The following is a 72,089-nucleotide window of genomic DNA, read 5'->3' on the forward strand; positions in this document are numbered from 1 at the left end:
GGTAAGAACACATACGTTTGATCTTATCTCAACTTTTCTAAACTTTTATGGTAATTGTTCTCCTCTCAGTTCTGCTTCCGTTGCTGCCCTGCTCCCTCCTTATTGCTCACCTTTATATGGAAATCCATGCCTTCTGGATCAACCCTACTGTTTTCTTTTGCTATCTGCCTGTCTTTATCACACTGGTTCAGAAAATCATGCTCAGTAGTGGACAGTACTCAGAGTGCAAACAGCATGTTTGTTGTTGATGATGAAATATTCTTTCATAGCCACAGACTGTGTCTTGCAGTAATCCAGGTTCTGTAGGTCTTGGGAAAACAATAGTGGGATGCTAAAGTTGGTGAAATCTTAGGTGATGTCTTTGTTACTAACAAACTGAAAGCTTCGATATGGTGTTTAAGCAATTTCTTCATTGACATTTAACCAACTACCTGCCATGGGTTAGAAGTGAAAATAAGCCCACAATATTCATCATGGATTATGGAGTTTGGATAAATATAAAGAATTTTCCAAAATTCCAAGTTTACTCCAAACTTCAGGGAAATCACCCCTTCATGCATAAGGTAATATACATTGATATTTTTAGAGTAAGGGTATGACATCTCTCTCTCTCTCTCTCTCTGTGTATGTATGTTATGATGGAAATACATATATAATGGGAATTTGTAAATAATGGCAAAATATATTTATATATAATGAAAATTATACTGATATATAATGGACATATATATATATTCTTCAGACACATGGAGTATTGGGAAATCTAAAACTAAATTTAAGAGATGTTGCCATAATTACTAATTCCACAGGGAAGAAGGATTATTGCAGTAGTATTTTTGTCACTTTGTTGCAGTCATTTCTGCTAATGATTCATAGCATACCAATTTAGTGGTTTATATTTTATTCAGACTTATTCATATGGGTATGTAGAGAGCTAGAAGGAACTGAGATTTCTTTTTTAAAATAAGAAACAGTAAGTCACCTTAACTTGTTTTAGGTTAGATGGCTGAGGTATTGCAATCCCAGGTCATTGGTGTTCCAGGCTTTAGCTCTTTCTAGTGAACTGTGCTGTCTGTATGAGTTCTTAGCCTTGGAAATAATGCAGAGCTGCTATGCATCTAGGAATCACTCTCAGGTTTTGCTTATCTGAATAGACATTGTCACAGGCTTGGTTGATACCTTCATATTTATGGACGTGTTCTTGTAGGCAGAATCAACATGTGCTTGTGTATATGGAACACAGTGTAAAGCAGCAAAATATGAAAACTTCTGTTCTGCATAGTTCTAACGCATCACTAACCTGGCCCCTAGGCTGCAGAGAGTAAAGACAATTAAATGTGAAGTCAACAGATATTTGATGTGAGGAAGAAGGGTTGAAGATGGGGAAAAAGGTGGAGGCAGGACAGATGTTTGTGAGCCCTGGGATTCTGGCAGCTGTTCTCTGAGCTTATGGTCAGAGACAGGTTGCTCACTGTTCTCTTTCATCTTCTTGTTCCCATTTGCACTCATCCTAAGAAAGTTCCAGAAGTTCCTGTCTCTAGTTCAGATAATACCTTTCTTCCTGACAGGGAGAAAAAAAAATTGTGAGGAATCCTTTCTTGAATCTTGTATGTTATTTACTATTTCTTGCAGGAACCAGGCAATGGAGGCAGTTAACCAGTCTATTGATTAACAGCAATGAACAAACAGTGAACCCTTAAATCTTTGTTACCCCTGCTTACCCACCCATCTTCCTTGAGTAAATTCCTTTAGTCTTTGTCCCTGTTCCTCAGGCACACTGTGGTTCATGGACTCCTCTTTTGAACCACCCCAGAATGTCAAGGAGGGTAACCCTGACCCCCTACTCACCACAATTATCACAAGATTTTTTCCTTGTCATTTTTTCATTTTTCAGGGCAGTTCATTACTCTGAAGCACAGGTCTTCCCTTCCCAATAGACCTTAAAGTGTATGTCTTTCTTTCAAAATTATGAGAATCTTAATTTGTAATAAAATCACATGAATGAGTTGTGGTAAGTTCTTGGCAGGATCTTGAAAATAATGGTTTCATTTAAACATGAATCACTAAAACTTTGCTTACTTAACACAATTACCTCAAGGCAGCCCTTATTGTTAGAATTAAGAGATTTCCTCCCCAAAGCTCTCTGCCTTCCGTAGGCTTCGGCTTGGAGGCCTAGGCACCCTGAGCACAGCAAATTGCATTAATAAATCATCTTTTTTTCCTAAAACATAAAAAAGAGGTGTTTCTTCTCATCTTCCTGCCAGGATCTTCTTAGGTTTCTAGAGTATTAATATACTGATTAAGACACGCAGAAATAAATATGGAAAAGAGAAAACAAGGAAGGGTTGAGGAATGTCATTTCCCCTGAGGGAAATGTTTCAAGAACCAGGTGAGGGTTGAGAACTGCTGTTGTTCAGTGAGGAGGGCACTGTGGTTGGGAGCATTGCTAGGACAGGTGCTCATCATATGCACTAAGATCACCCAGTAGTAAGCAGGACTGCCCCAGGGTGACACTCTGTATTGTGGCGGTGGCCAGCCCAGGGATGAATTGACAGTGTAAGTTCCATGAATGTGGGCGAGAGATTTGCTTTGCTGTGAGATTAGTGGTTGCATAATATTGCTTCTGAGTCACGTACACAACAAGAAAATGACATTATTTTCAAATTATGTTTATTTTTAAGCATAGGTGGAATTGATAATATTCAAGAGCTGAAGAAAATTAAAATGATTTTCCCTCAGAAAACCTAGAATCTAAAAGACATAAATAGTAAATTTTGCTTTTCCAAGCAAAGGAAATTAAAAGTTGACCTTTTTATCCTCTGTCTTCTGACATTGATTCTTTTTTTCTTGTTGCAAATTAGTGTTTGGTAATGGGAAAGGAGGTGTATGGCTGTACTTTTGTTGAGGAAAAAAACTGTACTGCTGATTAGAGAAAACAAAGCTGATTGGGAAAGGGGGGTGGGAAAGTTTACATTAAATATGTTTTTTTTTCTTTTAGGGTGCGAAGGACCAGTTATAAAATACAGTAGTCCCCTTTATCCATGGTTTCATATTCTGCAGTTTCAATTACTTGCAGTTGACTGCCATCTGAAAACATTAAATGGAAAGTTCCAGAAATAATTCATGTTTTAAATTTCGGTTGTTCTGAGTAATACTGTGAAATCTTGCATCATCTTCTTCTGTCAAGTCAAGGATGTGGATTATCCTTACATCAGGTGTACCCAGGCTGTATATACCTCCTGCCCATGGGTCATTTAGTGGCCATCTCAGGTGTCAAATGGACAGTTGAGGTGTTTCAGTGCTTGTATGCAAGTAGCCCTTAGATATAACCACAATGCCTGTCATCTGCCTCCTTCATCTCCTCACACAGGTGATGTCCTCTCTCACAGCATGTCAAGAAGGGTGAATGCAGCCAAATACGATATTTTGAGGAAAAGAGATCACATTCACAAAACTTTTATTATGGTATATTATTGTAATTGTTTGATTTTATTATTACTCTTTCCTATGCTTGATTTATAAATTATAAATTAAATCTAATCTAAGGCATGTATGTATGGGGAAAACATTTATAGTGTTTGGTGCTATTTTTTGGTTTCAGGCATCCATTGTGGGTTATTCTTCCAGATATTTGTATCTAAAAGAATTTCACATATTAATATATTTCATTTTTTTTCTATTTAGAAACAGTGTAATATTTGTTGAATCTGATTCCTCCTTTCAAGTAGGAATCTGGGTCTCCTAATGTTCATATGGATTGTCTTTTACATTGAATAATGACCAAGGAATAGAGTAAAGTTCTAAGTTACTATTACCCCAGTGACAAAGATAAATATACAAAGTGGGATGGGTTTTGAATATTATTTTTAAAAATTATGTTTTACTTTTATTAACTAGGTAAACATACACATGGTACACTATTCAAAAAAAAATACCCATGAGAATTTGATTTTATTTCAATCCCCTTTCTACAACCATCTAGCTTTTCTCCTCAAAGAAATCATCCTTATAATGTTATTTTATTGTTCCAGTGATAGTATTCCAGAAACTTCTTTTAAAAATAATCTCTTAATCTTTCAGTAATATTAGGCCATGAAGCTCAAAATTTCCTGCCAAGGAAAGCTATTTGGCCTCTTTTGAGCAAGAAGAAAGACGATAACCTCAGATTTTCTTTAGAACAACCCCCAAAAGCAGGTAGAACCAACTCCCGGTGGGGAAAATTACAATTCCAGATGACTGTGTGATTTGCCTGCTCAGACAGGTAGTTCCTGGTGGAGCCAGGGTTCCCCACAGCCCCTGGAGCCAGATTCCTTGCTCCACTCTGCCTACCATGAGGAGGTGCAACCATAGGGCTTCTCTGGCACTAGCTAGAAGGTTCCAGAGTGGGTGCAAACTGATTTTCTTTTTTTGAAATCATGCTTCCAAATAGCTTATAAAGAGCCCCAATCCTTGAGTTCCAACAAAATTTTTGGTGTTTCAATACAGAAACACACAGGCTCATAACCCTTTGTGACTTTCCTCATGTCTTCCTGCCCAGCTCTGATGGCAGATTTAATAATGGTTGCCACAATTTCATAAATATAGACTCTTAAGAAGAAGGTTGGGACTTGTTTCTTCTACTCAGCCACAGTGGTAAAATGTCTTAAGAAAGGAAAGGATTCAAGGTAGACTTGCTGAAAGAGTTTGAAAATTGTTCAACATCATTAGTGGCTTAGATCTGTAAAAATTTTCTTTTTGTCATCTTTGTCCTCTATCCCCAGATGCATCCCATGTGGATGGATAATTGCTCTAGTAGCCACAACCATGAGGCATCAGAAGTTGTCACATGATCTGTCAATTACCAGCTACATTTTTACTTGTTCAAGTTTTCTTTTTTGTACACATCTTGATTTGGTTATATATAGTCCAGTTCTTTTAATTTGACATTAATTAGACTTACAGCATCTATTTTATTTTATTTCATTTTATTTAGTACCAGGCATTGAACTAAGGGGCACTTAACCACTGAGCTACATTCTCAGCCCTCTTTTGTATTTCATTTAGAGACAGTATCCCACCAAGCTGCTTAGTGCCTTGCTAAGTTGCTGAGACTGGTTTGAACTCATGATCCTCCTGTCTTAGCCTCCCAAGCCACTGGGATTAAAGGTGACACCACCGAATTCAGCTACAGCACCTATTTTAGAATCCCTTTTTACATAAGGATCATCAAAAGTTTCTGAAGCTTTAGATAGGAGGACATATAATTTTCCATTTGTAACACCCTGTCATATTGGGTTGTCATTAATAACTGGTCTATATCATCCATATGCTACTACCTGTCCACTCTCCAAGAGTAAAATTTTGGCATTATTTTTAGTTCATGTCTATAGTTCTGAAAATGACTGAAGAGAGAAAAAATATATTTTTCTTTCTTTTTTTTGAGGGGGAGATACTGAGTATTGAATACAGAAGTGGTCTGCCATTTAGCTACATCTCCAGCCCTTTTCATTTTTATTTTGGGTCATAGTCTTGTTAAGTTGCTGAGTCTGGCCTGGAACTTGCAATCCTTTTGTTTCAACAAGCATGTGACACTATGTCTAGTTATAAGTATTCTTTTAAAGGACATTCTTTTTGAATATGGGTTTATCCATCAGAGTTCACAAAGAATGAAGCTGATCTGTAGCACTAAACATTCCTCACAACTCTGTAGGCACCTACAAATCAAAGCCCATAAATATCCACATATATAGGTTTTACTTTTTTCCCTTATTATATTTAAAGCGCAGCAATGTGTCTGACCCAGATTAGTATTTTTTAGGATTAGCATGAATAGGCTTTTGAATTGCTTTGCAATTGTATTAAAGTTCATTGAAACACACTATTAAATATTTAATGAATCTTTTTGAGAGTAATGCTCCTCATTGCAATATTAAAAGAGAAACTATGTGTAGCAACTAATATGGCTGGATGTGACAAAGAATTTTTCACAGAAAATTGGGACAGTAGTACATTGGTAGTCAAGGCTGGGCAACACTGGAGATACATCTGTGTGCTTCCATTGAGGAGTCCTGGGGGAGAGGCAAAGGCTGCCTTCACCACTGGAACCAGACCACTGACTGTAATGTGAAATCTTTGACCTCCACAAAGCATTATTTAGAGACAGGACAAAACATTTCTATGCATGTACTGGCAGGAGGTTCACATCTGCTGTTGTGGACTGAATGTTTGTCCCTCCCCTCCCCCAATTCACAAGTGTCAATTCTAACTTGCAATGTGATGGTATTTGCAAGTGGGCCTTTGGGAGATAATTAGACCTAGATTTAGTCACAAGAGTGGGCCCTTCATGATGAGATTAATGTTCTTATGAGAAGGGAAAGAGAGACCAGGGCTTTCATTCTCTCTTTTACAGGAGGGCACAGCAAGAAGACAGCCATTCACAAGCCAGGAAAGGACCCTGCTAGGCAACTGAATTGGCAGGCATCTTGATCTTGGGCTTTCTAACCTCCAGAACTGTGAGAAATAGATTCCTGATTTTTAAGACACTGGGATAATGGTATTTTGTTATGGCGCCCAGATACTTGCATACTCTAATGCCACTCAGCCACAGAGATTTTAACGTACCATTTAAGTCTTTTACTCAATGTTGCTGTTCCTTGTCTTATGACCTAGAGAGCCTATCAGGTCAAAAGTCCTTTGGTGATCAGTGGAGACAACATTTCCAAGTTCAAGACTTATGGTAGACTTCCCTAACCAGGAATATTTGTTTTCTATATTATTTTCCCTGATAATTATTCATAGCAATTAATCACCAACACTCTCAAAATTATTTGATTTCTTCTTTCTTGTCTGTGCTTCTCTACTGGAATTTGAGCTCTGTGAAGGTTGGTGTTTATTTTTCTTTCCTGTGTGAATCTTCAGCCCCTAGCACTGCATCCAGCCCCAATAAATGCTAAGTGGATGATTAAGTAAGCAACATTTGTGGGGTGTGATAAAGGTTAGCAGGTAAGAAGACCTCAAATTCATTACTAGCTTGGTCCCTGAAAAGATCCAAGGAAAGCTCACATAGGAATCTGCAAGCAGATGTTCACATAGCAGCTTTATAACCGCCCAACTTGGAAGCAGCCAAGATGTCCTTCAGTAGATGAATGGAGGCACTGTGGCATATCCAGACAACAGAATATCATTCAGTGCTAATAAGAAATGAACCATCCAGCCATGAAAGGATATGAAGGACCTGAATGCAAACTACTGTGTGAAAGAAAGGACTCTAAAAGGTGACATACTATATTTTTCTCACTATAGAACATTCTGGAAAAAGTAAACTATGGAGACTGAAAAAGATGAATGGTTCTCAAGGCTTAGAGGAAAGTGAGGAATGAACAGGTAGAGCACAGAGGATTTTTAAAGCAGTGAAAATACTCTGTATGATACTATAATGGTGGAGGCAGGCTATTATTCAATGTCTAAGACTACAGAATATATACCACCCAGTGAACCCTAATGTGAACTATGGACTCTGGGCCATAATGAGGCACAAGGTAGGTTCCTCAGTTGTAAAACATGTACTAGTCTGACAGAGGATGTTGATAATAGAGGGGGTGCTTTGCATGTGTGATGGCAGGAGATATAAGGAAAATCTCTGTATTTTCCTCTCAATTTTGCTATCAACTTATGGCTGCTCTATCTAAAACCGTGTCTTTTTTAAAAAAGTTAAGGAATTCTTTGGATGATGTTTTTCTTAGGGTGTCTTTTCCATCCCTCTATTCTTTGCCTAGATGAAATCAAACTACTTTACTTGTTCTGCCTTAAACTGAGCTGTATAAACTGATCAGTGATGAGAAGACTGAGTTAGCAAAAGGGACTCTAGAGATTTGAAGGAACTTATTGAAGGAATTGGGGAACTGCTTAGCCAGATCTGTAATATCAAATAAATTATAATTTATACCAATAATTCAGAATCAGAACCCAGAAGAAGTCTATCACAGACTCAAGAGATGATAATCTCAGGCTTTCCCCTGTTTAGGCAGACTATAAAAACTAGAATCATCAAAAGCTTATATGTAGAAAAGATTTCTTTAATAGGCAATTATGACCTCTAAATAATTACTTTGCCTTCTGATACAAATTTGCAAGCCAATATAAAGAAAACTGGGTACAGTATATGTAGATTTGCATAATGTATTTGATAATTTAATTTTCCGTGGAACATCCTAGTAATTTTCTCACTAGGAAAGGAGAATGATTAGTCAAAATTGGGGAACCCAACTTAAAAACAGGAAATGAAGGGAATGGTAAATAGACAATTTCACTATGGAGAAATAAAAAGTTAATAGTGTTCAAGTTCTTGTTTTAACCAGGTTCTTTATAAGTGACTTTTGTTCTAGGATAAAATATAGAGCAAACTCTTAAATTTGTGAGTGACACAAATTTTTTTCCGGGGGAGTGGGGAGTGGGGAGTGGGGAGTGGGCAGTTTGGAAAGCAAGCTAAAATGATAAATGCAGGAAATTAACAAATCTGTATAAATGGGAATAAAAATAGCAACTAGAACATTTGAGAGGTTTCTGGTAGCAGCAAAAACTAATGTTTATTAAGAGCTTACTTTGTATCAGCTGCCATTCTAAGCACTTGGCAACCATTATTTTACTTAGCCTTATAAGCACTGTATGAAATCGCTGCATTATTATTTTCATTTCATTAATGATGGTGAGAGGTTAACTTGCCCAAATAGTAAATGGTGGAGCTGATTTACCTAGGGAGTCTGACTCAGAACTTATGTGCCTTACTACTCCCTATGGGGCCTCATCAAATCCATGGAGGATGAAAGGAATAGAAATCAAGAAAGAAACTTAAAGATCTAGAACATTGTTCAGCGAGGGAACATGGCTCAATGAGGGAACTCTTTCAGGAGAAAAGAAACCAAACAAAAACAGAGCACTAGGAAGGGTATAGAAAAGCCCAAACCAGCACTGTCCTATTGGCTTATAATTAGAACACATTTGCACCAGCATTATGATTCATGAAATAATCTAACAAAGGAAATTTAGGATACAAAAAGGAGTTAGAGCTGAACTCATTTAGTAACAAACCCATGGCCTTAGTACCTCAAGAGTAAAAGTGGCAGGATATATAATACCTTTCCCAGTGTGTAACAAATTATTAAGAATGATTATTAACAACTCCTAAAGAGAGAAGTGGATCCAACCCACAAGAGGGATGTTAGCCAGGGAGGGTAGTCATGAGCCTCACCCAGCCAAGTTTTTTTTTTTTTTTTTTTTTAAAGGGAGAGCATTCTGAAGTAGTCTAAGGTGTCTTTGAAGTCAGACTCAGGTTCAAATTCCAGCTGCACAGTTCACTGAATAGTTACTTAATCCCCCTGAGCTGTAGTTTTGTCACCTGCCAACTTCACATAATACTTCACTGGGCAAATTGGGTCTGGCACATAATTGGTACTCCAAATATGTTGGCTGCTATTATAATTAAGATGACCCTACATATGTCTGCTAGATGTGCTCAAAAGAGCACCTCCCTTCCTCTAGGTTGAAGGATGTCAGTGTTTCAATTTTATCTTACTCTGAACTGCAATTTTCCAGCTCAACTCTGAACTTGTGTTTAAATCTCTATATACAGAAGAGAAAGTTCTGCACCCTCCCTTGATATTCAGAAAACACACATTTTTGCAGTAGTTTACATCTTATTTCTTGATAACCTTTTCTTCATATCTTACAATTATATAGTGATCTCCAGTATATCTCTTCTGAATTTTTTTTTTTTTTGGTGGCTTGGTTTGTTTCTAATGATCCTTTTGTGCCTGTGATGGGAAGGGAGATGGACATCTTGTGTTTCTGAGAGTGAGTTTCTTTGGGACCTTTCTTATCTCTGGGATGAAGAACCTCTGGAGACTCCTTTGTACTATCAGCAATGACAACTCCACAACGACAAGTCTCAAACCTTTTGCAATGGAAATGACGAGCTGAATAAAAAGACACACCTGAATGCATTTGCTTTGAGTCACATGTTGCCTAGAACTTCAGAGTTTCTGCCCATCTTGTTTAAATCCAACTTGTCAGGTGGTCTGGCCACAAGGATGAGTGTAACATGGAGGAACATTTTGCATACCTTGTGGTCAGCAGTCCTAGCTGGAGAGTTGCAGCCTGGTGAATTCAGCTGTAACAGGGCCCAGAAAACTACAACTTAAGAAACAATTTCCTAAATTTTAACTTTTTTTTTTTTTATTTTTGAGCAATGACAGTTGTATTTATTTATTTTTTTTAATTGGCCTTTTAAAATTGGTGACAGTTTTTTAGAGACCACAGTGAAAAAAGGTGGAAGATAGATCTAAGGGAGAAACAGGAAGAAAAAAATTGCCCAGAACTTTGAAATTTACATATTTCCATTTCCATTACATTTATATAGTTTCAAAGAAATAAATAGAGCAATAATTTTTAAAAAAGGAAGTACTAGCCAAAAAAAAATTTACAACGGAAAGCAAAGAGTTGATTAAAATCTGAGATTATGAGAATCCCTTGGTTATGTTTGTAAACTGAAGTCCACCTTAAAGACATATGTTTTGCTCGAATTCGGGACCCCCAAAAGACCACCAGAGACCAAGATCGATGTAAACAGCAAAGAGGTGTTTATTGCGAGCTAGCTCGGTCCTCCGCATGCACACACAGCAACTGGTGACGCTGAGAGGCCCAGAGCCCAGGGTTTGCAGCAGTTTTATACATTCTTTGGAGAAGGCAGGGACCCCCACATACATCATAGCATCTCTTAGCAAATCATCACACACTGCGGGAAAATCAAATAACAACTCTAAAACATGATTAGCACATTCACTGGCAGGAACAAGTTGGGTAGGGGTGATTGGTTACTACAAGAGGGGTATTCATTTGAACTGATTGGTTTAAGCCAAGAGGGGTGTTCATGCTGAACTATGTGGTTTCCCAACACCATAAACTACTGGGAGGGTCATCTGGCATCCCAGGTATTTCCCTGGCTCATGCTGATTGGTGGCTGCTAGGGGGCTGCTATGGATCCCCACCTAGCCTGACTGAGTCAGGGACACCTGGTGCAGCAGATCTCTCCTGTTATTTGTAGATAAACAACTTAGCAGGGTGGGAATGTGCCTAGGAGTGCTCTGTGGGTTTTTCTAAGGACAAAGGTGATGTCCCTTCCTTGGACAGGCTTTGCTCTGAGGTAGAGGCTGGTTTTTCACAAAGCCTTGAAGAAATGTATAAAATTGAAAACACGTTTACAATGGGCTCACCCCATCCTCTTTTCTTTTTGACATCAGCTTCACATTTTTTGGCTGCAGTCAAAGAAAGGAATGAAAAGGTCAACGAAGAACAACATGGTCTCATTTAATCTGTAAAACTTGGTGAGGTACATGGGATAGCACTGAAGGGAGCCTGGGCCTCCAGGATGGAGACTCCTTTGAACTGTTGCTCCGGCCTGCCTCAGCAATGGTTGCCAAGATGGATTCTCCTCAGAGAGGCAGTCAACATCCATGTTTGCTTTAAATTAAAAAAGAAAACAATTGTTTTAATCAACCAGGTAAATAAGTCAGAGTTTTAGCAGCGGATGAAAATGTGTTTCTTGCAGAGAGAGGCATGACAGAGGCTGAGATGTTTGTATTCAAGTCTTGAGCCTTCAGAGGGTTGCCTTACATGCTGTCCGCTCTGCATATGTTTAATTTTTCCTTATTCTTCACAATTATCAAAGAAATTGCCAAGCTGGCCCCTGGTGTTGTTTTCCTTGCATCTATTTTGCAGTTTTTTTTTTTTTTTTTATACTGGAAATTGAACCCAGGAGTGCTTAACCACTGAGCCACATCCCCAGACCTTTTTATTTTTTATTTTGAGACAGGCTTTCACTAAGTTGTTCAGGGCCTCACTGAGTTGCTGAGGCTGGTTTGAACTTTTTATCCTCCTGCCTCAGCCTCCAGAGCCATTGGAATTACAGGTGTGTGCCACCATGCCTGCCTATCTTTGTCTTTTTAAAGTTGGTTTGGAAGCATATTAGACAGAAGAAAGAGGTAAAACCAATAAGAAGGAAGAGGAGCTCTCCATTCAGAGGTGTGAATCTAGACTTTTGTAAATAACGTAGGTCCTACATTATGGGCAAAAACCTTTATAAATTGAGGTAAACTTGCCTGAGCATTTGCATTAAAACTTTTACATTCATTAAAAAATTAACCTTGCTTTTGGAGAAGATAATATTGCTAATGTGTATAGTGAAAGAAGGCTCCAGAATGACCCCTGGCTGCTACCGTTAGAGTACACCAAGTTTGGGATGGCATGCTGGCCCCTGCAACTTAAATTCAAATTCCGGTTTCCTTGCTCAACTTGAACAACACACAAAAGTTGGCTGTTAAGGCTATTTTTTTTTCTTTGTTGTTAACCATCTAATTAAACAATTCTGGATATAGATTAACTTCTCTCCCATTCCATCCCTTCTCTTCCTATGTCTTAACTGACAAGGACTAATCATCACAGTGCTTTGAAGGAGTTCCTATTTTGATGGTAAAATCGTTGTTTTTCTTACAAAAAGTTATTTTCTCTGTTTCTGACAGCGCTCTAATCTTGCCCTTCTATCTCCAGAGTCCTTGCTTCCTTTGCTTCAATGCTTTGGAAAGGAGCGATTAAGCAATCTTGCCATGTTTCTTCAGAAAGTAGCAAAACAATGGCTTAGAGAGCTCTTATGCTGAGTCACAACATAGATACCCTTTCTGCACTGCCCAGACATAATGAATTCAGGAAGAAAGCCTGTGTCTAAGCACTGGAAAGAAAGAAGTGTGGGAGAAAGGAAGAGGGTAGAAGGAAAACAACTCTTTCTGAGCAAAAAATTCAGTCTTTCTTCCAGGTGGAGCTTAAAAGTGTGGACTCTTTGAAATGAATTTAGGTTAGGTTATGATTAGCTTATAGCAGATTTTGTGATTATATTCATTGAAGAACTCCTTTTAAACCTAAGTGACATGTACGTGGGGTCAAACAGGATGGAAGTCTACATTTTCATGCCCCACTCCTTTATATCCCTCAAACCATTGCCATATTATTTATTTCTCCTTTTGCAAAGGTCCTGGGAAACACAATTGCCTTTAAGCTCCTGGGCAGCTGTGGGAGTGTGCATTCCCTTGTCCTTAGGTGCACTGGGATGGGCAGCTGGTGTGTCCAGGGAAAGCAGCATTCCACTGAGTTAAGGTCCACACCCAGAACATACCTTCAGAGTCACTTGAACTGGAGGGAGAAAGAGATAAGGTATACTGAAGGAAAAAGAGACCCCTCTGCTCTGCCCACAGGTGTCTCCTTAATCAGGTAGAGAGTCCAAGGTCTCGCCATTTTTTCCCCCCTTCTCATGAAAGAAACACAATACTTGACCTGCTCCTGTGTCCCTCAGGATTCAGTGAAGGTTTGGGAGCCATTTCTTTCTGCAGGGGTTCTTGGCACGCACTCCAATCCAACTCTGATTTCCTGACTTACCCCTAAGTGGACTGCTTTTTGCCTTCTTCTGCTGTAACACCAAATGCTCATTTTACCACTTTCTCATCAGTATCTCTTTAGAGTCTTCCTTTTAGACACTGGACTCCAGCAGTCTTGGAATCTCTTTCTCTCATCCTGTCTTGCACTTAGAGGCAAGATTGTTAATTGAATGAGCAAAAACTGTGGGAACTCACAAAGCATTCTGACTTCCTGATTGCCCTGGTAAGCTGCATTTTGTTGCTCCAGATAGGCCAAGCCTCACACTTACTTCTTAAAATAGGAGAACTTTGAAGGGCTTGGGGGCGGGAGTGGGGGAGGAAAACAGTGATAGAAGTCCTCTTCTGACAAACAAAATTAAGAGCCTGAAAGGATCAACAAATTAAAATCATGCTGGGACTCTCTGCTTTGTTTCAAATTGGGTCTGGACTCAGAGCTGCCCGGGCCTCTATCAGTATTGGGAAATCACAAATCCAGTTCTGTCAGTTTCTTCATGTATTTTTTTTTCTTCATGTTCTGTGATATGGTTGAAGTCACCAAAATTCTAGTATGTTCTAATACTAGTCACTGTGAAAGTTATTTTTTTTTTTTTGGTCTTGTTGTTATTTTTATTATGTGCTGCTAGGGATTGAAACCAGGGCCTTACTATGCTTTGAAAACTATTAACTGAGCCTCCTATAAGAGGAAGATTCATCACCCTACATCTTCTCTTTCTACATAGCTGTCAATTCTATACATGGACTACCCTACTAATGTATCTGTACATTGTAAAAAATACACATAAAATTAAAAGAGGATGACATAAAAATATAAATAGAAACTCTAATATTTTCTTCCCAAGCCAGACTCCATAATTGTCACACTTCATATGGATGGTACACTCCAATTTAGAGGCTGCTATTACAGACACCATCTCCTTCCCATGACTTAATGATGTGGACAAAATCAGAGTTGTCCTCCTTAAACTCTTGGAATGGGTTTGGGGGATGTACTGTGACTTTCTTGTTGACTTTTCCATTAAGTGGGGGTAATACTGTTATCTTAGCATCATGGAATTTTAGCTGGAGGAGGGATCTTAGAGAGGACCTCTAGTCTAGTTCTTACCCAGTGAGGTGGGGAGGTGAGCTATGAAAAAAACAATAGATTCCTTGATGTGACAGATAATCCCTGTTGTTTGCAAAATTGACCTTTCCCCTTTCCCTTTGATTTGTTTACCCTCTTGTGAGTGCCCACATGCTTGAGGGCAGGCTGGACCCCTTTTCAGCCCTAGGGAGTACAACCTGACTAGGTGAATCAATTATGAAGATTCCGTTCACCTACCTTGCTCAGTGATTGGGTTCATGTTTTGGCATGTGACATGGTCTGACCAACCTGTTTTGGAAAGTTTCTTTCTCTCTACAAAAAAACATAACTGGTAAATATTCCCTTCCTAGCTCTGGACCTCATCTTCTCCACATGACATGACACTTCAGTTGTGACCCGAGGGCCATGGAAGAAGGTTGTGCTCAAGGACAACCTGTCAATGAGATGTGGCAGAATAGAAAGATGGTTATAAGTCATGAAACTGCCAATTTAATCATTCTGGACTTCCAAAACTCTGGGCTCCATCCTATGCAAAATAGTAAAGGCTTTCATTGTTTAAGCTGGTTGTAGTTGCATTTTCTGTTATTTTTACCTAAACTCATCTTAACTATACACTTATCCAGAGAGGTTGAGGGTAGCAAAAATGAAACAAGAATCCAGAACTTTAAAATAATAGGTTACTGGTTCTTATTCACAAATAATGACTTAAAAGAATTTATTCATCTTGCTCAGTAAGGGCAGTTTCTTTCTTTTCCTTCTGGAGACTTAGCCCTTGCCCAGTTAGAAGGTTCTGAGAAAATACTATTATTTGATTTTAAGAATGTTCTGCTTCCTCACTTCCACCAAGTGTTCAACTCTAGTGATATCTTGATGGTTTTCTGGGAATATATATTTACTTTTTAATATTAAACCTCTCATCCAGGGATATCTAGTTATAATATAACTTTCATCTAGTGGCAAATATAATTTGCCTGTAGAGGCCTGGGCCAACAGTCTCTTGGTGAATCAGTGGCAAAACACTGAGTGAGGAATCGGCTTAGTTGTATGTTCAAACCCAAGCTCCCTCCTCTGCCAGTCCAGGCTGCCTTTGCTGTTGAAGATGAGCTGGGACACTCAGAAATAACCCAGGAGTGTATAAAGGTAATAGTGGTTTCAAATCACCCATAGACACCCATAGTAAATGGAAAAGCTTTTGTCAACATCTTTAATGGTTTCAGTTGGTAAATTATTAACAGAATATATGTGGAGTCCTCAGCATTTCAAATACATTTACTTTCTGGAAGGAAACGTTGGAGAACAGTTTCTCCTGCCAACTCCCAAGCTGCAGGTGTCTCCTTCCTTGTCCCTCCTCCCTCTCTCCCCCAGATATGTTCGGAGCCTCCTTCCCTCATGAAGAAGGCTTCTCCCCACACTGCTGAGGGCTGTTGGTGTATTGAGCATGCATATCCTTGTTCAGGATATCAAATGAATAATTTCCTTTCATTTGTTCCCTCTTCTCCCAGCATGAGGGGGAGGAGATCATAATTTGGAAACAAAACAAAAACAACAAACAAACAAACAACAACAACTGGATTCTAGTACAAGCTCTAGAACTAGCTAACTTATTACTTGGGTAAATCATTTAACTTCCCTTAGCCTGTCAATCAGGAATAGTCACACTATTTATATGATCTGCATCTCAGAGATGTCAGAATCAAGTGACATAATCCTCATGGATGGGCTGTGAACCTTATAGTTCTCACTATCGGGATTGTTTGTGTTGACATTTTTCCTTCCCAGGAGGTTGACACACAACCACTCACATGATCCAGTTCTGACTGACTCAGGAGGCTGGAAGAACAAGTCCTCAAGTGAGTGGAATGACCTGCAGGACACATTTGCTGGAAAATAGGGTGTGTTGTTGTGTTCACACTAGCAAGCACTGGAGACGTGGATCCTGCTATGATATTTCACAGCCACATTTTCTGGGTGGCCTGGCATCCAGATAATGTCTATATGTTGGGAATAGGCAATATTCAAGGGAAGAGGGGAAAGGTTCAGAGAGCTAGAGGAAGAGTGGGTGGGAGAGACAGGTTACACTTTGGCAAGATTTTATAAAAGATCATCAACTATTGCATTGTTTTAATGTAGGATGGGAGACACTCTCCTGAGTTAGAATACAATAAAATATATGGGACAATTTATGTATTTGCCCTAAAATTTTCCTCATCAGTTAAATAGACTTGAGAGTTTCTGTGAGTTATATGAGATAACTCAAAATAACTAGCACATGATGATAATGTTATATGTTTGTACAAACATGTGAGTGCATGTGAGCATGTGTGTGCTTTACCACACCCAATTTCTGCTCTGTTTAGTGGCTATGCTTTCCACTGATCACCCACTGATCACATGAAAAGCACACCATCCATGCAAGGCAGTACACTGTCAAGGTGCTTAGAGTCCAGTCAAGAACCAGAAGACGAGGGTACTGAAGATGGGAAGAATGCAGAGACTCAATCAATAAAGATGCCGGTATAGATCATTATTGACTTTGGATGCTGAGAAAAGTATGAATTCCTTGAAACCTGAAAAATTTACAAACGTTGTACTTCCTACGCAGTGTCATGAAGAGTGACTTTATTTTGAGTTGGGGAAGAAATTCCAGGTGTAGGAGCCACAAGAGTAAAGGCATGCTGAGGAAAGAGGAAAAAGCTGATACTGGCTAGAATGGCCGTCCAGGGAACAGGCTGGATAGAAGGGTAGTGTCAAGCATTCTTCTCATGAGTGCTGCCATCAGCTCCAACACTGATAGGGGTTATCAGTCCCTGCTGAGGAATTCTTTCAATGCCTGGGGACACTCCATTAACTGCTGATAAACAGCACAACTTGCTCTTTCTCTTTGTAAAGAATTACCTGTTGATTGACATCTACTGGGATGTTTTGTGTGCTAGGCATCAAGGAAGATTATGAAGAATGTAGAGCCTTTGCAAGATATGTGGCCAGGAAAAGATCATTCTAATAACAAAGGATAACATGCCTATGTAAATAGAAGAAATATAGAATAAAAGAGCAGCACACTTTAATGCAGAACAAAACCTAGCATGATACAAATAGAAAAGTGTGACATGCCCTTTATTGATGAAGAAGGGGTTGTTGTTAGGTTAGAGTGTGTGCAGAGCAAGGTTTGGAAAACCTGAAGTCATGATTTGACTGTGCTTCGCCTGATGCACCAGAGGCCCTCTTAGTCCTGGGGAGCAGTCAGCACACCACAGTATTTCCTGTTTGCCTATTAGATTGCCCATCAAAGCAGTGATGATGTGTTCAGCATATTTTGCTTAATCCTCTTCTTCATATTCTTTTTTTATTCATGGATTATGTGTCTACACTTATTTCTCCACAAATTGACCCTTAGTATTAGTTGAACAATCTTGATATAATTGAATAATTTCTCCCTTATTTGCTGACAATTATTTCTTGTTCAGCAAAACTTTTAGAAAGTTCTAGAACACAACCCCTGGGTGTTCCCTGCTTCTTGCTGAGTGTTGGGGTCAGCAAAACCTCAAGTTTATTGCAGCTGCAATTTAGAATTACAATGGGGAAATATAAATTTGGATGCTAAAAAAGATGGTGCTACTCTTGGAAAATGGGTTTAAATCATAGCTATCTGAGGTTTTTCTGTCTCATAAACACAGCTGATAGAACCAAAAGAAGCCAACTGCTTCTGGTTAGATACCTGCCAAGTCTCTAGGAAGGTGAGGAGCCAAGGATGATGGGGGTGGCTAAGGTGAGAGCTCCTTTGGGGTCCTTGAGAGCAACAACTGTGTCCCTTATTCTTCTGGCCTAGTACAGCGCTGAACACACTGTAAATATTCACCTGGAGCTTTGTGTGCAAATAATAAATGAATAAACTGTAAAAGAGTTTCATGGAAAAGAAATAGCTTCTAGCAGAACCATAGTGTTCTGAGGCTTAGTTTCTAGGTTTAGTGGAACATCATTGTGGAACTGTATTGTCCCTGAATTGATCATAGGTTTTAGTAATTTTATGTTTTCTTTGGAATAAAAACCACTATTAGAAGCATGAAATTACTAAGTACCTGTGCAGGTTTCCTGAAGAAATATTATTGGTGATTGTATTGATGGTTTCTGTCCCTAGAATTTTCTTTTCTTAGACCTCTTGTCACTAATACTATAGTTAATTTTAAAATACTTAAGAATTTCAGTGTTTAAATTTTATATGTAAATTATGGCATTTAACACTTAAGCATTCAAAATCCATGCCTATTCACTTTCTAAATAAAATACACATAATTTCTTACAGGGCTAAATAGAAGAAAATATTACACAGATGAAAATCAACATTGTAACTCTGTCATAATAATATCCTTGGTTCTATCCTTATTTTTAAGAAAAAGAAAAAAGAAAAGAAAGCTGTGTTTGTCTTATAGTCTCAGTAAGAACGGGTTGTAGATACAGATGTCTTCTTGATAACAGAGGGTTCATACTTTATGTCATTCAACTGTTTTTTTCCTCTCTCTTTTCTAATAACCAAAGTACAGAACAAAACAGAAGCCCCAAACAAAAATGAACAGACACCAAAATGGTGTTGCACATCTGTAATCCCAGTGACTCAGGAGAACAAGACAGGATGACCACAAGTTCAAGGATCACCTAGCAACTTAGTGAGACCCTGCCTCAAAATAAAAAGGACTGGGGATGTATCGCAATGGTAGAGCATCCTGGGTTCAATCCTCTGCATTGCAAAAACAAATAAATAACAAACAAACCAAAACAAGTACAACAATAGCATCATCAATAAACAATGAACAAAAAATTTAGGTGGGATGATACAAAAATTAGATCAGCAAATGAGATTTTGGAACTCCATATGGATTATATAATTCTAGAAAAGATGTTTTATGTATTGCTATGAAAGGAAAGTGGGAGACAGAAGAAAAAAGAAGAGAGGAGGAAAAGTAAAAAGAAAGAAAAAACTCTGTGTCATAACTAGTGTTTCCCAGCAGGGCACTGTTACCATTTGGGATAAGTGGTTAACCACATTTTATAAATACAATGAGGAATTTTGATAGGGACTTAATTTGGGTTGAACCTTCCTTGATTAATTGTACATTTTATTTCTATTTCCAAAATTCCTAATGTTTTAAACTTTTTATTTTTTGAAAGAGGATTTCTTCCTGTTACAGTTTATAAATGTCTCAAAGTGTGGGTGTATAGCAAACCATTCCAAATTTACCCTCAAGGAAGCATTCTTTACTTTTAGACTGTTCTGGTTCTCCATTTGACTTTTGCATAGGAATCCTTAGCGCATCTGCTCTTCTGCCTCTAAACTCACTCTCCTGGGTGAACTAATTAATTCTCATGGCTTCAGTTGTTGTTGTTGACCTAGTTTTTATACCCATTGCTGACATTTCAACTATGCTCAGTCCAATGTCTTATGGAGTGAGAAATCTGTTTTCCTTATTTAAGAAAAATGTGATAAAAACTGAATTCACCTATTTCTCTTTTGCAACATCAGTGATGCTATCATTTGTTAATTTCTTAATTTCACAAATATTTGATTGCCTAATACATACCTATTATGCTAAATTTTAGTGATACAATGGAGACCAAACAGGCAAAGTCCTGGCTCTCATAATATAATAGTCTAAGAATAGATAGAGGTTAGAAAAATAATCCCACAACTGTTTGATAATTAACAGAGATAATGGCCATGGTCAAAACTGCAGGTTACACGAGTATGTGATATAAATTGTACTCACTTATTCTGATGGTCAAAATTCATTTTTTAAAGGTACACTCTTACATTGCTGGTGGGACCACAAATTGGTGCAACCTCAGAGTGGTTGGAGTACGGAGTATGGAGATTCCTCAGAAAACTTGGAATTAAATCACCATTTGACTCAGTTATCCCACTCCTCGGCATATACCCAAAGGACTTAAAATCAGCATACTACAGTGATGTGGCCACGTCAGTGTTTATAGCAGCTCAATTCATAATACCTAAACTGTGAAATCAATCTAAGTTCCCTTCAACAGATGAATGGATAAAGAAAATGTGGTATATGTACACAGTGAAATATTCCTCAGCTCTAAAGAATGAAATAATGATATTTGCTGGTAAATGGATGGAACTAGAGATTATCATGTTAAGTGAAATAAACCAATCCCCCCAAAACAAAGGCTGCATGTGGAGATACATAATAAGGTAGGGTGGGGAGAGGGAAGAATAGAAATTCATTGGATTAGATAAAGGGGAATAAAGGGAAGGGAGAAGGGATGGGAATAGGAAAGACAGTAGAATGAATCAGACATAACTTCCCTATGTTCACATATGAATACACAATCAATGTAACTGTACATCATGTACAACCACAAGAATGGGGTATTCTAAATTATACTGTACGTATGTATGTATAATGTCAAAATAAATTCTACTGTCATCTGCATCTAAAAAGAACAAATAAAAAATTCATTGTCTGGACTGATTTCTTTTAACTCTCATGTGTATTCAATTACTAAGACCTATTGAATAGCTGTACCCCACTTCCCCATTTTAACACTTGCAGCTCTGTCCAGTGCTCTCCACTTCTGATGTTTGGATTATTCCATTTGGATCTTCTAGGTCATCAACATGGCTGCCATATCCATATTCTTTAATGTTTGTTTTTATCACATCACTCTCCAACTTAAGAATCATCAGTGGTTCCCGATACCCATCGGATCAACTTCAATATATCAGATACTTTTCCTAAATACTTTAATTGTGCTAGTTGAAAAATCTAGCATAAGCCCCTTGGCCAGCTGTGCACATGCTGCTCTCCGCACTCAGAATGCTGCCTTCCTTCCCTTCTGTACCCAGAACCTTCTTTATTTCAGTGACTTTCAAACTGCAAACATTTGTAGAGTAGGGGGTAACAGGGCACATTGGTGGGATGAGGAGCTCAGTTCTCAGCATTGGATATCCACATACAATTTCACTTGAGGAGGGTTCTAAGGCAAATGACACTTGAAAATCTCTATGTCATGGAAGTTACTAAGATTCATCTGGCCTCCCTCCTCCCTCCACACTGACTTTGCTCCCTAACTACAGTCTCTAGAGTGGTTAACTGTGCTCCTGAGTGAGATATACCTGCTTAGTTACTGCCACTCATTCTACTCTTAATAAAATTGTCTCTTGAGCCTTGTTTTTTAATTTTTTTTTTTTGTATTCCCTACAGTGCTTTATCTTTGCATAAATGAGTGAATACACTGAAGAACACATAAATGTTCTGTGTTTCTTTCAACTAATGGAAAATTCCTGTTTATAAAATTTTAAATCTATCCATCTCCATTGTCAGCAATGAAATAAATAGAAACAATCAGTATTTTGCAAGTCCTGTTCTGTTTGGTTTCCCCTGTCATATCAGAGTTGAGTCCACATAGATGACCAAAATATAAGGGAGAGGATGGATGAGAAGCCATGGGTATGTTCCCTGGGAAACTTCTTATTCACTGGGATTGACCCATCTCTTTTGGGGCCCTCTTCCTTTCCTCCTGGGTTTACGTTTATCAAAATGAAGGTTCAAACTCCATATCTCACAGCTCTTAGGGCAGAATGGAAATGTCTTTTAGAACCAAGATCTACTTAGTTGAGTTGAAATAATGTAAATTTCATTGGATCACAAATATTGTTAGCACTTATTATTCAAGCCTGTTCCTGAATTTTAACGGGACATTGATTTATCCAAAATTCCCAATTGTGAACAAAGAACAAAGGGAACAAGTCCCTGCAGTGGTTTCTCCACTGAGCCCAAAAAACCACATCTGATAAGCTATGTAATTTGCTGTAGCAATTTGTGCCAAAAATAAAGGCACACTTCTGCAGAGTCGCACATTTCTAAGAAAAACCAAACTCCGCCCCATGCTAATCTAGCTCCTTTTCTTTCTTTTTTCGACTTGATGTTTATGGATAGAAAATACCAGGCTGCATATTAGGTCTGTACCATGGATGTCCGTTGGCCAAATGACTTCGCCCACCATCCTCTGGTTGCCCGAAACCTTTCCACTGTTACCCTGAGACCTGAAGGGTGAGCAGAGACAACAGCAGTGGTCTGTTTTACAACACCCCAATAACATGATGTCTTTAACTGCACAGCAGATTCTTGGCTGAGGGCCCTCGTGAAAGGAAGACAGGCTCAGAATCTTCGAAGTCATCAATTTTAATGAGCACTGCAACTATTCCAGTAAACTAGATTCCTTTATTTTTGTTTGCTTGACAAAGAAACTTGAGACATCCAAGACACTTACTCCTTTTTAGTTCAGCAACCAGGACAGGAACTTGCTTTTTCACCACCAGTATTAGGCCCCCAATGGTGATAAAAATTCCTGTGCAGTCTTTGGCGGCAGAGAATAAAGTAGGCTACAAGAGGGGAAAAAAACCATAACAAAACGAAACGAACGAACAAACAAACAAACAAAAAACAACTGAACAAGTACAAACATTCAAAAAATTCAGATTTTTAAATTATTATTATGTTTTAGTTTGGTGGGAAGGTTAAACAAAAATTTGTTGAGTTCCCTTTCAAAGCTGGCATTTGCAGGGTATCTCTAAGCTTGGATGGTTTTGTGAAAGTTGCAACAGAATTAAGAAATTTCATCTACATCTGCATTTCCAAAGGCAAGGAATTCTCAGTGGTGGGGAAAGAGCAATCCAGAACTAGAACTAGACAAACATTTAATTATAGTTTAATGAATTGGAATCTTTTGAAGTAATATTTTGGAACGTTCTGGAAAGGTCACACTAGAGGTAGTAATCACTCAGGTTTGGAATGAGATCAGCAAAGAAGAAAGTTGCTTGAGGTGTTTGTGTAGTGGAGACAACCACTACCCAGCCTTGGCTTCTAATCTTTCCCATCTTTGTGCAAGCTCAGTGACCTCTTGCTCCAGATCCGGAGGCAGCAGAGGCATTTGTTTTTAAATCCTTAAATAAGACTGAAGTTCTAGAACCATTAAAGTTGAAAGTTCTTGTCTCATTTACTAGATTGTTCCCCTCATAGTAGGGGATCCCTAGCATAGGGCAAGCTGTGCCATCTCTCATGAATTTTTCCATCAAAAGAATTTACTCCCATTTTCTGCTTAAAAAAATTTTTTTTAAATGGGTGGGTGGGTGGAGAGGAATGGAAAAACAAAAAACAGCCCAGAAAAAAATTACGCAAATGGCAAGGTAGTGACAGAGCATCTATCAAAGTGGCTCTGGAAATTCTAATTTTTAAAGTGCTATAAAAATACCATTATTAATGATGATTGACTGGGTTTTCAGAGCCAAGACATTTCAAGGCTGCGAAGTTAGTACTGAGTGCAAAAGCAGGGGATGCTAAAATGGCTTCGGGGTCCCTCACTTTGTTTCTTCATTGATTTTTAAGTAACATATGAGCACAGTCAAATTGATGATTTTCATTTTGAATTAGTTTGGCCTCTGTCATGGAGGGCCTTCCATCTTTTCCTGACTGTCAATGTCTAATTCATCTTCATCAAGTCCCCAGCAGGAAGATTCGGATCTTATTACTCTTTGTTTTACAGTTTTATCGTTTACAGGAAATTGAGAGGCGGAGGAAAATAGAGAGGAATTTACCCAAGTTTTTAGTGGAGCTACCCAGTGGGGGAAGGTTTGCCTGCATTTCTGAGCCAAAAGGAGTAGAAACTCCTGGATGCAAGTGTCACAACATGTGAGAGAGTGAGGACTATAGTGCAATACTCCCTTGGGGGCATTTTTGTTTTTTGGTTTACTTGGTTTTTGTTTCTTTCAGATTCCTGAAAAATAGTAGCTTTCCATGTAAATCTCATGCCTTGTATCCAATGTCTTTATGAACCTCGAGGTGCTCTTTCTTTTGCAGATGGGAGAAATTAATGTGGAAGAGAAACAGACATGGGGTTGGTGATGAACATATTAGATTTCAGTAAGATCCACGGTTACCCTGAAAGTCTTTTATTTTGCTCTATTTTCAGTTACTGCCAAAACTGGGGGAAAAAAAAATGACAAGCCCAGTTTTTGAAGTATAACTAAAATATACTTGAAAAAAATCACGAAATTTTGTATTGTTTTAGCAAGGCCCAAGGTCCAAGTTAGAGGACTTCTTTAAGGATATGAAGGGGGAAAAAAAATCAACACCCACAAAACCTACCATTAACTGAGCAGAGATCTCCTCTCCACCCCTTCGGGCTCCTCACTCCAAGGCTCTTCTAACAGCCAAAGCTGATGTGTCCTCTCTGAAGATGTGTTCCTCCTGCAGTCCTGTGGGATGACACCAGTTTATTCTTTCAACAGTGTGTCAAAAATGGAAAAAAAGAAGAGTTTTAGCAACTGTCAACCAGGAAACTTTTTGTTTGTTTATTTTTTATTTTTTTAAAAAGGAAACTGACCAACTTTGCCAAAAAAATTTGTCTAAGTTAAGGACTGTCATTCTTTATAATCACTCTTCTTTCTTTTTCTTTCTGAATCCTGCATTTTTACTGAGAGTAGATAATCTCTGGCATTCCCCTCATTGGCTTGGCTTAGCTTTTAGTCCCTTGAGGTCCTGCTGACTCTATCAATGTTCAACTCTCCAATCTACTGCTGTTTCACCCAGGAAAGAAAAAAAAAGCAAATTGAACAATAAAATTCAAGTTGTAGCTTCCGTTGTGACTCATGAACAGAAAATGTTTTTCATGGCCAACAGCACATAAAGTGTCATTAATCACCAAGAATTTATTATTTCCCATTGGGGGCCCCAAACAAATGCCGTTTTAACCAACTCTACTAGTATCCAGGGTTTGAAAACCTTTTCAAAGGTAATTTTCAGATTGAATCTTCACCTGGGGTGCAGCAATTAGAAAATTCTTTCACAAAAATTAAATACTCCCAAATACTTCTTCTTCTTCTTTTCCCCCCCCTTCTTGGTGTCTCCCTCTGTCTCTTTCCTCAGTAGCTCTCGCTATGTCAATTCCTGTAAGCAAGATCAGCTTGCTGTGATCTATGGTGAACTCCCACCTCAGGAATTTGAAGCCTGGGTTAAGTCCTTTTATGTCTTTGAGTTCAGCCTATTGATTTTTGTTTTGAAAAAGCCTTCAAGGCTTATGTTATAGCCCCAAATTTTTATTGTTGGGGCTGCATGGATAAATGAGACCATTTTGGGAGAGTCCTTTGTAGTCTCATTGCCAGGGACACTTGACACAGTGAGTCCTAAAACATTAAGTATTATTTGGGTGTTCACACAATAAATCGAGAGTATTTTCTTTCTATGGTGTAGGGCAGTACATAAGTGGTTGAAAAATTGTTTAAACTCATTTGTTGGTAATTCTAGGAATAAACAGAATAATTGATCAGTGGAAACTAAGTAAATATTTATCATGACAGACCCACATTTTGAATTTCATAAGAGGAGAGCTCCATTTTCCTTTGTGCACAGAAATCAAAAGCTGATGTTGCGAGATAGGGGCTCCAAACCCACTCTCTGGTCTTGGGGGACATAGTTCTTGAGCTAGCTGTACAGAGTTGAGCTAGATTATTTAGGGTATAAGCAAGAATTTAAAACATTCTTCTTCTTTATCTGTGTTGCGATTAACAACTTTAATAACGCAGAACGTTGCAATTTTATATGCTCCATTCAAGTAGGGAATTAACAGGGGCAGAGAACTGCATTTGTTGAAAGCCACCTGTGTGCCAGGCTCCCTACCCATTCCCCTACAGTCCTGTAAGAGGCATCATCATCCGAATTTCATGGATGAATAAAGGAGGCTCAGACAGGCTAGGTGGCCAAACTGATGTAAAAAATGCAAAAGGAAGCAGCTCTGGGAAGGTTTATGCAGCTCTAAAAATCCATTTTATTTTCCATTATAAATTATTGTCTCTGATGAGTGAGAAGTTTAATTTGATAGCAATCAATCCTGCTCACCTATACAGGTAAATTTCACAGAGAATACCATTTCTTTCAATGGTCTGTCTGCCAATAAGTAGTGAGGAGGGCCATGGCTTTTGCCAACCCATTTTCTTCAGGAATTTCAAGGATGAGTAGGGTTTGTCTTCCTCCTCACTGTGTTGTCCAAGGGAACTGCCTTGGAGAGGCCATTCCAAAATGCCAGTCAATGGCAAAGTATTCAAGATGAGGAGAAGATCAAGCACATGTTGGCACTGTTGTAACAGGCATAGGAGAATAAGCATGTTTTAGTCAGCTTTTTCACTGCTCTGACTAAAAATCTGACCAGAACAATTGTAGAGGAAGAAAAGTTTATTTTGGTGCTCATGATTTCAGAGGTCTCAGTCCACAGATAACTGAGGCTTGAGGTGAGGTATAACACCATGGCGGAAGAGTATGGCAGGGTGTAGCAACTCATGTCTCCATCCCCCAATGCCCACCTCCTCCAACCATACCCTACCCACCTTTAGTTTCCATTCAGTTGATCCCTTTCAGGGGATTAATTCATGGATTGCATTAAGACTCTCACAACCCAATAATTTCTCCTCGAACCTTCATGCATTGTCTCACATGTGTGCTTTTGGGGGACACCTCATATCCAAACCATATAAGTACACATCAGCCTGAACTCTTCGATGATTTTCAGTCTGTGGCCTTTTCCACAGGCCCTTGTAAATTAGAAAATCTTAATTGGCAAGATTAGAACAAGCTCATGAAGGCATGAGAGTGGCTCCCACCCTATGTTCAACCGTAAAAGAGAAAGACTCATTTTCTGGGACCCATGCTTCCACTTCAGAACTTTTGTCTTTGCTATGTCTTCTTTCCCTGAGCATCCTGGACCTCCATGGTTTCTCTGCTTTCCCACATCATAGTCTGCCTTGGTGAGGTGTCACTAGGAGAGGATCTAATCCATTACTTCACCTCTTGCAGCAATGACTCCAATGGTGGAATTTCAGGAATCAAGGCAGGCCGGTGAGCATGAGATCTCCAAATAGCAGAGGACATGGGACATAGGTGACCACTCATTTTGGGACTGATGGTCAAAGCTGATACTGAGCAGAGATGGAAGACTAAAGCAGACAGCTAGAAGGTGCCTCTGGAAAAAAACAAAACCAACCCACCAACAAAAAGCACCAAGAATTCCTTGCTGGCACCTTGTTTCTTTGTCACCTCCAAGTCAGTTTACTACAAGTCTGATGTTTACATTAAGGCAAGTGGAAGGGTTGCAGGTGGGGAACATTTTCTTTCCTGTGGTTGCATTCTCAGTCTCCTAGAGGAAGAACAAAATTGTTCTTCTAAACAATTTAAACTCTTAGGCAAAGATGTTTCTGTGAGACAAAAGAGCGATTATAAAGACTGATAACTTAAAATAGTCTAAAAATAACCTAAAAATACAACACATTAAAAGACAAAACAAAACCCTAGGGGCTGGGAATACATAGCTCAGTTGGTAGAGTGCTTGCCTCACATGCACAGGGCCCTGGGTTCAATCCCTGGCACCACTGGGGGGATAAAAATCACACACACACACACACACACAACCAACCCTAAAACTCCCCAAACAAACCAAACCAGTCCATTGATTGGCCATAGCGCCCATGCCTGATATAGTTCTGCTAAAACTGCTTCCAATTCTATTGTTTAAGGGAAGCTTTTTTTGAAGGCTGAAGTTTTCACATCTGATTTTAGGGGTTCCCTGCAGATTCAGCAATCCACCTGTCCCTTTACATATAGCAAATACTCACCTGGGGCAGAAAGACATAGCCAGTTGATATCTATGACTAGAGGAACATTTTGCAGAAAAGAACTTCTTCCCCAGCCGGTTCAGAAACACTGCTGGTTTGTCTAGAGACTCAAGAAACACTGAAAGCTGTGAACTGCAACGGGGCTGGAGTTTCTTTTGTGCCCGAGGGGCTGGCCACGGGTGTTTGTGGCAATTGTAGCTGATCTCTCTCTAGAGGACAAGGTGTGAGGGTTTGAGAAGCTCTTCTATACACTCTGCTCTGTTAGAGTGATGTTCTGGAGAACATGCACAGGAAATAAGCCAGATTGGGGGCAAAAATTAAAAAAAATGAGAAGGAAGAGAAGAAGGGAAATCCATGCCCACAAATAGGTGTAAAGAACTACATATCTTTTTTAATTGATAGAAATTAAACATACTCATGGTTCTTTTCTTTCTCCTTCCCCTCCTTTCCCTGTTTTTTTTTTTCTTCCATATTTTGTAGTTACTTCTCTAAGCCAGATGCAGTGGCACATGCCTGTAATCCCAGTGGCTTGGGAGGCTGAGGCAGGAGGATCATCAGTTCAAAGTCAACCTACTCAATTTAGCGAGGTTGTAAGCAACTCAGGGAGACCCTCTCTCTAAATAAAAAAAAAAAATATATATATATATATATATATGTATATATATATATATATATATATATATATATATACTTAAAAAGACTGGGGATGTGGCTTAGTGGGTGGTTAAGTGACCCTGGGTTCAATCCCTATTACCAAAAAAAAAAAAAAAAGTTACTTCTCTAAGACTGTTGATACCTGCTAGACTATAAGCTTGGGAAGATGCGAATCTTCTTTGTTTTTGTGTCCTTGGCTTCATGAATGATGCTAGGCACAGACCAAATTGTCAAAACTTGACTGTTAAAAAGCTAAAATTATTTTCATATTATAAGATTTTGATTCTGAAAGGATCTCTTCCCTGGGCAGGAGACAGACACCCTTCTGAGTCATTTCAGAGAATTTAGGGCATAGTAGAACCAACAACTTGACCTGAGTAAGGCTAGATTATTAATTAGGGCTAGATGTCAAAACTCGAATATGGTAAAGTTAGATCACACAGGCTAAAGACTATCGAAAGAACCTGTACAGTCAACAAAACTTCTGTTCTCAGAGGGCCCTGTACTTGGCTTTGCATAGTAGTATTGCTATCTTGGAATTCTCAATTCTCTTACTACTTATGACCCCCCGTGTTACCATTGTGCATTAGTCATGTAGATTCTGTGACTGGTCTGGCTTCTCATGAGACGTTGGGAGCCACAGGGGCCAAGATCCAAGAAACTGTACACAGACAGTGTCTGGGAACAGCAGGTGAGAAAGTTCAAGTTGGCTAAGAGTGGAAAGCATCCTACCTGGCTGGCATATGTGCTGCAGTCACTGTGGAGGGCCCATTTCTCAGAAAAGAGAATGACAGGACTGTCCACCTGGGGAAAACAGGGCTCTTGCCAAAGATTCTTTAGCGAGTAAATAAGGAAGGCCTCTTTTCCTCTGAGGTGGTAGGAGATTTAAAAAACAGGACTTTATAGGTCAGGAGACTGGATGGTCTCAGGAAGAGTGAGGACATCTCAGCAACTTAGAGTGGAATAGCCTGAAATCCAGAAAAGTGGTCTTTAAAAAAAGTGGTATTCCTACTATTTGTCTCTAAACAGGGCCCCATACGAGTACCACATTAGTCAACCTGGAAACTTGGCACCAGGGATGAGAATTATAACAAAGTTTGTAGACAACATTAGAAATCCAGGAGAATTTGCCCTGGCTCCTGAGTATATTAGATAAAATGGGAGTCAGTAAATTATATGCCAAGGAGAATAACTAGGAAAACTCATAGATGACCTTTATTTTGGGGGGGAAATTTCAGATTTGTTGTCAGTATCTTCATCTACTTCTCCACATTATCTTACAATAGACGGGCTGGTTTTCTTTTTCTGGAGTATCAGAAAGAAAGCCAGAAAGGGGAGAACCATATTGTACCCTGCCATCTGCCCTTGGAGAGAAATGAATCATAGGATTCAGAGTAGGAGAGGACAGCTTATTTTTTTTTTTTTTAAGGTTAAATATCTAGGGGCTATACAGAGGAAGAAAAGGTACCATGGGACTGTGAAGTGACTTCAAGGCTGTCACAGAGAGTACCTGGTGGCTTTTGACATGGCTAGAGATGATCAAGAGGAAATTAGGCCACATGGCATCTTTAGAAGATTCTTCTGGAGGGTGATTCCAGACATACTCAAGGAGAAGCCTCACCCCAGGTTCCAGGAGGTCTTAAGAAAGCCTAATATTCAAATGATGGACATGTGCTGTCTCTACCAATAAAAATGTATTTCCTAAAGATGGTTGGCTGGGTGAAGGAGCCATGAATAAACGTCTTGAGGTCTTCAGTCTCTGTGCTGCTTTAACAGAGATATGATGTGATTTACCTCTGGTTATGATAGAAAACTTGACAAGACTCATCAAATGCACTGATCCCACTGCTCTGATGTGTCACATGAGAACAAGCACCATAGTCATAGGGAATCCGCCATGCATCTCTAGGACTAGGTAGAAAAGTAGGAACAGTTGGAAGGATGAGTGGGATTCTCTGTGTGGTCATGATTTTGGAAGAAAAAGGAGGCTAATAGCTGGTTATGTAGAAGGCAATCAAAGGAAATAATTGGTCTTCTGGATCATGACAAGAATGTCAGGAAGACGTGCTACTGAAAATGGAAAAGGATGCTATGCCAAAGTGGTGAACAAGGATAAATAGATGAAGGTGAGGGAGAAAAATCAAGACTGACTAACTGCTAATTAGGTAATAGGGACAGTGGGAATGACAGACAAGCAATTTGTATAGTGGATATGTGATCCCCAGTAATTATTTTTCCTTTCTTTTTTTAATATTTATTTTTTACTTGTAGTTGGATACGATACCTTTATTTTATTTATTTATTTTTATTTGGTGCTAAGGATCGAAACCAGGGCCTTGCACGTGCTAGGTGAGTGCTCTACCACTGAGCCACAACCCCAGCCCTATTGTTACATGCATTCAACAAATACCAGAAAAGTTCACTAAGAATATTTATGACTTTAGGAAACCATATATTTCAACATAGAATGGGTGGTGATAAAATGAAAAAAGTTGTAAAGCAAAAAGTAAATATAATGTTGAGAGCACTACAACTAACTGGGATAAAGTTCAGTTTAAAAAATATCAAGAGAAAATATCAGGAGAAAGAGATACTCTATTCAAAAGCTTATCCAGTAGGGGGGAAAAGAGAATAATGCTAGGTATAATTAAGATGTACATCTAGATGGAAACAAAGTAGGGTAAATAAAGATGACAAAAGATAAAGTGAAAAATTAATTATATTTCAGTCCTCTCAGGAAGAAGGAGGATATGGTTATTATATTTTTGGTGTTAAATCTTGGTATGAAGTAATGCTTTGGAGTAATGGAAGAAATGACTGCCTTTTGAAAAATAATTTTGCTAAACTGGTTGTGGTTGATAAGTACCTAATTCTGCATGGACATTTTTAATCTCTGAAAAAGACAGAATTTACAAAAAAAGTAAATATCAACATGGAAATTCTAAGGGGTAATAGTGTGAGAGAGATGAGAACCTTGGAATTGAGGCTATTACGAAGTCCATATTATGTGTCCCAGCCCAGAGTGTCTCAAAATGAGGTCCTGGCTTAGGGTGGCTCCCTAAATTGCTATTGTTTTGTAACAAGGTGAGAAATTAAGTATTTTTATCACTACAACATTATTTTATTTTGGAAAATTAAAACTTATTACTCACCTTGGAGACTTTTAGAAGCACCATTCTGCTTCATAATAAAATAGAATTAAAAAATTTGGTGTTGTCTGTCCTGAAAATGAGTAGAGCTTTTCAGGAAGAGGGGATCTCAAGAACAAATGAAGGAGATAGAGAATCTGAGTATATATTGAGAACGATTCTGATGGGTCAATGAGGAAAATTATATAGAAGTAGTGCGGTTGTACTCAAAGCTCCCTTGATGAGAAAGGGAGCAAAACCCTTCCATTGAGCACCTGTTGTATATGAGGCAATTTACTTAAGATTATCTTATTTAATGTTTTTGCTTCAGATAAGTGGTATTATTATAATTTTTATAATAGGCATGATTGAGGCTCCGTGTCTTTAGTGGATAGAATGGTGGTTTCCAAAAAGATGTGTCCATACCCAAATCCCCAGAACCTGTGAATATTACCTTATGTGGCCAAAGATGTATGAGTTATAGGTCTTAAAAAGAGAAGTTTTTCCTAAATTGGTCCTAAATGTATTCATACATATTTTAATAAGTCAGGAACACAGAGGAGAAGGCATATGAATAAGAGGCAGAGGTGAGGTGCCAACAGAAGAAGAGATAGAGTGATGTAGCCACAGGCGTAAATGACTGCCTGGGGCCACTGGAAGCTGCAGGAAGCAAAGAACAAGTTTTCCCCTAGAGCCTTCGGAGGGACCATGGTCCTATAAACATCTTGACACCAGACTTCAGGCCTCCTGAACTGTGGGGAATGCATTTTTGTTATTTTAAGTCACCCAGTGCATGGTAATCATAGAAAATAAATACAGGGATCTAAATTAATGTCTAGAAAATGAAAATCATATACTTAACCTTAGGTATATCTTCAATGCCTTTTTGACCTCAAAACTTTTGTGACATGATCCATCCAAGCCCACACAGAGAAGAAGCTCTCTAGCAGGCTTCTAGACATACAATGCTCACCTCAATTGATTGGAAATATCCTGACGGGCAGGGGAGAGCACAGGGAAATGATGGTGTGGTCTCACATCTAAGTTAGAGTCCTGGTTCTGCTACTCACTTTGCTCGTCTTTTCTAAGTCTCAGTTCCTCAACTGAAAACCAGTGTCATACACAAAATCCACAGGGTATTTATGAGGACTGAGCAATAGGCCATATGTGTAAACTTTTTTTTTTTCCAATTTGTAGAGTACTCTTCAAATGGTAATTGCTAAGACATTTCTCCCACTAAGAGAGATGAAGAAAGGCTATTTGCAGCAGCCATCACACTCAGTGATATATGAGTCGTTTCATTAGCTGTAACTCCTCTGCTGTGGCTGCAATGGCATTGAGCTGCCCGCCTTTTTGCCACAGTAGATGGAAAAACGAGCATCTTCCTGTCTCTAAGCTGTATAGTCCTAAAGTCACGTGCCTGCAGGAATAACAAGAAGCCCATGAACCTGTTGAGCAATTTCTGTTTGAAAGAAAACCTCAGCAGCTATGATGCCAAGACAAAATAGTTGTTTTTGGCAGATTTTTTTTTTTTTTTTTTTTCCAGTATTCAGATAGACAATACTAAATAACTCTATTCAACAGTCCAGTTCATTTTAACTTGTTTACATATACCTTGCCTTGTTCCAGAAAGGATTTAAGGTGTATTACCTATTAATACCACACAAGATAAAATAAAGCGAAAAATAAGTGGGTGAGGAAAGTAGGACAACAGGAAAATGAGACTCAGAAAAATAAATAAAGCCAGGAGTGGTTTAGACTCATTGTGATCTGTAAGCTCTTGTGTGCTTACCAGGGCTGTCTTAGAGTATGTCTCTAAGCTTTCTTGCTATTCACACAAAAAGGGCTCTAAGTCAAGGTCCCCCACAACATCCTCTTTTGGAAGCAATTTGCATCTTCCCAGAGCACTGGCTATGGGAAATGAAGGTCTCAGAAATCTTTACACTGAGCATGACAACACTAATTTTAGCCTGTGTTTAAAAAAAGAAAATTCAATAAAGGATTGGTGAAATTTCTGTCTTTGAGAAATCTAACTTCCTGATGTACTGTCTAATACATTAGCCATTAAATTTCTATTTACAGAACTGATGATGTTAACTAGTTGCACAGGATTACTAACCAAAAAACAGATGAGCACAAGAGGATGTCTGCCGAAGTGAGATGAGTTTGGTTTCAGAATTGTTCATCTGTTGTCCTTTTAGGCACCCATCAGGGCAAACTTGATCTGCAGCCACTCTCTAGTCAAGGCAATTGTCTGAGTGTCTGCTTATAGTGTATTTTTTTTTTCTCTTTAGAACAGAGGGGAAGGCATTCAGTTTCTAGAAAAGTGTCATTCAATTATAAGGATTCCAATAAAAAGGAAAAGAGTGGTCTGAATACATGTTTCTGATTTTACTTCACTGAAGTCACTACATGAACACTAATTCAGTTCACATTCTGGGTGTGAATTTTGCAGCTAATTCATTGTCAGGAGCCCTTAACAATGTTGTGATACTTGAAATAAAAAACTAAAAAGTTGACAAAGGCTGTATTAAATTATTTTATAGTAAAGACGAATGGGGAAGGAACTATGATTCTCATATCCCTCTAGACTTGAAGGATCTCTCTCTGCTTTCTCGCAGAGGTTGGGAAATTTTTTCTGTAAGGGGCCAGGCAGTAAACATTTTGGGCTTCTGAGCCATATGCTCTCTGTCATAGCTATTCACTTCTGCCACTGTAATATAATGTCTATTAATAGATAATTCTCAAGCTAATGAGTGCAGCCTTGTTCCAATAAAGCTTAATTTACAAAAATAAATGGCAAATGAATTTGTCCCTAATGTACAGTTTGCCAATCTTGGTCTATGATGTAGAACTATGGGGTTTCCAGTTTGGGTTTAAAGTTTCACTGTATCCAAACCTATTTTCTAAGGGAAAGTTTGGCTTGACAGCCTATATCCCTGAAGATGATTGGAAGGCCCTCCTTTTTGGTAAGAAGACCTTAATTTTTGAAATAGATTCTTGCCACCTGCATATCACTTATATAAAGAATGGAGTTCTGCAATTTATCAACAACAGAGAAAAACTGTATTCTTTGTTCTCTCAACATTTATGTAAGAGCATCCTCAGCTACAGGTCAAAGTCTAGCTGAAATAGAGAGAAAAGACATAACTTAATGTGTATAATGATTTATCACTTTAAGATTTCTACATGTTCAGTTCATATCAAGCCATGTTACTAAGAATATCTATACATGTACATCATTACCTTTCTTTCTCCGGAAGTACCCCCATGCAATGACAATTTGACACTACGCCTTCATTTTTTTCTTAAGAATTATATATAAAAGTGACATTTGGACACCATATTTCCTCCTTTGCCAAATTCCTGTTGATGATGCTTTGTATTAGATTGTTTTGTGTTCTTTATATGAAGTTCTGTGTGTGAACCCTCTTAGAATTCAGTGGGACATCAGAAGTATCTCTTGTTACCATTTCCTGTTATTAACACCAGAGTTCAAAGTCACCCCTGCTGTGCTACCCCCCAAGTCCAATTTTTTTTTTTTTTAGTTTTGTTTCCAAAAGTGAAGCTAAGTGTATGCCCAGTTGTGCAGATAATATCCAGTCTAGGTCTTCTTACCCAACACTCTCTTCCTTTAATTCTTGTTTTCTTCATCTTTTTCTGGCTTTGCTGGCTCTGATTGTACTTGTATCTTAATATGGTATACCATACGGGTATAAATAACAAATAAACGATTAAACTTGGGCTTTTTGAAAATGTTAAAGACCACAAAAAGATATGTTCATCTGTGTTTGCAACTAGATGAACAAGGAAGTGATGGCCAAGCTCCCTGGGGCTGATGGTGTAATGATAACAGATAACAGAACAATTAAATTGATATTTTGCTTTCAAGTTCTGCAGCAAGGAAAGTGGTCTGCAGGAAGGGTAAGAACAAATAATACTTTAAATTTTTGTGTGTGCTTGCTTTGTTCTTTTGTTTTTATTTTAACACCTCGTCTCCTTTATTTTCACCCTGTGAGGTAGTCATAGTGTTATTATTATCCTACTTTGCTGGGGAGGAAATTGTGACTCAGCGTTAAATGGCTTGTCCACATGCACAAACAATGCAAACAGGGAGGTGACTGCAGCTCAGAGTAGATGAATGGACAGTAAGACAAAGGCTGGCCATTATAAATGAGCACTAGCTGCCAGCACCAGGCGCCAGTTATGCCAGCTACTGAGAAAACTGGAGCATGGGGTCAAATAGTGGATGCTCAAATTATTCTTCTTGAATCACTGAACGTGAACTGAGGATTATTAACTCAGAGACCAAAAGGTGACTGAATAAGAAAAGTGTTAAACCATTTTTCTAAAAAGGACGATAGAGCCGGGTGCTGTGGTGCATGCCTGTAATCCCGATGGCTCAGCAGGCTGAGGCAGGAGGATCGCAAGTTCAGTCAGCGTCAGCAACAGCGAGGCACTAAGCAACTCAGTGAGACCCTGTCTCTAAATAAAATACAAAATAGGACTGGGGAAGTGGCTCAGTAGTTGAGTGCCCCTGAATTTAATCCCTGCTACCCTCCCCCACCACCACCAAAAAAGAGATAGATTTCACAATCCACAAAGAGGTAAGCTATTCTCCAATCGTGAGCCCAGGAAAAGGCAAAAGGCGAGAGTGAATTGTAATGGTTCATGAGCATTAATGAAAAAATGTGATAGTTATGAGGCGTGAGCATAAATTTATGAGGAAATAAGTGAATTATAAGTCATGTTATACTCATGTAATTTATTTTCTTGTTTTTGAAATAGAGCTACTGTATAAGATCGAAGGATCAAGGAGGAAACTTAATTTTCACAGTATCAATCACTTAATAAAAACAGCCACCATTGGCTGAATGCTGACTGTTGTCTGTTCAACAAGTGGATCCCCTTTGCCTTATTTCATTCACCCCCACAATAGTCCTAATAAGCAGGTACCTTGTTTATCTGCCTTTTTAAAGATAAGAAACAGGAGATCAGGGAGATCAAGTAATTTATGCAAAGGACTGAGCTGGAGTTGAAGCCAAACTTGCCTCAAAGCTATTGATGGTAACTATGGCATCATAGTATGTTGACACACTGCCAGGCTTACGAGGTCTTTGCGGCCTAGGCGAGCTAAGGATATACAGGTTGGGTCACTATACTTTATCTAGAGTCACAACAGGTTATAAACAAACCTAAAGCATGCTGAGTTATACTTTGGTCTTAATGTGCTTGGCACTCGAATGAATTAATTGGCCAAAAACGTAGAAAACATTCTTATCACCTCTGCAGTTAAAAAAAAAATCAAGAAGAAAAACAAATCCCATAACTGCTAGGAACTAACATTTGCATCATGTTTCCCATTTTACAGAATACTTCTACCCAGTTTGTCACATCGAAGTCTCACAAGTGTCCAGAGAAGACTTATTACTAAATCCCAACCCCCCACTTTGTTTTTTTTTTCACAGTGAGCAGAACTGAGGTTCAGGGAAATCAGGTGACCCAATGAGAGTCATACAGTGAATAATCTGAGGACTTCTGTTTTCTGTCACACTGCCATGGATATGGAGTCATGATTAGGAAAAATATCAAGACATGCAATTACAAGATCAAAACCAGTAAGATGAAATGTGAAGATGATGAACATAAAGTACAACCTTGAGAAGAAAGTATATTTATTTGGACATTTAACATAAGCCAACATTGCATTATGATTACTAATAATGCTAATTTAATACTTAGCTGGATTAATAGAAGTATAGTATCTATATCACATTAATCAGTGCTCCCACTTAGAACAGTTCACACATGGGACCCATATTCCCTGGGCTCAGCATTTAGTAAGAACTTGGACTAAGTAGAGAATACAGAGAGGCAGGTAACTACTAAAAGATCATGGGCTGCATATGATTGTAAAAGACAATGAAGAAATGAATAGAATTTTCTAATCTTCAAATTTTTAAGAATTATCACTAGGAAGAGGAAAAGTATTTGTTATGGGTTGATCTAGGTCTAACAGATATGTCAGAAAGTCAGATTTGAGCTTAACATGCAAGACAGCTCCAAATGAGCATTTCCCAATGAAATGAGCCTTGTGAAGTTTCAATGTCCCATCATGGGAGAATTCTCGCAGAGGCTAGATGGTCTTTCCATCGCTTAGAAGTCAGTTGAAAGGTGAAATTATAATGAGTTTTTTTTAATATTTATTTATTTTTTTTTGTTTTCGGCGGACACAACATCTTTGTTTGTATGTGGTGCTGAGGATTGAACCCGGGCCACACGCATGCCAGGCGAGTGCGCTACCGCTTGAGCCACATCATCAGCCCTATAATGAGTTTTTATGACTTGTCCAATATAATATTATGTGATAGTTTCAAAGCTTTCTCCAAATAATACAAGGATGATTCTGATTTTGATTTTTACTTATTTCTAAGAACTACTTAGAATATAGTAGATGTTTGTTGATTTATTGTATATCCTCTTCCAAGAAGTGTCTGTTCAGTTCCTTGACCCATTTATTGATTGGGTTATTTATTTTTTTAGTGTTAAGTTTTTTTTTAAGTATATATCCTAGAGATTAATGCTCTATCTGAAGTGCTTGTGGTAAAGATTCGCTCTCATTCTATAGGCTCTCTATTCACCTCCCTGATTGTTTCTTTTGCTGAGAAGAAGCTTTTTAGTTTGAATCCATCCCATTTATTGATTCTTGGTTTTAATTCTTGCACTACAGGAGTTTTATTAAGAAACTTGGGGCATAATCTGACATGATGGAGATTTGGGCCTACTTTCTCTTCCATTAGGTACAAGGTCTCTAGTTTAATTCCTAGATCCTTGATCCACTTGGAGTTGAGTTTTGTGCATGGTGAGATAAATTTAATTTCATTTTGTTACGTGTGGATTTCCAGTTTTCCTAGCACCATTTGTTGAAGAGGCTATCTTTTCTTCAATGTATGTTTTTGGCAACTTTGTCTAATATAACATAACTGAATAATACAATAATATAACTGAAGTTATGTTGGTTAGACTCTGTGTCCTCTATTCTGTACCATTGGTCTACAGGTCTGTTTTCAAATCATGAAAAAATCTTCAACATCTCTAGCAATTAGAGAAACACAAATCAAAACTACTCTAATATTTCATCTCACTCTAGTCAGAATGACAGCTATTAAGAATACAAACAACAATAAGTGTTGGTAAGGATGCGGGGGAAAAAGGCACACTGATGCTGATGGGACTGTAAGTTGGTGTAGCTAATCTGGAAAGCAGTATGGAGATTCCTTGGAAAACTGGGAATGGAACCACCATTTGACCCAGCTATTCCACTCCTCGGTTTATACCCAAAGGGCTTAAAAACAGCATACTACAGGGACACAGCCATATCAATGTTTATAACAGCACAATTCACAATAGCTAAATCATGGAACCATCCTAGATGCCCTTCAGTAGATGAACAGTTAGGGAAACTTTGGTATATATACACAATGGAACATTACTCAGCAATAAAAGAGAATAAAATCATGGCATTTGCAGGTAAATGGGTGAAGTTGGAGACTATAATGCCAAGTGAAGCAAGCCAATCCCAAAAAACCAAAGGCTGAATGTTTTCTTTGATATGAGGATGCAGATGCACAATAGCAATTGGACAGGGGGAGCATGGGAGGAATGGAGGAATTTGGGAGAGAGGGGAAAGGACAAAGGGGAGAGAGTGGGTAGGAATGATGGTAGAATGAGTTAGACATCATTACCCAAAGTACATGTATAAGACACAATGGTCTGAAAATACTTTGTGTACAATCAGTATCTTGAAAAATTGTGCTCTATATGTATAATATGAAATGAATTGCATTCTGCCATCATATATAACAAATCAGAATAAGTTAAAAAAAAGAATATAGTAGATGCTAAAAAATAATTATTGAAATCAATCTTTGATAAGGAGGGGAAAAGACTAGGGACTGATAGATAAACCTAGGGGCAAAGACATGGAACAGATTGTCCCTCACAACTCTCTGAAGAAGTCAACCCTCCTGACACTTTGATCTCAGGCTTTGGCCTTCAGAAGTGAGACAATATATTTCTGTTGTCTAAGCCACTCAGTTTGTGGTACTTTGTTATGGCAGCCCTAAAAACTAATATCCTGATATATTGCTGTATCTACAAATGTGACTAGATAGAGTAGGCAGTCAATAAATATTTTTGAGTGAATGTTGAAATGAATGAATAAATGGAAGAATAAATGAATATATGTTACCTCAGGAAAGTCATCTATTTTTTTCTCTAGTCTTCAGTGTTGTCATTTGTATAATGACATTCACTGCAGTCTGGAAGATTTATCCAGTTCTCATCTATGCTACCACCATCATAAATAAGAATATATATGACAGAAAAATGGACCCTATATTAGAAGTTATCCAGGAGGCTTATTTAATCTAAATATCTATCTTAAAAATACAGGCAGACATGGGTTTTAGGAATGGTTGAAATTTTAATTTGACCTGAGGCAAAAGTCTGAAACGAATAATTTCATGAGATGGCTTTTAGATTTTGATCCTGTGTTTTTCCTTGATGAATTTATCTATTTATAGAAACCAGGTCAGCGAGACTGAGTTATAGACAATACAATTTCCTTGCACTGCAGGCCCAACTATGTATCAGAGTAGAATCTTCTTCACTGAGGAAAGGGACTGTCAGAGAAGATATTCTAGAGAAATCAATCAGAGTAGAATGAAGAAAATTATCTTCACAGCCAGGAAGTTGGGTATGTCATTATCTGAGATGATAATAGATTTATCCATATGCCCTCAAATAATGGGCTTCAAATAAGGATCTGAATGAAGTGATAATGAGCAGAACTATAGAAATGAATCTGGATGTGACTAGATTCATTAGTCTGGATTCTATTTGGAAGCCCCAGCTGGCCAGAGTGAGCTTAAGTTTTCAAACCTTCCACACAGCTCTCCATGTCTGATCCATAGAGATGGTTTTCTAGAAACCTGGCCCACCTTATAGATTTCTGATTTCATTCAATTATTAGATCCCTTAATGGCCAGTGGACCAGTAGAGTCATGTTCTCTATCTTCTGCTATTCAAACTTTTTATTTCCTGTGTGAAATGGTTTCCTGAGTGTCCTTTTATTGAAAGTTAATACCATCCACTTGGCTCTTCTTGTCCTCTTTCCAAACTTACATTTCTGAGCTAGACCTTCACTTCAACTAAGGAGATTGCTGAAGCTGTGTAAAACTTAAATATTAAATGGGTAGGGGTAGGGCTGAGGATGTAGTTCAGTGATAGAGTGGTTGCCTAGCACGAATGAAGCCCTGTGTTTCATAGCCAAACTCACATGTCTGAGGTAGACCTTCTCTTCAATAAAAGAAATTGCTAACGCTGTGCAAAACTTAAATATTCATGGGCAGGGATAGGCTAAGGATATAGCTCAGTGATAGAGGTCTTGCCTAGCATTCATGAAGCCCTGTGTTTCCTAGCCAGCACCACAAAAACAAAGAAATAAAAAGATTCATAAGAAATGGGTGAGGAAGGCACAGAATTCCTACTCCAGAGAGGAATTACATTTACCTCCTATTGGTGGCCTATTGGGCTGAATGGAGAAGACATTTGAAGCTGGAATTTTGGTGCCTTTGGCTTCACCAAGTCTTATATTTCTCTGGCTACCCTAACTTAGTTCAAGTCTAATAAGTCTACCACAATGACAAATATATGCATTCAGAATCATCAAGAGGAGAGTATACCTTTTAATTTCTTAACTGTTATGGTCTGATCCCATTCCCTGCTCCAATCCATATGTTGGAACCTAATATATGATGAGATAGTATTAAGAGGTGAGGTCTTTGGGAAGTGATCATGTCATATGGCTTACCCTAATGAATAGGTTTAGTGTCTTTATAACAGGGGCCTAAAAAAGCTGCCTTACTCTTTTTCTATGTTCTAATGATACAGCTACAAGGCATCATCTCTGAAGCAGAGTTTTCACCAGACTCTGAATCTACTGGCACCTTCATCTCAGAACTCCCAGCCTCCAGAACTATAAGGTATAATTTTTTATTGCTTATACATTACCCAGTTTAAGATGCTTTGTTATGGCAGCCCGGATGGATCAAGATATTGCCGCTATCCCGCTTTTACAAACAAGTCAGTAAAAATAGTGTCCTTGATATGGGCAAGAAAGTAAGATAGTTCTGTGATGATTCAAATGGGAAATAAATCCCCAGAACAGAGGCTATTTATATTTCAAATCTTTGGATTATCGTGAGCAGTTAGAAAATAATCTTAAATGTCATCTAATTTAACTCCCTTATTTTACAAAGTAGAAAAAAGAATGCTCTGAGCAAGATATCTTCTGATTTACAGACCCTTTATTTTTCATACATTTCATATTTTATATTTTTGGAGTTTTAGCAAAGTTTTTCTTTTTTGTATTAGCTCTGCTTGATCCTGGGCAGAAAATTTTATATAAAAAGAGAGTAGATGAATTAACCACAATCAGAGTGAAAGGACTCAGGTAAGAGACCATGTCCACTGGTTTCTGATTCAGGCATCTATGATTAGGTGATCATTAAAGCAATTAAGTCTGGTTGAGAATTAGAATATGTTGATTCCCCAAAATCTTAAGTAAGATAGGCTCTTGTGTTCTCTCTGGTTTAATATTCTCTCTAGTCTAAGAGAATCAACCTTTATAGCAATTATTCTAATTTCTTTAGTGTGTGGAGTAATGATCTTCATTTGAGGATCTGAAGACTATGGAGGACCCTCCTCCCAGGAAAAAGTATGCACCTACATGCAAGTTCAGGTAATTCAGGTAACTCCTCAATACAAAGACAGGGCCACATGCTATAAACTAATGTTTTAAATATTACGTTCCAGGTGATATTCTGAGGACTTTACATGTGCTACATTATTTAAGTCTTGCAAAAGCACTTGAGGTAGGTACTATTATTATCTCTATTTTATGTGCTTAATTAACAACCATTTCTTAAATACTGACTGGAGGCAGGTGCTGGGGATACAATGGTACATAAAAAATGGGAAAAGGTCTTGCCTTTATCAGGCTTGGAATCCACTGAAAAGATTGCAGGGAAAATACTGCAGGTATACACAGAAAAGTGCAATGAAGTAAATAGACAAGGGTAGTGTGCTGGGCAGCGATAGCCACAGAAACACATGGAGTGTTAGAAGAATCTCAAGAAGAAAGTCATGCCTGGACCACCAAAAATATCTTTGAAAAGGTCCATGATGAAAGTCTGTGGAGGATGGAAGTGGTGCCAGGCCATGTGTGGCAGTTAAATCATTCACTGGAGGTCAGACCAGGCCCTTCTGTCCCTAAAGTCAAACTCCACCCCATTATCACCACAGTTCAGTTCCTCTGACTACAATGACTCCTCATGACACTTAGGCAATACCCCCTCCTGGTCTTCTCTATGCCTATGAGAATTTTACCTCTCTAAAGTGCCCAGTCCGTAGTGAAGGACCAAGTTGAAAATTTTTATTCTGTAATGCTATGTCAACTCTGTGGTCCTTATCTTCTGCTGGAGAACTAACCTCCCCAAAGCCTCATTCCTAAACTTGCCCCCTCTGTAATGGGTGGGCTCTAGGTAGAAGAACAGAATCCTGAATAATCATTGACCCATGCCTCTTTGTTTCTGCCTCATCCTAAATATTGAGGGATTATGGATGCAAACTGCTGCCTAATCTATATTTCTAAAAAGTTACCTAAAAGTGCTTCAGCTCACACCATTACCCCTAAATCTGCAGAGCCCTATCCCAATAATTGGGACTTTATTTTATCTTTCCAAAGTGGCAGTGTGGTGACACATGGGATTGCCAAGCCCAGGGCCGGACCTCTGCCTGGAGTGGCAAGGGTGGATACTCAGGCCACATATGACTCTGACTAGTCACCCAGCTGATGAGCCACCACTGGTAAGAATGCTGCCCACAACAAAGCACAGTGCTAATTTCAAGGTCTATTAGAAACACAAGGCAGTAGAAATAATGGTTGATAGACAGAAATGGTCGGAATTGGCAGATTAAGAAGTCGTATTCTAAAAGCTTCTGGGAGATGTCAACAAAGAATGAGAAATAAATAGATACACTTTACCATAATAAAAATGCACTTGACAGTGTGCTTTTGAATGAGCACAGTGAGGGACTGAAATGGACAATGTGACCATGGTTTTGGCCCCCGCCATCCAGAATGGCTGATGGGACCAGGTGGAGAACATGAACGCATCTGTGCATTCATGTAAAAGCATTCGGAATGCAGAGTGTTCCCAGCAAATACATTAATAACTTTCAACAACCTTCACTTCTGGACATGATGTAATTAATTTTTGAACCAGGGAAGCAAGATGGTCTGTGATCTGATATTTTCATTTGAAAGCAAGTGGGAAGACAAAAGCAAACAGGCTTTTTGGCTATGAGAGAATAAGTGACCTTCCAAGTAAGGAATTTCAACTGGAGCTTTCAACTTGAGAGGGGAATGAAGCTGGAGAAACTTTCTGTAGCAGAAACATAAGGTGGAGAAGTGGTTGGGGAGATAATGCCCCCCCACTGCCCCCTGAGCATCCCTTCCCTAGCCTATTCCACACACCACTCTCAAGGACTCTGATGTCTCTTACAAACATTTTAGTATTTACTGCTAACAGCTTTTTATTCCTTTCTCTCTCTCTCTCTCTCTCTCTCTCTCTCTCTCTCTCTCTCTCTCGGGCTGGCATGCCAGCACATGCTTGAATGCTCTCACAGTTACATATAAACTTTAAGAAGAGGCCCTCTCCCCCCCAGCCTGACTCATGCTGCATGCATCATATAACCAGAGTTGGAGAGGCTATGAAGAGCGCGCATGGCAATTCGAGCTATTTTGTTAGATCGTGGGAGTGATAAAAGCGGTGAGGTAGTAGGGGCCGGCATGGAAAGTTGGAAATTCAGGGTAGGAAGGGTAGGGGTCATGCAAGGCAGTAGGAAAGTTTATCACAAATTTTTAAAATATTCTTTGAGACATTTAGGATAACACAATCATTACATTTTGAAGATGGAAGAGAGCTGGGGAACTGCACTGAAGATTCAGAGGTATTAACTGCCAGTGCAAATCATACAGCTTAGGGAGAAGCTGGGAGGAACTGCAGACTCATTTTGGACCATAAAAACCATATGAGACTCTGAGAAAGGCTACAAAAGCTTTCTCCTGAAAAGCAAGACTACATATGATTATTTCCTATACAGTTTCAAAGGATTTATGCACTCCTTAAATTAGTCCATGCCACTAAGGGTTAGATGAATTTTCTGTTAGAGAGCATAGGTTATTGACTAAGCATATGAATAATGTTCAGACAGATTAAGGCTTAATTTTATCCTGCTTTCCACTTACAAGCTGTCTGGGCACAAGCAAGCATGGAATGTTCCTAAGCCTCAGTTTCCTGATAGGTGAAATAGGTTGTGTTAGTCAGCATTTCATTGCTGTGACCAAAATACCTGACAATAATAACTTAAAGGAAGAAAGATTTATTTTGGCTCATCATTTCAAGGGTTCAGCTCATGGTTGTCTGGCTTCATTGCTTTGGGCTTGAGGTGAGGCAGAACATCACGGAGGAAGGGTGTGGCAGAGGAAAGCTGCTCAACTCATGGAGGCTGGGAAGTGGAGATGGGGTGGGTCCCAGGGACAAAATATTGTCTCCAAGGGCATGCCCCTAGTGACCTACTTACTCTCTATATACATGCTCCATCTACCTACAGTTTCCACCACCTACCACCAGTCCATTCAGCTATCAATGGATTAATGCCCTGATGAGGTCAGACCCTTCATGATTCATGAAGGGTCCATGGGGCTTCCCCACAGTCCCACCTCTGAACATTGCTGCATTAGAAATCAAGCTTTCAACACATGAGCTTTTAGGGAACATTATTGATCCAAACCATAACATAGACATTATAATAAGAAGACCTGTTCATATGTTATCATGAAGATTAAATGTGATCATGGGTTTATAGACTGAGGTTAACATAAAACCTGGCACATGGGAAGGATAGTATGGTGTTGCTGCTGCCCTTCCTCATTGAGCTCACGGCCAGCCTCTGTGGTTGGCTGTTGGTGGGTGATGCCACATCCCGGTCTCCTGAATTTCTTCCTAGTCCTTTGCCTTTTGCTTGTTCTAGCCTAAATCTATTTGCTTCCTGGCCATTCTCCTTTCTTAAGGGTCTCTCCATCTCACCACATGAAAGGAAACCTGTGTTAAAATGTCTTGATGAATTTGTTGTGCAGAAATCCATTAGAAGGGAGTGCTAGGAAAATAAGATTGCTAAAGAAGAGGGTATGGCTGTGAAGTGCTTTTTTACTGCGACAGATTAAACAGTAGAACAAGTGGAAATACCTGGTCTCCAGGAATGGTTTGAAGCCATGTTATTACTTCATTTTCTCCTTAATAGCAAGGAGAGAAATGGCTTGTTTTCTTTATGTAGATTATTTTTTTTAGTCTGAACTTTCCATTTGGACTACTTCTATTTTAAATACTTCAGCTTTAAGCAAGATTCTTTGTTTGATGTACTAGAAATTCTGCAGCCACCACCACCCTCATTTTGGCTCAAGTTACCCCCGGCCTCCCCTTTGTTTAAGTGTTGGACGTTCTCCTGGGGGAACTGGTGCAGGGTGAATCATTTGAAAGTTTGGAAAATGAATTTCCAATATTGTTCAGTAGTGCCTCTAAGCTTCTCATCTGCTTGGCAAAGTTGGGTCAGAAGACTGATAACCCCTCTTAGTTATTTTTCTGGCAATTCAACTTATGATTCGAAGTAGGACTTTAAGGTACTTTAACCAGAGAAACCAGAGAGCAGTCCTTAAATAGCAGTGGTCCTATGATGAGAGGTGCAATTAGGGGACATAAAATGAGGCTACTTTGCAGTGTAATATAACAAGTGGTTGTGGGGCCAATTCTGCCATTTTACTCTGTTCTTACCTTTGGGCTGAAAGCCCTACTTGACTGTGTTCTTGGGGAAATCATTTACATTCAGCTTTTGACCTGTTTCTTTCTCTGCAACTGGGGACATAGAGTCATGATCAAACCAGTACATACACAGTGTGTGACATACCACACCTATTTCCTCATCCTGATACAGGCAGTTTCATCTTGGGTAGTGATTAACTATCCTGGATTATGAGAACGTGACTTTTGGATAATCACTTAAAGTCTACAGTTAGTGGAGATATGGGTGGTTTGGGAATCGGAGAGTGAATGTATTGAGGAGAGAATGATATTTACACTTACTGAAGATGATGAACGTTTACTTCAACCTGTTAGAAATATATTGGAGCTTTTATTTTCTCCTTTTTTTTTTAGTGTCTTATGGGACTATCTGTACAGAGTTCAGTTAGGCTGGTGAAATGCTAACTCATCACATTTGTTATCCAGGTGACTAACTAATAGAGTCATCATCCATTTATTACTAACTTCAACAGGTTGTTCTGGAAGGAGAACACTTCCTTGTGAGTGCCACAAGGAAGCATCTATTCCAAAAACTCTTATTTATATCTACTTTGTGCTGGGTACTTGGTTGTTTGTATGTTTTGGATATAAACATGAAAGAATCTAACATTGCAGAATGAGTCTAGAATAGTATTTCTCAATTAGAATCCAAGGATTCTCAGGGATTGCAAGTGCTGGAATATCTCTAACTTTTTGCTTTTGTTTCAGTAATCAATTTTTAATAGTCACTTTATTATCCATAAAGGTGAACTTTTTATAGCAATAACTCACATGTGAAAAATATATTTAAAGATTAAACTTCTCATTTAATGTTTAATAATGCCTACATGTTCTCAGAATCCTCAGGAAGTTTTCTTTCCTTGAGGGTCCTAATATTATCAAGGTTGAAAAACACTGGCTTTGGGGATCTAAATTTGTGTCCTCTTCAACCCTGAATATGGTTTGTGGTCTTAGCCAAGATACTCATTCAAACCCAGTCACCTTAGAATCTTGCTCTAAAATCAGGTGCCTATACCAGGTGAGCTCTGAAGCTCTTCCAACTTTAATATTTAATGACTATATGACTTTATCTCTAACTGGTTTTGAAACTTGGATTTCTTTGGGATTTCTGGTTCAGAGGAGAAAGTACTAGCTGGACATCAGAGTTGTTCCAATTTTGCCAGTAGAAGGTGTTGCTAAGAAAACGGTGATGGAATCATTTTCCATCTTTGTGTCTAAGGTATTCCATTTGAGACATAGGAACAATAACTTAGAAAACAGCAACAATGATAATGTGAAAATGAGTGATAAAGTATGTTAGAAACACTTTGGAATATAGCGGCAATGTTATTATGATGAGTCCTGCAGTGACATCAAGTGAAGGGACAAATTATTTTCTCTAGGTTACTTAGGAAGACACAGGTTATGCTTTGGTGACAAACAACCCGCAGATTCACTTGTGCTGCAAGTCAGTGTAGGTTGGCAGGGGACTAGCTCATCATAATCACTGAGGGACCCAAGCTGGGAACTCCACCTAGACTCATGCCCCCAGCATTACTGAGGGAGAGAGAAATGGCTGTAGCCAACTGCACATAGTTCCTGCATCACATTTCCTTGGCTAATGCAGGTCACGTGGTTATGCCTGGGTTCACCAGGGGTGAAGAGGTGTGGAGAATAATAATTCTTGTGACCAAAAAGAGTGTATTTTGAATATTTGTGACTAGTAGGTCTTCATAAATTTAATATCTTCAGCATGCTCATTTTTAAATTTAGAGACTAAAATACATTATCATTCCAAGTAATGATCATTCTAAAATGCAAAACAATCAATAAAAAATTCAGTTGATTTTGGATTTGACCATACAAGTTTCTCAGAAGAGGAAGTTTTCTTGGAAATGGTGAAGGAAGAGAAGGAGGATATTTGGCAGGTATTGATTGGTGGGTTTCCTGTAATAGAACTGGCAGGTAAGACTTCTTAGCAGTGTGAATGTGTAAAAGGAATGAAGCAAAATTTATTGAGGTTAAAGTTCATGGAGCATGAAAGAACACAGGTAGAGCTGTGATCAAAACAACAAGTGGTTTATGACAGAAATTCTTCACTATGGACTCTGATGTTGAAGTCACATTTGTGTTTAATGTAGAGGATCCGACTTAAGTAAACAGGTTTGGAATGAAAGAAATGTGCCAAGATTGGAAAAGATGGGACAAACAACTAGAAAGGCTGTGGAGAAAGTGTAATAAATACTTGCATTTCCATGATGGTTTTGTCGGTGGTACTTATTGAGATTGCCATTATGCAGTTCACTGCAACCCAGCGGAATAAAATTCTACAGGTGAGAGAGAGTTTCATCAGAATATGTAATGAGTTAATTATCTGCTTCATAGAGGTATCAACGATTTGGCTTTAATGTGGTATCCTATAATCAGTCTGGGAGATGAGTAGTCTGAAATAGAGTGGTTTTATTGTTTCTTTTAATAGAATGACATCATGATTTAGGGTAAAATATTACTAATTGCCAAATCACCAAAAACACATTCAGATGTAAAGGTAAAACCATTTTCAATACGCAAAATATAACTTTAAATACACATACAGAGAGGTGTTTATTAACATATACATATATGTCTGGCTATGTTTGCATTTATCTTCATATTAGATTTTTTTCACTATTGTTCTTTATATCGGTGTGTTTAGAGAATTGACTAACATACAATCAAAGGCAAAAGGAGGAGAGAAAATTCCTTAAGTGTAATGTGAATCTTATGAAATGACTTTTCCTGATGGGGGCAGCCAAACTTAGATGGGAAAAACTTGATATTTAAAAAAAAATATGTAGTGGTTCTTAAATGTCTAAAAGATATTGGGAATGCAGATAAAATGAATTTGGTGTGGAGAAAAAGCCACAAGTCAATAGACTTGACTTACAAGTCTATGTATGTCATTTGACATCATGGGTCATTTCATACAACACTTTCATGCTTGGTAAATACAATATATGCATAAACAATATTGAAGCTAATCTCAGTAAGTTAAGTTCCTGCTATTGCCTGCACTAGTGTGTCTCTGCTGCCAAGACTGTTATGGGATTTTATAGCAATAAAGGACTAGAATTAATGATTGGAAAGAATGTTCTCCATCTATGTATCTAAGATGAATATGACCCTAGGCCTCAGATCCTTCTTTTACCCATCTGCAGAACTATTGTTAATAATGAAAAACCACCCACAAAATATCCACTACTAGTAGTTATGAACAAGAAAAATTAATGACACCCTGGAATGATAGGAAGCAAAATCAGGAGAAGAGACAAGTCCTATAATGACAGAGTTCTTCCTTCTGCTTGTAGTCTTGGAAGCTGGTGCTGATTCCATGGTATCTGAGATAGTCATGGTGCCTGTATTCTTCATGACCCTGTCTCTGTGGAAAAGTGTTTTAATGTTTGATAAACATACTTTTCTTTTTTTAAATTTTTTAAACACATGACAATGGAATGCATCACAATTCTTATTACACATATAGAACACAATTTTTCATATCTCTGTATATAAAGTATGTTCACACCAATTCGTGTCTTCATATATGTGTTTTGGATAATGATGTCCATCACATTCCTCCATTATTGCTAACCCCTTGCCCCCTCCCTTCCCCTCCCATCCCTCTGCCCTATCTAGAGTTCCTCAATTCCTCCCATGATCCTTCTCCCTAACCACTATGAGTCAGTCACCTTATATCAGAGAAAACACTCACCATTTGTTTTTTTTTTTGGGGGGGGGATTGACTAACTTTACTTAGCATTATCTTCTCCAACTGTATATATTTGCTTGCAAATGCTATGATTTTATTCTCTTTTATCGCTGAGTACTATTCCATTGTGTATATATACCACGTTTTTTAATTCATTCATCTACCAAGGGGCATCTAGGTTGGTTCCACAGTTTAGCTATTATGAATTGTGCTGCTATAAACATTGATGTGGCTGTGTCCCTGCAGTATGCTGTTTTTAAGTCCTTTGGGTATAGACTGAGGAGAGAGGATAAACATACTTTTCTTAGAGAATGATTGACATTTTCAAGAAAAGGGGTGAAACACTTGGGGAGTTAGGCAGTTTTTACCCAGCGTGTGCTTGAGTATATATGTGTGTGTGTGTGTGTGTGTGTGTGTGTGTGTATGTGCAAGTGCACATGTACTCGAGGCCACCATATTAAAACTCAGCAAAGATGTGAAAGAACTCAGAGTGACACTGGGTTATGGCACTGGAAAGTTCAGGGTAATGGTGGAGGGATAAACCTTTATTGCCTGGAGCCTGTGAAGGCCTACGATTGTTGTCTGACAAGTTCTAGACATGAATTCAGGTTATTATATAACTTGTTTTCAAAACTTTCTTGTGGGGTGGGAAGGTTGCAGCTATTCATGGCCCCTCTGGCACCTGTGGGTTTGATACCCACTGTGGTGGGACAGGCTTATCAGGTCAGCCAACCTTGTAGATCCTGTTATTCATAGAATATTTTCTTCTCTCTCCACTTTTGTTGTTTACTTAGCAAAAGGCACTCCACCCTCACTGCAAGTTTTGACACTCTCTCTGATACACTGGATGGCTACTGTACCTTGACTTTCAATTACATTAAATCCTATTATAATCATTTTCTTATAACAAATCCTCTTTAACACCTGAAAAGCTCAGCTCCCATGGGTGTAGTGTTATGCTGTCAAAATAAAAAACAGAAGAATCCTATAGGAATTGCAGTAGCTAGTTCATGTGCTTGAAAATAAGATCAGCATAAGTCCCTACTCACTTTGCATTCAATTCTGGTAGCAAAAGAGGAAAAAGTTATTCTAAGCCATTCAAATATGGCTTGACCTATAAACTAGTGGCTTTAATTCTGTGATTTTAAATCAGTGCACTATCATGTTAAAATGCTTTCTCTGGGAAAGCATTTCCTTCTGAAGTGAGGACCAGAATTACTAATTAGTACCATTATAACAATTAATGCAGAGCAGAATATTCTTCACTAATACATAACAAGAACCTTCTGCATGGGAAAGTTTTTTGTTTGCTTGCTTTGCTTTTAATTTTTCTGCAGTATTGACTAAGCCATAAGCAAGTTTCAATGGGGGGGGGGTGTCGGGAATAGGCATGTGGATTCACCTCTTCTGTCTTGATTACTTTTGGACAACATAGTTCAGAAGGATGCTTTATTATTTCATTTGTTTAGGTTGCTTTCCACATGTTTGCTGCTACTTCATTTCGAGAACATTCTCAGGGTCATAGGAGAGGAATGGTGGTCTGAATAAAGTAACCAATTTTGTTGGCGATGTCCTTTCCCAGATTAGACATGCCTGTTGATTCCTTCAACTGACACTGAGCTCCATTCTGGGCAGTAATAGCCCTTTGTGGATTAGCCGATGATGGTAGGATGTTTCTCCAGTTAATCAAATTGCATTATGGCAATCATTCCATTCCTCACATAAGTAAAGAGTTATTCTACTTCTCTTATTTTCCCACTTTGATAGGAAAATGTGTAGCCCAGTGACAATGTATTAGTCAGAATCAACACATTTCTTTTTTCCTTTTTGAGTCATTACCTCCATTTGGCAGGTTAGTGAAATCTTACCCATTCTGGCAATGAGTGTGCGCCGCACTTTATTCACTGCATAAGGAATAAAAGTAAGATTTCTGATGACTCTGGTTATCATATATGGCAGCCAGGTCTTTTGCTATGACCTGGGAGAGGTAGACTTCTCTGTTTTCATAATGTAGCTTTGATTGGCCCATCTTTCCAGCCAAGGGTAATGTGAGCTGGAATTGGTCACAGAAGCGCTGGCAGCTGGCTTAACCTGTTTATATAAAGACGGAACACAGTCACTGATTAAGAAAGCCACCTCCTACTGGTTGGTTTTGGAGTGAAGCCCAGAATTTTCCATGGAGATAGCTTTTAAGAGTTGGGTCAGCATCTCAATGAAAGATAAGGACACACAAGAAAGCCCTTGTGGGTTTTCCTGTCTTCAGAACCAGCACTGTTCAGTAAGGATTGGAATAAATCGATTTGACCAATGAAATGCTTCTGCCAGCTTTATCTTCATGAAAGAATCACTCTTCCTGGGGTGATCTTCTGGGCAAAGCTTAGTATTTGGCAGCTTAGCTATGGCCTTGGCTCTCCGGTTCTAAGATCCTTCAGGGTGGACTGGCAAGTGTTATGCAATTTGATGTCAGGACATTTTATAAAGAGGATAACTTTTATATGATAGGGGCAATGTTAGAAGTAATGAAAGCCTATTACTTATTACTTCTCAGTTTAAATCAAGGAATAAGCTTAAGGAGAGCTCAAAAAAGGTGGGCAGGAAGGTGAGTAGGGGAACCAGGACTGGATGGAAGGACTCCATGGATAATCAGTGGAGAAACTATAAGATTTCCATCATCCCATAGGTTTTCCCACCCCATCAATAATGAAATAAGCTTGAAAAAATAGTAGTCTTGCAAAGCTGAGAGAAATGATCTCAGATCATGATGTAATTTTTAGATGCAAAAGAATATACTAGATTAGAATTGATTCTATATTTTATTTATTTAGTAAGCAGAGCCTATTCTCTTATTTTTTCTCTGTGTGCTTAGAAATAAAGACACGCATGGTAACATCAAACTCTACTTCAAATGGAGTTTTGAGTCCTGAGTTCGTGCAACTTAGAGCCATGATTGGAGCGTGTTCCTGTTCTAGTCTAGTCTGCAATTTCCAGAGGTTAAAAAAGAGAACACCCCACTTTTTATAAAAGGAAAAAGAGACCCTTTGCATAGATTATTATATAAATAAATCTTCTTAACAAGCACTGCAGTTCTTTTTTTCTTTTTTCTTTCTTTCTTTCCTTTTTTTTTTACAAAGCACAAAGAGTTATTGTGTGATTTATGTGAAAAGGTTATATAACTGTACTCTGTTACTTTAAATAGTGTTTTTTATTTAAACTGCCAACTTCTTCATCACCAGCACAGAAAAAAAATGCATATTTGCTAAGCACAAAGGTAATTTTCAAGGACTGTAATTAGCTCATGATAACTCTATCTTTTGTGATGTCTTTGTTGCTGAACTAGAAAAGGAATGGACTTTTTTTCATTGTTAAATCTAAACTGTGGCACCTGTAGTGTGTCACTTCAATGTGAACCAGGGAGGGAAAAAGTTGGAAGCATTATACTCAGCCAGGGGGAAATTATGGATGTAATAAAGTAACATCTTGCAACTTTCATTTTTTTTTTAATAAACAGGACAAGGCTCCATTTCTCCCTGATACTGTTGTCCAAATGACCTTTTATTACAAAGATATAAAAAGACCTATTTAAAAACCAAATGGAATACATGATGTGAATGATGAAAATAATAATGAAATGATGGCTAGGAAAAAGGTTAGGAAAAAGTTGGAAGTGTAAATCATTGTGTTTTAAAAATAATAACAGGACAGAACACTGGCAAGAGGAAGAAAAGCAAATGAAGAAAATATTCGAGGAAGAGAATAATAGCTAATTTAATTCATTCCAAGAAAATGGATTACTAAGAAAAATTTATTTCCACGAGAAATCCTGTCTTTGGTGGACATCAGAGTATGTGTGTGCAAGGGTATGTGTGTGTGTACAGGGTCTCCAGATGTTTTTCTGTTATTGGTTGAAACACTATTATGGAGAAATCAGGGGGTCAGATCAGAAAACTTACCCCACAGCAAGAAATATCTACAGAGAAAAATCTAGAAGATTTTTCTTCCTAGAAAAATATTTTATTTTAGGTAGTGGAATTTCCTGTAGGTCATAACTTCCAACATTCTGTGATCTGGAGGGCTGTTTCCACCTAAGAAGAAAACCCTGCCTGACTAGGAGGAGATCTGATTCCAGAGCTTGTTTTCCACACCAGGTCTGGACTATAACCACAGAAAAACCAGAAAAATCTATAAGGCACCTGAAGTCAAGGAATCTCAATGTGGCACTGGTAATGTTGGGTGTGTTTTCTCTGTGACTGTGAGAACATTATCACCTGTTTGGTCACCAACCTGGTTGCTCAGGTGGCAGTTTGGCAAACAACCAGCATGAACAATAACCACCTCATACAATGAGCTGTGAAATATTCGGGCATAGCTGTTCTCAGATGTTATTGATTCTTTTCAGTTTAAACATTAGATTTCAGTTTCAGTACGAATAAAAACAACTGATAGGAGACTAAAAATGAATAAATACTTTTGTAGTTCTGGCATCTCTGCAGAGAGAGAAGACATTTGATTTTTAAAGAGTGCCTTGCAATTGGCATAGAGACAGAGAAGAGAGACTAGCTGTTTCAATATGTAATGGACAACGACGTCAATCAATATGCTTTGCAGCTAGAATTCAGTTGTAACTTTGATTGTTATATCTTTAAAAGTTTCATGGGAACGAAGAGCCTCTATCAGCTATCGTCTTGTGCGTAGGGTCTCATTAACTCTTGTTGTCTGAAAGGTGTCACGTGCTCTGTTTAACAGATCAAATAAGAGAAGGCTAAAATTTAACTTCCCCATCAGGAAGGAGGAAGTCAATTAGAAACATACATTTGAAGAATGATCAATTTCCTTCACAGGAGAACTCAAAGGAAGTGTTTTGAAATGTGTATTTAAACTAAGAAGCAGAGTACATATCAAAGGGGAAGGAAAAGTTAAACTGTGAAAGGAGAACCCAAAGTTAGCAGCAGCAATACATACAATAACAGGTGCAGCCTTGTTGAAGTTCACAGCCACCTTCTCTGACTGTAGTGTGTGACAGGAGAATCTCATCAAACAGGACATACTTTCTCAGAGACTTAGAGGCTATCTTAGGCTTCTAGCAAAGGTTGGTGACTAATAGAAATTCCTGCATGTGCTCAACATGAGGATCAGGCTAAAATTAACAGCACTCGTAGACAGAAGGTTGCCAAAATGACACTGTTATCCATTATGCTGCAAAAGAAATGCTGTTCTCTAAACCTAGAGGGAAAATGCAGAGACAAAAAGTCCTTCAAACGAATTGTGTGCCTGGTTTTCCCCAAGCTGGGTCACTTGGAGAGACACCTCTTTATTTTTGTCCTTTCTGTGGGCTACATTTGGACCTAAAACAATTAGCTCTCTTTAAGATTTTTTTTTTCCCTTCAAGTCACCTGCTCTTGAAATTCCAGCATTTTGTATTTTTAGATGCTGGGGTCAGGGCAAGTGCAAAAATGATGGCATTTTCTGCCCTTACAAGCAATTCCTTTTGACTTTAGCAGGACACAACAAAGTGAATACTGAAAAAGTTGTGGCACTTCATTTTAACCCCTTAGGATCAGAAGCACAAAGCATGAAAACTAGTATGTTTTAGGAGACTAACCCCATTAGAGTAAATCCATTTAGGAAGACAAGTGTTCCTTGTCATAAACCCCCTCAAGGCCCTACTAACTTTACAATTAAGCACATTTATTTTCTTGATCGGTTGTTATTTAATTGTAACCACAAAAGTGAGGCAAAGAGGCTCCTTTCTGATTTCATTCTTCTTTTCTCTGACACTTCTAAATCAAGTGTTCTGTGAACAGTTTAGTTTTCTAAAGTATTTTTCTTTTTTTAAGGAGAGGAAGTGTGTGTTCTATCAGAGGACAGAACCTCCTGTCTTCTCAATTACACTCAAATATTCAGTCCAAGTCTCTTAGAATAAATCACCTGTGAAAGGAAAGGAGGATAACTGGAGAGAAAGAATGGAAAAATACACTGGGTTGCATAAACACTTTAGCCTTCAAATGAATATGGGCCATTCCTCACTGTGGTCAGCCTTATTTGTGAGGGGCTGAGTGTAAACATTGCCCTCCTTCATCCTTCCCTCCATATTCAGAAAGGGCTGACCCCCAGAGCCCTTCATATAACATTTAAGAACTCTCTCTCTTATCACATTTTTTTAATTTGCTCACTCATTCACTCATTCATTCATTCATTCATTTATTCATTCAACTCAGGTTTAGTGAACACCTATGTGTGTCATGTATTAGGCAAGACATTAAGAACACAGAAGGGAAAAGAAATAGAACCGAACAGGCCTCCTGGAGCTTATAGTCTAGACTCTGGAAGAAAATGAATCCTTTAATTAAAAAATTACATGAACAGATACAAAATCACAGCTCTGGATAAATGCAAATGAGGACGGAGCACATGATGATGTAAGTGTGCAGATAATAGGAGATTTAAACTATTGCAGGGGTTCAAGGTGGATTTTCCTGAGGAAGCCTTGATTGCTGAAATATGGACAAACAAGAGTTAGTTTACTCAAGAAGGAAATGTAGAAATTTCTGGGTTAAATAGTGTGTTTCAAGACCTGAGATAGCATGGAAACAGGAGGGAGAAGACAAGGGAGATGAGGCCAAGGGCAGCCTGGTGACAACTGGAGAGGGAGAGAAGCCAGACAAGTAAGACCTGAGATCAAAGCAGGACTCTTGGCTGTATCCTAAGAGAACTGGGAAGCCACATGAGGGTTTTACATGGTGCTGGATGGCTGTGAGGAAAAGGGTGTCAGAGCTGTTCAATAGCATCAAAGGGGAAATACATGCTCCCTTTAAGCCCCCATCACTGCTCTTTCCCCACCGCATCTCTGAGACGCCCTGCATCAACCTCTCACCCTCCATCTATCCTCTTCACTCAGGGTCCCCACCTGCTATCTGCCATGTGTCTCACCAGATTCTTGCCCTTTTGGTCTAAGGCCACACAAATCCTATTTCCAATTCAGTCTTAAGGCAAGCAAGGATGGTTGGTGAGGCATCTTTTGATGGATTCAGGAACCCTAGATTAGACTTTTGAATGTGTTTCTCCACAGAACCAGTAGTGTACAGCCCTAAGATTCTATTTCACCTATGGGATGGGTGACACTGGCTTTGGAAGACTGCCCTTGGGGCCTTAGATTTAGGACAGTGTTTCTATTAGAAAATTTATTTTATCAAACAATTTTAAGCCAATTTATAAGCCAAATGCATTTTCTTATTATGTTGCTTTTATGTAGATATGTTTTTGTGGGTAAATGCCTTATTAATATGGCCCTACTTTCTTATCTTTCATCTTTTCCATATTGAACTCAAGCAAGTGTTAAATTAATGAAGAACTGTCTGAACTGTCTGCCATACTCTTTAACCCCAATTTAATTTATCTATCTATCTATATTATTTATATATATACACACATATATAAATTGTTTATATAAAATTGTTTATATATAAATATATATAATTGTTTATATGTGTGTGTGTATATATATATATATATATATATATATATATATATATATCTACAAACCCGATGATGTATTATATATCTTTTTTTTTTCCTGTTTCAACTCTGGCTGGTTAGGCCAATGATTGATTAGTATTGCTGGCTTTGATTGATATGGCCAGGTATAAAATTTGTTTTGAATTTCAGTGATGAATGGAAATTTAACTCGTTATTAGCTGTTACTCTCTTTGCAGTCACTATAGGCAGATGCTTCTGTTTGTCTTATGTGTATTCTTCCTGTCCACTTTTATTTAGTTAAACTCTCACCATTTTTTTCCCCAAGTGAGGGGTTATTTTTAAAGCTCTATTCTCTGACTTCTCTCATTGTGAATAGGACTTTCCCTATAATGGAATATGTCCACCTGCATTGGTTATATATTAAAAAAAAAAGATTGTTTGCACTTACTATATGCTAAATATTCAAGGTCCAGTGATAACTATAGGAAGGAAAGATACAATCCTTATCCTGAAGGGTCATATAATCTACAGCAATGCTGTTCAATAGAGCTTTCTGCAATGATGGAAACAATCTATGCCTATACTGTCAAATAGAGTAACCTCTAGCACTTACCATGTGTCTACTGAACCAAACATCTGAAATATTAGCTTTACTTAATTTGATTAATTAAAATTTAAATATCCACACAAATTCACTAAATTGGACAGTACAGGTCTGGTGGGGCGGGCAGAGAGATAGGCTAAATGAAATATAAAGAAGGTAAACAGGTAGAGCCTGATGAAAATAATTAACTACTTACACATTTTGGAACTGAAGGTAGAAGTGACTGAGTTCCAGATGAACGTCATTTTAATAGAAAAAAATGTGAGGTACCTGGCACTTATACAATATTCTAGGGAATAAGTTAATGAATTTTAATATAGCTAAAATTCACACACAAAAAAGAATGACCATTATTGATACTTTCCCAAATCTACATAGATGAAATCACCTATAATCTTCCTCTTAAAAAGGACCTGGCGAGCATTCACAATACCAAGCACACAAACACTGTGAGCTTTTTGGAAAAAACTGGAGACTCTGACACTGCCATCATGCTGGAAATCTTTATTTAATTGCTCTGTACAACAGGAAAGAAGTTGAACTTTTAAGGATAAATGGGTCATGAAATGATTTAAAATCACCAGAAAAAAACTGAGCATAAAATGTTTTATTCTGAAAGAATATCACCTCTTTTAGAAATCAGTTCAAAAGAACTCTTTGGCTAGAACAGCTTGTATCAGACAAAAGTTGTATGTTGTGTTACTGATAGCAAAAAGATTCCAAGATATTTTGTAGTTGAAAGTCCTTATACCTGGCTTGTAGTTGCTAATCAGAGATGGAATTAAGGTAAAAAAAAAAAAAGAGGTGGGGGGACCTTCTCTCATATTCTGGAAAAAAATGATGCTGAAAGAAAACTTTCTTGGGCTGGGAAGTGTTGGTATGGTGATGGGGGGGGGGGTCTTGGAATAAAAGGATGCCCTAAATGTCGTGGATCAGTTTGTGTTTGGCTATGTGGGGATAGACAGTTCAAGACAGAACAGAGTCTTTGCTCTAGTGCACAGAAGCTGCTAGTGTAATTGCTACTAGAAAGCTAATAAGTGAAGAAAGACCACATACAGATAAAGGGAGGTGCACCTGAGGATATGCTTAAAAGTGTGGTTTCGAGGCAGGGGACACAGTGAATCTAGAAAGCAGCCTAAATCAAATCTGGGCGGAAGACCAACATTGGCTTAAATGGTGATAAATAAATAACAGATTCCTGAGAAAGGTCCTTATAATAAATTCAACTTTATGCTATTTAAAGATTGCTCAAATATACTAGAATGGAAATATGACATAATATATTTTAAATTCCTTTAACCTTGGCCTATTTGTGTCTATCACAGAAATCTCAGTTTAAAAGAATCTGCTTTCCCACCAAAAGGGGACAATTGACTTCAAGTATATTTCCCTAAGACATTTTTGCACCTCTATCTCAGTCCCCTTATCACTAAAACAAGGTCAATAATATCTATATGTATCTCTGTCTGCTTCACAGAAATGACAATCAAGCAAGATAACAAGTGTAAAACTCTCGGAAAAGTTTAGCACATATGCAAATATAAGCAATTTTACTTATTATTCGAGTGGCAAGTGATCTCGCTGAAAGTTAAATCTATGAACCGAAACATGGAGCAAGGTTTCAAGGAGCATAGAGATATGCCTCACTCTTCCTTCTGGCTAGTTGAAGGACCGTGGGTGGTGAGGGAAGATGGAGAATGTGGATGTCCAGCGTGCAAGTTCACTCAGTTGCTGGACTTCAAAGGATTTCAGAGCTGGTGAGAGGAAGGGTTAGGTTAAAAACATCCACTGAGGTCCAAATTCTTTTCAGTCTATTATAATGAAAGTTTAAAATATGTAACTGTTTTAATTATGCTACAGTTTCCAGTGTGTGCATCTTGGTGGTTCCAGATATTTCTATAAGTTCTTGTCCTTTTCCAAAGCACCTCTAACGATTGTAGAAAAGTGAGCCAAGGGGCTAGAGTGGTGGCTCAGTGGCAGAGCGCCTGCCTACCATGTGTGAGGCACTGGGTTCGATTCTCAGCCCCACATATAAATCAATAAAAGTCCATTGACAACTAAAAATTATTAAAAAAAAAGAAGAAGAAAAAGAAAAAAGAAAAGAAAAGTGAGCCAAGATTAGGGATAGATTGTCTTTTGGCTGTGTGACTGAATTATTTATGTGCTCCTTATTGGGCATAGTATTCTCAACTTTTAAGTAAAATGGACCAGATGTCTTTGATTCCAGAATCCAGAGAGCAAGGATCATGGAGAGAGCTTACTTTACTAGGGCTCTCCAAAATCAAGCTGTAGCTACAGCTGCAAGGCTAGATTCACCAGCTCCTTTCAGATTCTTCTTCTCAGTCATTATAGGTCTCAGGAAAGAGGATGAAGCAATGGAAGGTGTCTGAGGAAGGAAGAGGCCCTGCAGAGCTTTGGTGAACATCATATGTTCATTAATGATTGGCTAAGAGGGGCTCGAGATCCAGGGATCTTAAAACAGATCTGTTTGACTAGAGAGGAGCAAACTAACATGTATTATGTGCCAGCATGCGCAGGAACTCTACTGGGCACTTTATATATTATCAGTTTTGTGTAATTACAAGGAATAAGAAGAGCTCAATAATGTCCTTGTTGATGGAATTTGGCTATAAAGTATAATTCTGCAGGATGAATTCCAATTTCCTCTTGACTTTGGTATTGCATTAGAAATCATCCCTGTGGCTGTGGCTGCCTGAGTGATCTTTCTTTCCTGGAAGTTTCAGTTTTCGCATGCTCGATTATCATAACAAATTTGTGTCATCTCAGTTCTAATTAGGCCTACAGAAAGGGAATGTTGTCATCAGGGTTTTGTTCCAAATATACATTTTCCTCCTAAGTATGTTGGAATTAAAATATTGTCATTGTTGCCAAGGCCAAAATACAAGGTCGGTCATGTTTTAAGTTTTTGGAATCTGTTTTCTTAATTCCATACATTTGATGCTTGCTGTGAGAGTTTCCATGGGAAGGGAGGCTCCCCAGGGTGGAGGGAAGAAACTGGAGCCTCCCAAGCCACTCAGGCTGGGTCCCAGGCCTCTCTGGGGCCAAAGTCCAAAGCAACAGGCAAGCATAGTCCTTGCAGGGATTTTCCTTGCAGACTCTTTAGAACATTTTATTTTGTTTTCTTTTTTTCTTTTTCAGTATCTCCCTCTACAAGGACATGTGCTCCTTATGCATGGAAGCCCTGTTCAAACATTACCAAGAAGCCTGTTAAGAAGAAACAGCATCGACTGAGGAGTTCTCAGAAAAGAAAAGAAAAAAAAAAAAAAAGAAAACATTAGCCTTAACTACAGGGCAATACTGCTCTGATTACCCCAGCCCAGCTGACAGCTAGGTTGCCAGGCAGCACTTACTCTGCCAAGAATGGTGGTGGAATGAAGCAACCATGTGGTTTGTATTACCATTTTTTTCTGTTTTTTAAGATTTAGAAAGGAGAACATACTAACGATGATCATTCAGTTTGGAATGAATACATTTCCAATACAGCGTTCAGCAACTGCTGATTTGTTTTAAATCCTAAGGTTCATATTCACATTTTTTACAATGTGGACAAGATAGAGCACAGGATCTGTCAAGATCCTACTCTATGCAAATAACTAAGTTTCAGGCCAAAACCTTCTTTTAAAAAAAAGAATACAAAGAAAAAACAAGAAGACAAAACTTAAAACCTCTCCAGTATTTTCTAAGTTGCTACTTACAGACTTTATAAAGATAGCACAGGAAAAAGAGGCAAAAGCCAACGAGGAAGCTAAATTCTGCTTTCCATTTACTTGCAACATCTTTTTTTAAAGTTGGAGTCGATTTTTCAAAAAATGTCTAAAGTCATAATTTGCCACTAACTAATCAATCTGTGTAAACCAGTCTGCATTAAGCCATAAAATTCGAATGTTTTAATTGGTCTTTTATTATCTAATTTTTTTTTTATTTACAAGAAGAGAGACAAATCTGGGATTATTCACACTTTGAATTCTCCTGGGCGTTCTTGGAAATATGATTCTCAGAAAGTCTGAAACGCTAAATTGGAACAAATGATTCAATTCTTAGACAAATTTGCAAAGTCATATGGTTTGAGGATCTGCATTGAGTTTAGTGAAATTCCTTATGAATTAAGCCCCTTCCTCAAGGAAATAGAGTTACCTTCTTCCCCATGGAGCATGCCACCCTCCCGATGGCACTACTTTCATTCCTAAAAGAAACAAATTTTTAAAAAGTCATTTTTTTAAAAGTCATTGAAGTAGAACTTAGATGTCCCTTAGAATGCTATTGCCTTCTTATCACGTTTTAAGGATTCTGGGAAATCTAGTAAGACATTGTACTCCTGGAAACAAGACCTTTCTGTCAGTGGTTATAAGGCGGCAGAAACCAGAAAGAATCCATAGCTGGTGCAGTCGTACATTTCTGCAAAAACCTTCAAACAAAGAAAAAAATATAACTTGTCATTCATGATGCCCTGGTCTAAACAAAATGCAGGCCTGCTTAGAGCGAGGCTGTCAAACATAGTCATTTGGACTTCAAAATTATGCTTCGCAAAACACTAAATTAGTTTTGTCAAAACATAACCTTTGTTCTCAAAACATTGTCAGAACTTTTAAAGTGCAATAAAAGAAGGCAGCATTTGTGGTTTAGGTGACATTATACTCCATATTTATTTATTCTACACCGACTACATCTGTCTGTCTGAACGTCTGTCCGTCCGTCCATCCATCCATCCATCCATCCATCCACCCAACCATCCAACCCTTTCTTTTGGTCATTCAACAAGTGTTATTTACTTCTCACTATGTGCCAGACGCGATCCTGGACTCTGGATATAAAGATAAAAACACACAGCCATATTCCCAAGGCTAGTATCCTGCAGAGGAGGTCTTGTAGACTTAGGAGACAGACATGAATAAATTGTTACGATCAAATAAAATGACCACATTAATGTGCAGGCAGTGGGAGCATGAGGGAAATAAAGGCTGTAAGATTACATTTGTTCAAAGTACTCAACTCAGCTGAAGACAGCCCACTCTTTCCAGATACTCTTTAACATTCATAGAAGACTTAATGCTGAAGTCTGCCCCCTCCCTTTTTTCTTGAGATGCACATAATTGATGGTGCTATCGCAAGGAAAACACCTCTCTTTGGACACCCAGAGAAAGTATTCAAACATACATTTCTTAGAGGAGAGAGCTTTTCTGGAAAGGGTGCAGGAAGAGAAGAAAGATTTTTAGCAGCTGTGATTGGTAGATTGCCCCTCACTACTGTAATGATATGTTTGTCACCTTTCTTAAGGAAACACATTAGGATGCAAATGAGTAACATTATTGTATGGACAATCTAAATCTGATGCAATGTATTTAAAAACATATTTTGGAAACTGTAGCTTGTTATACCTTATATTTGACAAAGTGCAAACAGATTGTGATGGGTGAGTTGATTCATTGCAGTTGACCATGGCTTATTGAAAATCTTGTCAAAGACATCCTTAAGGTGTTTACATATTCCCAAGTAAGAGGGTTTGTCATTTTATTTAATTTATTTTTTTTAAAAAAACTTTTTAGTTGTAGATGGACACAATATCTTTATTTTATTTGTCTATTTTTATGTGGTGCCAGGGATAGAACTCAATGCCTCATGCCTGCTAGGCAAACTCTCTGCCAACTGAGCCACAACCCTGGCCTCGGGTTTGTCATTACTTCAGGACCAAATTATGGAAAATAAATCTGAGTCTACCATTTTATTTTTGATGATCCTAGGTGCCACCAGCCACACAAAATGTGACAACCAGAAATGCCTTCTATTTTTCAAACCTTAAGGAGAAGAAAGTATGGTTGGATCCAACCTTTTTTTAATGCTTAGCCGGCAAATGTGATGGTATTGCAGTGGTTCTTTGGAAAACCTTTTGAGTTCCAACAGAACGTGCCACTGGAATGTAGCTGAGTAATTTATCCATTAGGATAGAGGTGGTGGTGATTGGGATCGAGTATGGTATATTTTGTAATCTGTAGGCCTAGGTGATGGCAATATTACAGGTATACTGCGTAGGGTAATTAATATTCCCTGAATCTTAGGTTGAAGTGACCATGTCCATCTAACACAACAGAATAAGCTTTTGTAAAGCCATTTAATAATTTAGAATTTTTAACTCTTATCATTGTACAACTCATTCAATAATAGTCAATGGAGGAGAGAGTTTGCTGATAATTTCCTGTCACCAAGGCTATAAATTAAAAACTCCAGATCAATTTTGACCACTTGTTTTAGTATCTGAGTTGCTACTGATATTTCTAATTATACTAAAGCCATTAAGAAACTCTTAGAGCTCACTGAATAAATGGCAAGAATGAGCTCACAACGCATAGCTCAAAATTTTTACTCTTTAAATCAACATGTGTTATGGTTTGGATGTGAGGTGTTCCCCGAAAGTTCATGTGTGAGATAATGCAAGAAGGTTCAGAGGAGAAATGATTGGGTTGTAAGAGTCGATCCAATCAGTGAATTAATCCCCTGATAGGGATTAACTGAGTGGTATCTGAAGTAGTAGGGTATGGGTAGAGGTGGGAATTGGGGGTGAGGCTTTGGGGTATATATTTGTTTCTGGCAAGTGGAGTCTCTGTCTCTGCTTCCTAATGATGTGAGCTGCTCCTCTCTGCCACACTCTTCCCCTATGATGTCCTCCCTTGAGCCCTGAGGAATGGATTCAGCTTCTTATGGACTAAGACCTATGAAACTGTGAGCACCTGGATAAACGTCTCCTCCTTTAAGTTGCTTTGGTTAGGTCTTTTAGTCACAGCATCGAAAAAACTGACTAAAACAATTTGCCATCTAAGAATTTTCACTGAATGTTGTGGGATGGTGACCATAGTCAGCTTGACTTCAACTCTCAAGGAGCACTTAGTGGCTTGGAACAAGAGCTGCTGAAGGAGGGTAGCCATTTCCCTGCAAACATTAGCCAAGGCCATTGATCCCACTGTACTCCTGAAGCATGCCAGAGTGCTTTTCTTGGCTATTGTGGTCAGAAATCCATAATCAATACTATTCATTTAACTTAAACATGCTCTTCAAGTTAAAACAAAACAAAACAATAAACTGAGCCTACTTAGTCATTAAATGTACAGGTACTCTCCAACTTATGGTGGTTTAATTTATGATTTCTTGACTTTCTAACAATGTGAAAGCAATACGCACTCAGTAAAAATACTTCAAATTTTGAATTTTTATCTTTATTCAGGCTAACACTATTTGGTATGATCCTACCTTATGATGCAAGAGAGCAGCAGGGACCCACAGCTCCTGGTCAGTCATGCAATCACAATAGGAAACGGTGATAACCTACAGCATACTATGCTGCTAAGCTTTGATATTCAATGGCTGAGGTGTATTAAATGCATTTTGACTTATGATATTTCCAACTTAAGATGGATTTACCAGGATGTATCCCCATTGTAAGTTCAGGAGAATGTGTATATACCTCTGAGCCAGTCCCAAGCCTTAGCCCACCAATGGATGTGGAATACCTGTATTAGTCAGCTTTGAGTTGCTGTGATCAATTACTTGACAAGAATAACTTAGAGGAAGAAAAGTTTATTTTTGGCTCATGGTTTCAGAGGTCATTTCATGGTGGGTCAACTGTATTGCTCTGCGTTTGAGGTGAGGCAGAACATCATGGCAGAAGGGTATAATGGAGGAAAGTTACTCAACTCATGGCAGCCAGAAAGCAAAGTGGGGACACAGGGAAAATGAACCTTTCCAGGGCATGCCCCTGTGCCTTCTCCACCCATGCCCTACCTAATTATAGTTGTCACCCCTCTGCATCCTGCATTAACACAGGAACTTCTGGGAGACACCTCATATCCAAATCATAACACTGACCATCTATAGTTGCCATAGAAAGACCTCTGGACAGGTCTGCAAGAGCTGCCTCTGGTCGTGAGGTGCAGGAACAACCCGTCCATGCTCTCCGACAGAGTGAGGAACCTATGGGTCCTAGAATCCTGAGACAGAGTGGCCCTTTCTTCTATCACCCAGAATTTCTGCTTCCTCTAATTTTCTGGAGACCAGAGGGTGCCTGGTCTCTTACTAACATTTGATATTTGGAGTCCTTTTATCCTGCCTTATTCCTTCAGGCTTCTTTTCTCAATGCCAGACCTTGCCTCCTATTCCTTATCTCATCCATCTCAGACAAACATTTCTAGGCACGATATAGCTCTGTGAGGAAAGCTTCTGATTTCACCCATTGCTTGGAAGCTGTATCCATGTCATATTTCTTAGATTAAATCCATTTGGATTAGAAGTGCGGCTGGGCCTGTGTCTGACTAGCCCCACTGTCCTCCCTTTTGCTTTTATCTTCCATCCCCTGCTCTGAATTTACTCAAGCATTGCCAGCTCTTACCTGAACTTCCTTTCTGTCTTGGGGTTCTCACCCTTGTCAGCTCATTGCTGCTGTCAGTATTTGTCTCCAGTTTCTTCCAGCAGAGTGGGGATTTACTGTGGATAATAGGTACCTCAGTGTGAATTATTTTATTTGACCCTTTGTTATCAGTCAGTTATTGAGAAAAGGGTTTTTGGAAACTTTTAAAGTAAGGCAAGCAGAAAAGGGAAGGCTATTTTTTGAAGGAGAAGAAGAAGGACAAAGGCAGAAGACTTGCAATGATAAAAGGCAAATTCAACAATCTGTCTTTATAGTTATTTGCACTGTCTCCCAGCTCTCCACTCTGTGCTTGCCAATGGATGCCTGTATTATAGTTCCTGAGTACATCTTACTTTCATATGTCTATTCATTTATTCAGCAGTTTGTGTGTGTGTGTGTGTGTGTGTGATTGTCGATTCTGTACTAGTTATCATCATAGGTAAGGAAACCAAATAAAGCCAGTATAGAAATGGGTGCACTGGCTGATAGACATTAGAGTGATCCATGTGTGAGATGCTGAAAATGCGAGGGGGATTCTGGAGAAGGTGAAGAAATGTGAAAGATTCAAGATATATTTAGAGGGTAAGATTGATCTCAGAGATCAGTAGGTTTGGAAGTTGAAAGAGAGGGAATACTATAGATTTCTAGTTTGTATAGGTGAATAATTGAGCACTCAGTGACAAAGAGAACATTACTTTTGGTCCATGGGAAGTAGTGGGAGCAATTATGAGTTTTTAAAGACATAACAAGTTTGAAATATCTTTGAAATATCCAAATATAGTTAGAAAATAATTCTTTGGTGGTAAAACTATAGAACTATGTTAGGATCTGTAAACAAGTCAAGATGGCACCTGGCATTTTGCCAGAGGGAGTGGTTTGTGAAGTAACACCAGCGAGCCATTAAGTGTGGAGATTCCTTATTGGTTGACTGCTGTATCTAGTTTATGTTAATTAAGATAAGCTGTGTGTAATGTATATATACCCCTCCTGTCCTACAATAAACGCTCCCACTCCTGCTGTATCAATGTACACAAGTTGTTCGTCACCCCCTGGTTATTTTGCTGCAGCCGGACTGCAGCAGAACTAAGAAAAGAATTCTGAGCTTGAAATATAGGCTAGAAAATTATCCATGCCTGGGTAGAAAGGAAATCTCTGTATTTGTTGAGATTTCCTGGAAAAAGAATGGTATGAAAAGAGAAAAAATTCTGGGAGATTGTATGTTGTCCAGCAATGGTTCATTCTCTTCTTTCTTTTATTACTATTCTGATTTCCTAGGGGTAATTCCCTGTGTCATTGATTTCCAAAGGTGCTTAGCTTTGCCCAGTGAGTTGCTAGCGGGTGTCACAAGAATACATGGTTGAAATGTGCTGTAGAACTTGCACTTATGTGCTCTTGCCTTTTGCTTTGAAAAGTACATGACTTAGATAGCTTCTGGTTCATGGAAGAATTAGTAGACCTAGACCCAATTCAAAGTTTGGGTTAAGCCCAACTGAACCTGGCCTACATCAGCTGAATGTGAACTACAGATATCTGAGCAAGAGATAAAATGTTGACTTTTGTAAACCACTAAGAAGTTAACTGATAGCTAACTGATACAAGGGCATAGGCGGTAGTAATATGGAATGCTTTCTTTAAAGTCCTTATTGGACTATATGCAAATCAAGAGTAGTATTAATGTCTGATACATAATTGTACTAGCAAAATCTAGCATAAAGTTTGGTCAAATACTTGGTGAATACATGAATGCAGGTATGGACACATCTTATTTGGGCATGGCTGATGATCTGAGTATCTTTAAGTCACACATCTATTCCTACAACAGTTCTTCCAAGCAGGTGCCCTCAAATAATGTGAAGAGATTCAAGCAAACCTGCATGCAACCAACATCAACAACAGTATCCTTTTCCTTTACCCTGAGTACATTTTTATTACATGTTGTAAAGAAATGCTTAAGAAAATTGATGTTCTATCTAAATCCTATGCGCATATTTTAGACCATATTTTATTGTTGTTGTTAAAGCACATTTCAAGTGAACAAATTTTAAAATTAAAAAAGAAAGTTATTAGTGGCAGTAAACATGCCTGTAAATAGTATGTCAATGGAATGGAGGCAATCAAAGTAGCTCTTTTGGCTACTAACGTTTTCATAAAAGCCTTGATTAGTTATGAGGTAATTGTGAGAGTTGATGAGTTAGAATCCAAGAATGAAAAATAGTTTCTCAGTTTAACAGCTGTGGAATCTTGTGGTAATTGCTGAAATATTCCTTTTCAGTAAACTTAAAGCTCACTTTTTTATGTCACAGTGAAATGCTTGATCTGAAATATATACTTTAACTTTATCTTATTTACAACTTTCTTCTTCAGTGTAAATTCCTAAATTATAGCTGAGGAAGAAAGAAATATAGCACCTGGGTTTATATGTGTTCTTCAGAAAATAGATAAGAAAATTCACAGGAAAACAAAAAAATAGGCTGTGTCTAAAATCCTTGACTGTCAGGTTTTGATTATTAATTAAATTTTTTTTTCTCTATCTTAGATCCCCATAAAAATTGTGTGCCTGTGCATATACAAGCAAGTGTTGTGTTTACAGGGGACATGTTAAATTATACCTTGCCTACTTTGACCACTGGTGTGAAATTTTAAAGCATAAACATGATCAAAAAGAAGAGAGGCTTCAAAAACAGAGAAACAACAACATTCCATTCTCCCAGAACCTTTTCAGTCTCTGGCTGCCCCCTCCTCCTTTCTAGCAGCTACTCCAAACAACATTCCCCATACCACCCCACCCAGCCTGAAAGTGTAGGGCACCATCAATTCTGAGAAAGAAATCGCCAAAATAACAAAGCTTATTGGAGTGGATAATTTCTCACAGAAACTGCCAATCAGCTACAGACACAAATCTGCCTTCCTTATCCCTTGCCCTAACCCATAGCTAGGGAAAACAACCTAAACCCCTGGGAGAACCTTCGTCTTGCAGCCCAAGAATAACACTTAGGATTCTGCCATCTTGGAACACTTTCCTTCCCATTCCCTTCTGCCTGCTTTATTACCAAGGTCTCTCTGTGTGTGTGTCTTTTTTCCCTTTTCATTTTGTTCCAGGTTCAAAAAAGTTATTGTTTTGCTTGAAAAAACAACAGGAACATGCTTAAAAAAGCAAGTAGTACAGAACATAAATGTCCCTTTCCCCTTACCCCAGCTTCCCCTCCTTCCAATTCTCCTAGAATTTCCAATAGCAGAAGAGTTATGAGGAGAGAAGGGAGTGTGTGTGTGTGTGTGTGTGAGAGAGAGAGAGAGAGAGAGAGAGAGAGAGAGAGAGAGAGAGGGAGAGGGAGAGTAAGGGAGGAGGGGGTAGAGTCTTGATATTATTTTTAATTTAAGAAAAAAATATGTATCATGAACAATACATAATCCTCTCTCCATCCTGCACCTCTTGCCAAAACAACAAAAACCAAACAATAAAACTCACACAAACTTCTGCTGTTCAAAAGTTCAAGAGAATTGCTGTTTAAAAATCTTTTAGGCTAAGCTCATTCTGAAGACATCCACAGGATAACCAAACAATGAGAAACACTGGTGTCCAGCTAGCCACAGCCCCTGCCATCTCTGATTTAGTGCAATTTGATGGTGATTAATTCAAAGACAGGATGGAGATGGGTTCATGTAATAGGAAATCCCCTCCATTTGTTTATATTTAAAATGTCCTCTCTATTGATTATTTCAGATCATCAAGTCATATATGTTTGGGATGACTTTGTTGACAGGGAAGTGTCTCTTGGGTCTTGCATTTTCTTCTTAATTACACGGGAATGTTTTTCTGAGAACAGAAACCTTCCTCAAGGAGTTATTTTTCCCTAGAACATTAGGAGGGTCTCAACTAGGTAAACAATGAGGTCAGCACAAATGTTTGAGCTTTCTCCTCTCCCAGCCAAATTGGCTTAGGATTTCTTTGGTTGTATTACTTGACTGCTTTTAAAAACTATTGAAAAAATTCGCTCACCAAGAGAACAATGATTAACAAAATCTGTGAGTTGCTATTTTACTTGCTAATCAATAGTCAAAAGAAAAATCTATGTCCTTGACTCTTGACCCAGGAATGACTCACTTGCTTAGAAGACTCTCTTTAGACCCAAATGTTATCATTCTGTATTAAAGAAAACAAACAAACAAACAAACACTCTATTGATAATAAGGAAATATATTCATATTCCCTGGTCTCTGAAGTTTCCATGGTCAGTTTTTCCTCTGAGTAACTTCTAGGTTTGCCCCAAGATAGCACAGAGTTCTGGCTTCAGAATACAAGCTCTGGAAATAGCTTGCCATGACTCCAAAACCTTAATAATTATATGGCAAACCTCTCCACACCTCAGTCTTCTTAGCTGTAAAATAAGGATAAACTTTATAATTCTAGTGTAAAGTTGCTAGAATTGTTATAAAGAATGAATGAAGAGCTGGGGTTGTGGCTCAGTGGCAGAGTGCTTGCCTCACAAAGGTGAGGCACTGGGTTCGATCCTCAGCACCACATAAAAATAAACAAAATAAAGATATTGTGTCCATGTATAACTAAAAAAATTTTTAAAAGAATGAATAAAAATAAGTAAGTGGAGGTCTTAATACAATTGTATCCTATAATAACCTCAAAAAGGAAAATTTAAAAAACAAGATAGACAAAACTAAAGATATAACTAATGAACTTAGGGATGCCCATGGCAATAGCTCATGCATGGATGCCATCTCTGTATTACAGTCTTGAAAAAAAAAGGTCAAGAGAAATTATGTAGGGCTGGGGATGTGGCTTAAGCGGTAGTGCGCTCGCCTGGCATGTGTGCGGCCCGGGTTCGATTCTCAGCACCACATACAAACAAAGATGTTGTGTCCGCCAAAAACTGAAAAATAAAT

At 38.4% G+C, this 72,089-nt stretch overlaps 1 long non-coding RNA gene across 1 annotated transcript; it reads right to left on the reverse strand.

Annotated features, from left to right (window-relative positions):
* Positions 1–22,589: 22,589 nt before the first annotated feature.
* LOC125614987 lies at positions 22,590–28,423 on the reverse strand. Its single transcript, XR_007345557.1, has 3 exons — positions 28,214–28,423; positions 24,699–24,808; positions 22,590–22,936 (listed from the first exon to the last, which is right to left on the reverse strand). It is a non-coding gene; the product is annotated as an uncharacterized LOC125614987 (long non-coding RNA).
* Positions 28,424–72,089: the final 43,666 nt, after the last annotated feature.

This window comes from Marmota marmota, unplaced genomic scaffold (assembly GCF_001458135.2).
Source record: "Marmota marmota marmota unplaced genomic scaffold, marMar, whole genome shotgun sequence".
Lineage (NCBI taxonomy): Eukaryota > Metazoa > Chordata > Mammalia > Rodentia > Sciuridae > Marmota > Marmota marmota.